Source organism: Thermobia domestica, chromosome 2 (genome assembly GCF_964235325.1).
Source record: "Thermobia domestica chromosome 2, izTheDome1.hap1.1, whole genome shotgun sequence".
Taxonomy (NCBI): Eukaryota; Metazoa; Arthropoda; class Insecta; order Zygentoma; family Lepismatidae; genus Thermobia; species Thermobia domestica.
In genome coordinates this window covers 100,537,329-100,609,417 of record NC_137455.1, presented here as the reverse complement: position 1 = coordinate 100,609,417, position 72,089 = coordinate 100,537,329, and the positions used below count along the sequence as shown (strand labels likewise).

The 72,089-nt window shown below is 35.5% G+C and overlaps 1 protein-coding gene across 1 annotated transcript; it reads right to left on the bottom strand.

The window, feature by feature from the left end:
- Nucleotides 1-23,497: 23,497 nt before the first annotated feature.
- On the bottom strand, nt 23,498-58,609 carry Orc6 (Origin recognition complex subunit 6). Its single transcript, XM_081744287.1, has 6 exons — nt 58,391-58,609; nt 53,399-53,531; nt 47,678-47,841; nt 39,589-39,681; nt 30,507-30,685; nt 23,498-24,376 (listed from the first exon to the last, which is right to left on the bottom strand). Exons 1-6 carry the CDS (start codon nt 58,453-58,455, stop codon nt 24,219-24,221), a joined length of 792 nt encoding a protein of 263 aa, XP_081600413.1. The 5' UTR covers nt 58,456-58,609; the 3' UTR covers nt 23,498-24,218.
- Nucleotides 58,610-72,089: the final 13,480 nt, after the last annotated feature.

The window sequence follows — 72,089 nt, the reverse complement described above, 5'->3', positions numbered from 1 at the left end:
CAATTTTCTGAAGGTTCAAGGAAAAGGATTCAGCAAGCAAAGCAATATAACATTTGTCAAGTAGGAAAGAAAATAGAAGCCAGAAGGAGAGAAGAACAATTTTTCCTGCATATCACTTGCGACTCTTTTTAAAATACCCCCCTCCTCCGTTCTATGCATCAGCGTTGTCAGCTGTAAAGAATTATGTCACATGCCACTTTGAAGAGTTTTAATGATACTGGTTATTTTGGTAGTTATGGTGCACCACCCTCAGAAAATCCTGGATCCGTCCGTATATGTTTCTGCATCAAAATAAAATTTTCATAATTGAAAAGAAAAACTTATCGCGGCCCACCAAAAGACGAGCCACCAATGGGTCGCGACGCACACTTTGAGAAACACTGCTCTACTATATACAATATAATAAAAGCTCACTGCAAAAAGCAAAGCAAGCTGTGCTAGATGGCCGCTAAAATGTACAAAACCCACCCAACCGAGATAGCTCAGGGAGTATTGTAGCAGGATTGTCATTGACGGTTGGTGAGCCCCTGTTGTAGCAAGCTTGTCACTGATACGAGTGGCTATGCTCATAAGGGAGAGTACTGAGAACACTGTACCTCATGCACCTAGATGCCTCACCTGTTGGATAGCTTTATCATTACTTATTGTAGAGTGGGGTAAGTTAGGTTAGATTACTAGAATGTGTTAGGTTAGGTTAGTGATTTATCCTAGATTTACAAGTACCATAATGTGGGTCTACGCAGCGATAAGAATTCTTATAGTACTTGTGATGGTTTCACGTTTGTAACGCTACACTGTAAAATAAAATACAGCTATGCAGAATCACAATGCCATCAGAAAGTAACATCTGATACAGGCTTTATTCATTTAACTGTCCCTATATCACTTCTAATGATATTACACGAACAGCCCTACACTTATAAACATAAAATTCAATTGTATTGCATACTATTTAAATCAATCGCCTTCAGAAATTTATTTCTTATAAACATGTCTTTCAACGTAGAGTGTTCAAGCATTTAAATGTTTTCTTCAATTATGCTAAGTAATAGTTATCAGTATTCTCGCAGTACCACTTTCATCCTGTGCTATAAAATTTTCCCCGGGAGAAATAATCTGAAATCAATGATTTAAAGAACTTACATATTTCATTTGTGGCGAATAAATTTCCTTTAGAGAGCCATGAAGAAGTCGTTGCCCATTCATATTACCTTACACTACAATGTGGCTGGATAACTACGATACTACAATATATTACAGTATACAGGGATTGTGTGATTTTGCCCCAAATATCCCTGGTTCAGGGTCAATGGCCTAGGAATACATAGGACTACCCATCTAAATTTTAGTAATGGCAACGTTAGTCCATCCTAAATTTTGGAGGGCTACATAGGAGCAGTTTCTTAAATTCTGGAAATTGTTAAATATAAAAAAAATGGTATGGTAGCATTTACCAGACATTGTTAGGGCCACCAAGTCTAGGAAACTTAGGTGGGCAGATCATGTAACCAGAATGAAAGAAAGTACGAACGCTTTCAAAATTTGTACTGGAAATTCAATCGGAAAACGACCATTAGGAAAACCCAGGCGCAAATAAGAGAACATTATTAAGATGGATCTCGCAGGCTAGATCCAGTTAGCTAAGGACAAAAGTCAATAGAGAGCTTTTGTAAATGCGGCATTGAAACTCCGGTTTCCATAGGTCATAGGGTTAGTTGGTCTGGTAGCATAGGATCAAAGTATGTAACTGTGAGTTTTGTTGGTCCATCCAGTTCCCTTTTATAGCTAAAAAAAAAATGACAGAAAATCCAATTTAGGAGGTATTTCACCTATTTTATTTTTATTTTTATTCATTTATTTTTTGATGAAGATCTATCACATTATATGGTTATGTGGATGAGTACAGAGGTCTGTTCTCCTTCATAGGATGTAGGCACTACTCTTAAATTCTGGGAAAGGCTCATTGACCCATCATTAAATTTGGAAATTATGAAAATACAAAATTTGCCAAATGTTCTCTAAGACTCGAATATATACACGGTGACTCAAAAGTAGGTAACAGACAAGCATCGATCAAGTATGACATTTTAATTTATTAACATAATTAACTTGTTTGCTTTGGTTTGTTCCGAGCTTAAGGTATAAGTAAAAATAAATTAAGAACAGATAAGGAAGAAACTAAATCAATACCTGTATGGATAACAATAAGTAAATGCAGTAACGTAGCGCGAAGTTTTCAAATGGGTAGGCTGAAATTAGATTCGTAGCTAGAGGGTGGCTAGGAGGGGCCCAATCCCCTGAAACTTGCAATTTTTGTTGTATGTATATATGAGTGTAAAGTGAATTTAAGTCACCCCCCCCCCAAAAAAAAAAAAACTATCCCGCCCTTATTTAAACGACCACGTCTTAGTGTTCTGACTACGCTGTAATGCTTGATAGAAAAATGCTAATTCATGCAATATATTTTTCATACAATGCAAGAAAAAGTAAAAGAGTGGTTCTGCTTCATATTTCCCTTACACATACGGTTTCCTTACATATGCGATACTCGCATATCACACATACACTGTATTACTGTTTCAAAGAAACAAATAAAAACGGATAACTATACGACGATCTTAAGTGTGACTTCCCCAAATCATAGACAAACTTAAGCACTTCACCCACAACAACACATATCAGCATACTAATGGAAAATAGTGGAGCAGTAGCTCACAGTCAATTGATGATTTTTACAGAAAAAGCTATTTTTAGATTGAAAGTATGGGGAAAAAAAAGGAAACTATACCTCATCTGAGGTCTTCTTCAGTGTCGATCTTCGAAAAACTTTGGGATAGCAACGCAACGCAAAAAATACAACAAACAATTATAACTGCTATGTCAATTATCGAAAACTAAAATGTAAATTTTACGCTGTGATAACGCAAACCAGTACGCATTAAGGTAACTGATGAATTAATACTATTCATAATAACAACATTTTTATTTTCTTTGTCTCTCTTTTTGTTTTTCTTGGTCAAAACTGGTTACTGAATGTGAGCTTCTAAATTTTTCATAGTCTCTGTTCTATACTTTCTTCCAAGACCGCATCCTGTCGCTTTTGTTTCGCCAAACACCCGTAAGGCTAGCCTTTCGTCAGCATTCGTCCACTTTCGTTGCATCGTGTTGAATTTGTGTATAGCTCAAGAAGTTTTCGTCTGCTGAGGGTGGCGGGAAAGTGATTGTCACCGCCCCATTCTCCTAATTCCATGAGAGAAGCGGAAGGCTAGCCGCCGATAGCCTTCAATGCGTTCTTGCAGAAGCTTCGCTGCAACTCGCTTGATGTTTAAACAGCGTATTATAAAATAAATCCATTTTAATAAAATTAATTGTATCAATATCCAAAAGCAACATTTGAGGTATGATGTATAAATAAATGGATAGGCTAAGCCTTATAGCCTTAATGGACACTACGTCCCTGAGTAAATGATATAAAATGCAATAACCGATCAGTACGGGATTGTATACCTACTTTTGGGCCTCCCTGTATTTGTGTAAGTTTGGTTGGTTGTTTTTTTTTTTTTCCTTTTATGGGTAAAAAGTCGTTGAAAATTCAAAATTTGGAGGTTTTGGACTATTATATTCTCCTTGATAAGGCTTTAGTGTATTATATGCTTATATAGATGACTACGGGGGTAATTCTTTTTATTACAAGCAGAGAGTACAACATCAAGACTCGAGTTGCGCAACAAGAGCTATATATATCCTTAAACAGCATCAAGTAGTTAATTACCAAGTTATTAGCTGCAGTCCGCCAATAGAGAAAAAGTGATGGGACTTCAAAGGTAACAGGGGGTCTATGGCAAACACAAGAAAGAAGGCGTTTCTCCCGTCTCTCCTATGTATTTGGGAAGATGAGATAGCGATTCAAATGGCATGTTCAAGCCGCACAGTTGATATGGAGATTGGAAAGGAATAATCCAAACAAAAGCACTTTGTACAATCACTAGCATAAATATCAACCCCCCCTACTGAGTGCTCTAACTCCATTACTTGAAGTCCAGATCAATTGCAGTTTGTAAAACGCCTGGAGAGATGCAACTCAACTTACACGAAAGTTTTCTCGGCACTGACAGCAGTTGGTAGCACTGAGTCAGGTGTTTATGCAAATAAATTGTAGAGTAGATGACTAACCAAACAGTTCTCCATTCTAAGATGAATCTCTAAGGTTCGAATCGTGTTGTCCAATGAACACCATATATTAATCTCAATATTGATGTGTATGTAATGTATTATTTCATTATACCTATACTGTATGTTCAGAGAAATAAAAACACTGACTATGCATGAATCAGAAAATGCTTGAAAGTAGTACAGTAGTAGTAGTAGTAGAAAATATCAAATCACGAACAACTGCAGGAAATAAGTTTGTAAATCATTGCCTACATTAACAGGCCTTCTCCAACTCTCCTCATTACATCTTTTATTTTCTGGAGAAGATCGTCCTTATCATACTAACAAGGGAACCTTCCGAAAATGATAGTTGCAGGAAAAGATGTGACCTATGCCAATTGAAAGAGCTGTAACAGAGATGTTCATTCCCAAAAAATTAGCTGCCCATAGCAATAGGTTCAAGAAATATAAGGGGTGGAAGTTCGGGAAACAGCAAGCTTGGACAAGGGGGGAAAAGTGCGAATTCCGAAAAAAAAAAAAAGGTCACGGCAAAATACAATGCTAACAAGTGATGTATAGAAAGTAGGGATGGCCAATTCCGGAATTTTTACTTTCCGGAATCCGGAAAGTAAAATCGGAAAATTCCGGAATTCGGAAAAATTCCGGAATTCGGAAAAAATCCGGATTTCGGAAAAATTATTTTTTCTTTTTGTAATCCTAAGAATTTTGTTCAAATGCAAACGAACAAATTTCCTTTTTGTAATCCTAAGAATGTATGATGCAAGTTAAGCTGAAACTTGATAATGAAGATGTTATCATACGTAGTTTTCCAGAAAATCGTGAGAAACGATTTTTTATGAAGTTAAAATATGCGTCGCTTGTTGCCAGTGTGATGCAATTGATAAGTTTTATGCTGGAATAGTCTTATTATTATTATTATTATTATTATTATTATTATTATTATTATTATTATTAATCGTTTATGTACTGTAAAAGAAAAATATGAACCGTTAAGTAGTAGATTTTATCTGTTGTTTTTTGATATCTTCTAACAGTAATAACAAATTGCTTGTAAATACGCAATGATTATCAAGGACAATGGCATATTAATGTAAGGACTACTCTGCAGACTAGCAATAAACAATAAACAATAACAGATAAACAATAGTCCCCCCCAAAAAAAAGTAACTAACTTGGGCACGTCAGAATGTTCGCGAGAATATAGGGACGCATTGAGACTAGCAAAAAACGTGGTGTTATTATTACTCAAAGGGCCGTACGATGGAGGCTTTAACGTTAATGTTAATGGCACCAATGAGCACTTACTTGGTCTAACGGTTAACCTCATTTTTGAGATGATTCTTAGAAGTGGGCGTGTTGGCATGCAGTTGGAGTACTAACGCTTTGCGTCACTATCGAACACTAACGTAGCACTAGCGACGTTTAAAGTCGAAATTGGAGTCTGACATAAGTGGCTTGTCAACTTCACGGACATTATATTTTCCTTGAATGCGAGAATTTTGCGCCCGGGAAATTTGCGCCCTACCACAAAAATAGGAAAAAATGTGCTCGCAATATATTTGCACTGGGATGTTTGCGCCCTACCCCAAAAAGAGGGGAAAATGAGCCGGCTATATATTTGCACTGGGATGTTAGCGCCCTACAATTCAACTTATTATTGTATTGTGTAAAGTAACTTCCACTCGCACTTGAACTAGGCTTGCCTCTCATCGTCTCAGTGAGTTACTCCATCCGTTATAATATTCCGAACAAATGAAAAAAATACAATTTTCGTTCACTAAAGGGCAATCCATACAAATACAATTTTTCATTATGCTACAAAATTTACAATAAACGTATAAATGACTGATATATAATTATTTATTAATATAATCAAAGAGTATAATTTAATCTACAAAAGGCTGTTTGGCTCTACCCAGATATCTCTATTCACAATCCTTGCGAGTTGTTTGGCTTTTCAGGACACAAAATATAGAAAAGAAAATGTAAAGTGAATGTAAAATCAGTTCAGTAATATTATCGAGAAAACTATGTACAGTGTGTTTACTTGCTGGAATTACACTTCAAACACACAATTGCGGTCAGTCGTTCTTTCAGGAAAAATGTTCCGGGGGGCACATTTAGTATTCCGGAGGGGGGTCACTGCTGGTACTATTCTATTTATTATTATATTACAGACGTATTATTTTGGTCTCCTCCGAGGGGGCACTCTGAGAGCTCTGGGGAGGCCAGTGTTCCCCCAAAATCATCTCTGGAAGAAGCAGTGATTGCGTTGATCCGTTGTGTTATTTTGACTTATATTGAAGTTTATTCTCCCCTTATATAGCCACAATGAAAACAAATCACAAATGGCATGGTTGTGGGGGGAGGATTGTTTATGCTGTAATGTCAGCCCCTCCGAGGAAATGCGTAAGCTCCAATAGGTTCTTTTATTTCGCAGGGCTCAAACTTCCCGGTGGAGGTACATCGCAGGCGCAATTTTCCCTGTTCTTGAGGTAGGGCGCAAATTTCCCAGACGCAAAATTCTCGACACCGTTCGAATGACCTCGGAAGACGATATCTTTTTCAATACTTTTTTTTATATTCTTTTACTCGAGATTTCTTCATAGCTTCTTATTAAAATACTTACTAATATATATCCTCATTTTATTGTCCTAACCAATCAATATGGGTATGTTGTCAGTAAAATATTTAGATTGATCAAGCCTCTGGTGTGTAACCACAGTATTTCATATCATGCCCCCATTAGAAATCTTGGCTAAACGAACCAATATATATTGCCAATAAAATAGTTTAGAATGATTGAGCCCCTGGTAAATAACCACAGTATTTCGTGACAGACCCCCCCCCTTCCTATTACCATATTCTAGCTACGTGCCTGACTCAGCTAATTCTCTACATTCTTTACCAAGCACACATTTTCTAAAGCGGAAAATGCTCTCTAAATACCTAAGCTCATTATTTTCAGCAGATGCACAAACTGGGTAACATTCTATCTACATGAATGTTATATATGTCGATTACTGGAAACCGCTTCTCGCTATCTATTACCATATTTACTTTATAATGATTAACGTTAAAACCGGAAATGGTTGATTTGTACCGCTTCCGGTTTAAATATTACATTCATCAGGGAACTCGATTCTTAACTATTGACTCTGTACATCATGGCCAAAATTGATTGGTAATCCATCAGATAGTTCTTGAGACTGTTTGTTTCACTGACGGACAGAATGAATATATGGCTATAGAGTTTTGATAAACTAAATTCGTTAATGAGTGATGATGGAACAAATATAAGAAAGGGAACCAAGAGTACCACCGGGAAAATTTTCGAACATAAAATTAGCCATCGAAAACCCACATGTCCTGGGTTAGAATACCATAGATGAAAACTCTACCACTGAGTCATCAATCACCCGCTTATTAGTTTTGTTAACTATTATATTAATATAAATTAATGAATGCCTGCTTATGTTAATTATTGAACAATTACATTGTATACTTCGTAAAATCAAAAATTATAAATTTGTATTTACTGTACATACAATGAGCGCAGAAAGTGTTCGTACACCTATGCTATTGAAATGAGAAAGCCTGCGAAAAAGAAACAGAAAATTTAAGAAGTGTAATAACACACACAATATGAATAATGAAAACTAAGCTTTATGAATATATCAATAAAGAACCACAAAGACAAGTTTAATGGTCAGAAAGTAAATAAATTCCGTAGAAAATGTATAGAGTAGACGCAAAAAGTGATCGTACACCTGACGTACGAATACGAAACAAAGATACCACAACTGGGGTTCACTAGTGTTCACCTGAGTATACACCTCTGTATAGCATGACGAGTAACAGAATGAGTTTAGTTGTGAATAGGAGTGAAAAAACTGCACGGTGGGCTGTCGAAATGGGAAGCAACCGAACAGAAACAAATGAGGAGACAAGAAAAGTAATTATTAAAGTGCATAAGAAGGGTAAGTTTTTGAGAAAGATAGCAAACCTCAGGGGCAGATCCAGAGGGGGGCGATCGGGGCCATCGCCCTCCCCCACAAGAGGAAACTTTCTTATTTTATATATAAATAAACCCATCCACAACAAGTTTGGAGCTCTTAAAAGTAGCAGTATTACTGCCGACCGCCCCTTCCCCAGAAGTCCGTCCTGGATCCGCCCCTGTATAGAGTAGCCACAATCGAGTATTTTCCGCTGTATGTTTGGAGTCGTTGTCTTGCTGAACAATAAATTGTTTTCAAGAACCATCTTCTGCGCACTAGTATGGAGATATTCCTTTAATATGTTAATATACACTTTGTGGATCATCACTTCATCGATAAGGTGGAGACGACCCACTCCTGAGGCACTCATACAACCCCAGACGAGCACGGACCCTCCTCCGTGTCTTACTTTAGGGACGAGATTTTGAGGATTCATCTCTGTATTCACCTTGCGCCATACCATACGCCTCCCATTGGACTCGATAAAATTAAATTTACTTTCGTCCGAAAATATGACCCTATTCCAGAAAGAAGCCTGATCCCTTATCTTTATACTCTTTTTCAAACTTTAGTCTCTTTATACGATTTGTCTTGTTCACCCAGAACATTTTCCTGGCTATCCGACCATGATACCCTGCAAATATTCCGCACTGTACTGGCTGATACTTTAACACCGCGTGTTTCCAGATCCGTTGCCAATTGCACAGCACTACTTTTTGGAACCTTTTTTCTTTCCCTAATAATGTAACGTTTAACTTGTTCACTCAACACTCTTGGTCTTCCAGTTATTTATTATTATTATTATTATTATTATTATTATTATTATTATTATTATTTAATTATTTTTTTATGGTTTCGCACAGTGATAGAAACATTATACATCGCAATTATTGTTTGTGCTGTTGAACGAGGCCTGTCTGCAAGGTTTGCCAGGGGCGGATCCAGGACGGTCTTCTGGGGGGGGGGCGGTCGGCGGTAATACTGCTACTTTTAAGAGCTCCAAACTTGTTATGGATGGGTTTATTTATATATAAAATAAGAGTTTCCTCTTGTGGGGGGGGGCGATCGGGGCGATCGCCCCACTCTGGATCCGCCCCTGACTCTATAATACCTTGAAACAGCTTCGCACACCTCCCCAATCCCCAGATATGAACCCCATAGAACATCTATGATCTGTTCTGGAGACAGGAATCAGAAGGCACAGCTTGTCTACTAAAGAAGGGCTAAGAAAAGCTATTCAAGAAGAATGGGACATAATCAGTCCCGAAGCTACAGAACTACGAACTACTACAGGTGAAATCAATGCCACGAAGACTACAGACAATCATTAACGCACAGGGTAATCCCACAAAATATTAAATAACGTAATATACTTTATAAGCATTAATTCAAGCATAAGTGTACGGTGACTTTTTGCGTTTACAAAAAAGGAATTCTCTTTTCTTCTGAACAAAACAGTGATTGTGTTTGTTTGGCCTTTCTCTTGTATATAGAAATAAAATGTATGAATGTGTAGTCTCAATTCTGCTTATATATATATTTTCCACCTCCCGTTCTCATGCTAGCTGTTTTCAATATAAAGTACAGGTATGCACGGTGTACGAACACTTTCTGCGCTCACTGTAGGTATGTTGACAATAAGCGAATGTTATTAGAATATTTGTTGAGATTTATTTTCCTTCACTGCCTTTCGCCTGGTTAGAAAGTAGTTTGCGGTGCTTTGGAGCAGCTGCAGGTGGGAACGCGATAATGTTTGAGACATACCGGCAACTTTTTTGTGTGTGAAAATAAGACCTTTCTCATAAAGTAGTAAATAACTGCAGTAGCAATTGTCTACGTAAATGATAAAGACATATCCAACTACAAGAAATTAATACAGTATATATAGCCTATTCATTATTGTGTTTCTCTTTTAACAGCTATTAGCTAAGGATGGATAATTCCAGAATTTTTACTTTCCGGAATCCGGAAAGTAAAATCGGAAAAATTCCGGATCTCGGAAAAATTCCGATTTTTTCTAAATTCCGGATTTTTTCCGAACGTCGGAATTTTTCCGAAATCCGGAATTTTACTGAATTCCGGAATTTTTCCGAATTCCGGATTTTTTCCGAATTCCGGAATTTTTCTGAATTCCGGAATTTTTCCGAATTCCGGATTTTTTCCGAAATCCGGAATTTTTCTGAATTCCGGAATTTTTCCGAATTCCGGAATTTTTCCGAATTCCGGAATTTTTCTGAATTCCGGAATTTTTCCGAATTCCGGAATTTTTCCGAATTCCGGAATTTTTCTGAATTCCGGAATTTTTCTGAATTCCGGAATTTTTCCGAATTTCGGAAAGTAAATTTTCCGATTCCGGAAAACAAAATTTCCGGAATCCGGATTCCGGAAAATTTTGGCCATCCCTAATAGAAAGAGACTTGCCACAATAGGGAACAAAACAAATGAAGGCCACCAGTGGGGTTAACAGTGTTGCCAACTGCAATGAAAAGTACATGTTTTGCAAAGAGCACTATATGAAGTGAGTGCAATATTCAGTGTCAACCTGTAATGTAGAACATAAGATATGACGTGTATAATCAGTGGTACAATCTAACAAAAGAAAATAGAAAAACAGAAGTACGAACAATACGGAAAAGACGGAGCTGGCCACAATGCGCCACATTTTATCACGAGCTGTGCATATTAGAATGAACAAAACAAGAAGCACCAACTATGCAGGAAATCGACGTACCTAGAGTCGAAAAGAAAAACTAGTTCCAAAGTTGGCAACACTGGCCATGAAAATCCAGACAAGTCTAATATAGTTAGGCCACTCGCTTCACAAAAAAAAATCCGGCTACAGGCATTAGCCTTCGCATCACTTGTACATGCTCGTCAACATTGTACGTGTAATTGTGCGATGAGACAATGGTCCAAACAGAAGATACATTTGCAGTGAGCACAGCGGAATACTGCCAATCCGTCACATGTGGTACAATGATCGCCTGTGAATGTCTCGAAATAGTACTCTAGAGGTGTCGGAAACTTTGGTGGTCTTTCTATCACATATCCACACCTGTAGAAAGCAAACATAATCATAGGTTTGATCTGCTGTCTGCAGTACTATCACCGCCTATAATATATATCCAGTGTCCCACCTAACTCTGCGACTGAAATAGTTTCAAAGCGAAAAAAAATGTGCCACATCCAGTTGTGCAGGAATGTACCCATGTCAGCGAGCGACAAACTTCTCTGAGACGCAAGTACCCCCAAGTCCCCCATCATAGGGTCCCAGGGGCCAACTTCAAAATTTCAAATAGCACCATCGGTCGAGTTATATTTCTTTCGATAAATCTTGGAATATGCAACAACGCATATCAGAAATATTTACTATAAGGGATTTTAAAATGGCCGCCAAAAATACCTGCTCGGTGACAAGAACAACGTGCATTTTCGGCGGCTATTTTGAAACCCGTGCTTCATATAGCAAATATTTCTTATAGGCGGTGTTGCATCTATCCAGAGAAATATTATCCGCCCCCTGTTCCCATTTGAAATGTTGCGATTGACCCCTCGAGCCTTATGATGGGGGCCCTGGGGGACTTGCTTCTTACAAAGTTTTCTTGGCGCTCGACATGAGTACATTCCTGTGCAATTGGATTTGCAACATCTTTTTTCGCTTTGCAGCAATTTGAGACCACAATGTTCAATGCCATGTTAAGACACAACATATATTTGTGGCGGCCATTTTGAAAACCATGCTTCATATAGCAAATGTTTCCTATAGGTGCTATTGCACATTCCATGATCTATCAAAAGAGGTACCACTCGGTCTCTGTTGCCATTTGAAAGTTTGAAGTTGGCTCCTGGGGGGCTATGATAGGGGATCCTGGGGGCACTTTCTTCTCACAGACTTTTATCACCCCCTGACATTGGTACATTCATGCACAACTGGATCCGTCACATTTTTGTTCGTTTCGCAAATCTTTCAGGTCACAAAGTTTGGTGGGACACCCTGTATATTGCCACATACGACCCAACCATGACATAATGTTCACTACTTCTATTATCGGTTGTTGGCTCAACCCAACCATTTCATGTTCCCCGACTTGATATTGCCTCAATCACTCCAGCATTGATGCATTTCGAGTATGCATGTTGCCGGATTTTTTTTTGTGTGTGTGTGAAGCGAGTGGCATAACTATATTAGACTTGTCTGGATTTTCATGGCCAGTGTTGCCAACTTTGGAACTAGTTTTTCTTTTCGACTCTAGGTACGTCGATTTCCTGCATAGTTGGTGCTTCTTGTTTTGTTCATTCTAATATGCACAGCTCGTGATAAAATGTGGCGCATTGTGGCCAACTCCATCTTTTCCGTATTTTTCGTACTTCTGTTTTTCTATTTTCTTTTGTTAGATTGTACCACTGATTATACACGTCATATCTTATGTTCTACATTACAGGTTGACACTGAATATTGCACTCACTTCATATAGTGCTCTTTGCAAAACATGTACTTTTCATTGCAGTTGGCAACACTGTTAACCCCACTGGTGGCCTTCATTTGTTTTGTTCCCTATTGTGGCAAGTCTCTTTCTATACATCACTTGTTAGCATTGTATTTTGCCGTGACCTTTTTATTTTTTTTTTCGGAATTCGCACTTTTCCCCCCTTGTCCAAGCTTGCTGTTTCCCGAACTTCCACCCCTTATATTTCTTGAACCTATTGCTATGGGCAGCTAATTTTTTGGGAATGAACATCTCTGTTACAGCTCTTTCAATTGGCATAGGCCACATTTTTCCCTGCAACTATCATTTTCGGAAGGTTCCCTTATAAGTATGCATTGAAATTCAAACATTTGAAAAAAATTGAACGTGGCGGGGATTTGAACCCGGGTCCTTCGAATAGAAGTTCAATGCACTAACCACTTATCTACTGCATCACTTCATCTTCCACCCAAACTATTAGCTAGTTAAAATCGTTTCATGGAAGACTATACACAAGATACTAATGCTTGTATAAGAAGACATTCTTTATGTGAGTGTCACAATGACATACTCGACACTTCCTTCTTTAATTCAAATGCAAGTTATATAGACTTTTCTCAACGAGGAAAATATCACGAAACATTCTTTAAGTTGAGGCTATCTCATAGTTTTTAACGATGGTCCCGATTTATTACAATTCTTCCTCAGCTTAACTTCTAATTTCCAAAGAAGAAAATGACAGACATTATTTTCGCATTCTTTGAATTGTATCAACACGTACAGAAGTAGAAAGTTCTATGTTTATCTTCCGTAACTACTAGTTTATTATTTCTTCGTATGAGGAATTTGTGGTAAAGCATACTGGTAAAGCAGGAAACTCCTATCGCAGAGACCCAGGTTCGAAAATTTTCTTTATTGGAAGGTATTGTTTATGTAATTGGTATTATAATTCCTCTTATTATTATTATTATTAACGATAATTTATACTGTGTTTTATTAAAAAATAAATCATCTCATTAAAATATTTCATGTAAACAAATTGCTCAGCCTCGCGTCTCCTTCAGTCTTAAAAAAGTTGTCTCATGTAGACCCAAGTCTATTCCCTCAATATGAACTCTAATACTTTCATTCTAAGAACAGTAAGTCTTTACATCTTAGTGTAAGCAAATTTCATGACTTGGCTGTTACGAAACACCGAAGTTGTTAAATCTTAGATCTACGATAATTTATGCCCTTTATATCAATAGTCATAGTCCTATACCTATATTTATTTTAACTTTTTATATACATAGATAGTAGTTATTTAATAAATAAATATTCTACATATGTTGCACTGGATTAACGAGATACATCACAATATCCGGGTCGCGGCATCGTTCTCTCTGAAGTTGAGCTCGAAAGATGTTACCGTTTATATATTTTCTCTAAGCGATTTGGTATGTTTTTGAGCGTTTCGTTCTGGATACTATTTCCATTTTCAGATACTCATCATGTTTGGAAAACATTTTCTGATAGTCAGGGCCGGATTTAGCATTTTGGCTCCCCTAGGCCCAATAATTTTTTCCGCCCCCTAGTCTGGTTAAAGTTACTTTCCTAAAAACCTTTATTAAAAAATTATATCAGGCCTATATGTTAATTGCTTAAATACCACTCCACGATGCAATTTTATCTTTAACTTTACCCACAATTATTTGTTCCAATGAACTTCAAAATCAGAATGCTTTATTTGCCTGATTTTTTAAAATCAATTCAAAAAGTATGTTAAGTTATGGCTATTTATTTTTATTTCTAAATATTTTTTGATTTTTTTCTCTCGGCCTTGCGCCCCCCGGGTGCTTGCGCTCATAGGCCCGGGCCTATTGGGAAATCCGGCCCTGCTGATAGTTCTGTTATCAGGTTGTCGCAAGTCATGAGGCATTTGGCCTATATGTTACAACATGTATGTCATAACACAAAAATACATTTCAATCAATGAAATATTGCCTATTTTGTTCAATAAGGTTGTGTCATCTTTCAGCGAACTGCAGAATTTCTCTTTCATAGTAGGATCTGCCTTTATCCGCGAGAAACTGAAGATGCTGATTTATAGCCTCATCAGATTCAATGTTATACAGTACAAAGAATCTTGAAGAGAGCGAAACAAGTGGAAGTCTGTCAGGCGAATATGGTAGTTGAGGCAGTACATCTCATCCAAGCTCCAAAAGTTTTTGACGGATGATAAATTTGGTTTCGATTTCTTGTGATGGAACCCGACACTCCTTTACGATTAACGAGTTCTGGCCGTTTCTGAATTATGGTTTCTTTCAAACTTCAATTACCGATAGTATTCTTCGGAATCGATTGTTTTGTTTCTGAGTTGGAAAGCACGATTCCTTTAAAATTCCACAACACTGAGAGCATAATCTTTCCTTGATGAATGCTTTCGATGTCGTTTGAAGTAGACGACACCTTCAGAACCACGTACCACATTGTTGTACAGTATATTAAACAATTAAATGCGTTTTTCACGGATAGTATCATCTGCTCCTTCCTGCGATCGATGGTATTAAAACAAAATACTACGCATTGCTCCATATCATTTCGACAATAGATTCCTATCTTTTGATCAGTTAAAACATTATTGGACACCGTAGCGAAAAATATATTAGTTTTTCATGCATTGTACTAAAAACACAGAATGAGCACAATAAAAACGAAATAAGGAAAATATTCGATGTGAAGTACTTTGCCTCTCTCAACAAATCATGCGTCTTCGTGTTCTAAGAGATAGTAACGTGACTCACGTTCATGGGGTTCTCAGATCGATTCCCGCTAAAGCCATATGTTTTGTTTGCTTTACCATAGTTTTTTGAATTATCCAGTCATACTAGAAAAGCAAATTGTGTAGAAACACATTTCACTTTGGTAGGCACATATGCACGAAGAAATATTTCTTGCCGACCAAACTGTGGACAATGAGTTAGTGAATAGTGTTTCTCGATCTTTTTTTAAAAATAAACAATGCCCAGTGTGTCATCGTCGGCCAAGCTCTACAACAGCGATCGTCAAACCGTAGCGCGTTGGGACATTTTCGGTAGATCGCGTTAACGCTCCGATTGGTGAACTTTGAAATGTAAGTTTGTAGGCAATAAACAAATGTAAGACTTTTACAAAACGTTGATTTCTTTTGGTGAATAACTTACAGTAGGATTTAAAAACTGTGGGGTAGCTTAGAAGCTTCATAAGTTTGGCAACCACTGCTCTACACTACAGATCTTAAAGTCACAGGTTTTTGACTGAAAATGTCTATTATTATTATTATTATTATTATTATTATTAGAACGACAAAAGAAGAGAAGCAAAAGTCACACAGTCGAAGCTATTGATAGGAACAGAAAAGATATGTCAAATGTTTCTTAGGTTTACACATGAAAATAATAATATTACGTTTATGAATTTACAGATAGAATTATCATTTTATAACAAGAAATGGAGTATAAATATTTGTTAGCTGGTAACAGTCATGAATTTTGTTTCGCCTTTCTTCTAGATAGGAAGGTGAGGTGATATCTTAATTGGAATCGTTCTTGTGACTAGAGTTGTAAGTTCGATCACTATTTGCAATTTGTGCACATTTAGCAACAATTTCACAATTGCTAGGGAACTACAACGTTTGTTGTTCTTGATCAGTCATATTTTTGGCCCATCCTAACAGTAAGTATGAGCCTTATGTATTCATCGATTGTTGGCTAAACATGTTACGTTCCCAGAGAGTACGAATCAAGGTTGATACTGATGATGTAATTTTGAGTTGTTGGTATTTCACCTGTGAAGAAAGTAGTCTCAACTCTATAAGACCCAGATAAATTGAATATTTTTCATGTTAGTATACATCAGAAGCAGTGGCGGCTCATGGAATAAAAGATAGGGTGGGCCAAGCCTCAAGACAAATACTTATGTTTGCTAGTACTACTATTACTGCTACTGTTCCTGCTACTACTACTACCACTACTAAGATGATATTATTATTATTTGATTATTAAGTGAATCGCTTAAAAGTCAAAGTTGCAGTAAAAAACATTATACTAACACATTAAGTATAATCATAGGGGAACAACGTAATATAAAATATTTTCTGTAATAAATGGTACTCACCTAATTATCTGTACATATATTGTTCTTCTATACTTAAGAGAATTGTTAATATGAACATTTTTTCTGATAGGTGTTTCAAATTTTTTAAAAAAATCTAATTTTTGTTCACACTGTTTCACCACCGAACAATAAACAGTAAAAACAAAATAGTCTCTTGCCTTCTTCACAGGCAGTTAACCAATTGCACTTTTCATACCAATTGCACGAAAAGTTTCTAACTTTGGTTCCATCTTGTTGTGTCATTGAAATTTTTGGTCGATGTTCACCTAGTTCTTTCAGCTGGACTTTATCATTTAAACAAAACGTTGAAAATTGGTTTTCTACCAACATGCTTACTTTATTCATTTTCACATTACACGAAAACAAAGGGGGGGGGGGGGAATAGCACAAAAGACATTAAGAAAATGCACACTGAGGGATCGACACGCGGTTGATTTTTATCCGCAAGAGAGCAAGGTCAAGGAACAAAACAAGTGGAAGTGCGGGATCAACAACCTCTACAGACAAGCGAATTTTTACAACAAGCAAACTTCATACCTTTTCGTTCGGAAGGGGTCGGGTGCAATCGCGTGATGAGGGCCTAAGATTCTTGGTCCTTGCCACCTACACTCAAGCTAGGTTTTCACGTTGTTCGCCACACGAGTCAATGCAAGACATACTGGGCCTACGCAGATTTGTTTGACGTATGATTAGCATCGTACTAAAGGCCTGACTACACAGGGAATGTTAGTCGAACCCTTTAATACGACGTTAATCACACCTAAACGACTCTGCATAAGGCCCACTAAGTCCACACTAAAACAGCCCTTTTCCCCTTTGTTTTATACTGACCGCGTGAATAACGTGCCCATAAGCGTAAGTAGTACATGGAAAAACTGATTTGAGGGAGTCAGAACAACTGTTTTTGTTTCAGAGGGAAATTATAGCAATAATACTAGCAGGATAACATAACGTACATACATTTTTGTTAATAAAAAAACGATGGGAGGGCCGAGCTTATTGGGCCCCTTTTGACGGGCCGCCTCTGATCAGAAATATCAATATTGCAAATGATAAAATTTTCCTTAATTACCTCCGCGTGAATCGAATTCACGACCCCAATATTGGGAAACTGACGCTTAAGCCACTACTCTAAGGCATCACTGTTCAGGAAGAACGAAAAAAACTCGATGTACAGTGAATTCAGAAAATTGCATAGTTTTACGAATCCAATGTAATAATGACGAAACACACTGATTTCAGTCATGATAAAATAGTAAAGTGTTATGTAGAAAGAATAATCTAGAGAATTCAACTTTAAATTGAAAAACAAAAAGAGACACAAACACGCACGAACATGAAGGGAAAACTGGTCTTTAGAGGGCTTCGAACCTCTTACAGCACTTCTTTCGACTGGAATCTGTTCAAGAGCACTGAATTTTTTTTAAAGCTAACTAGTTTAGCGAGCTTCCATCAGCACCTTAAGGTTTCTATTTTTACTCGTTTTACATAATTTTACTCGGTTTACTCACTTTTAGAGTTTTTCCAGTAACTCCTTAAAGAACAGGGACAAGAATACAGAAACATTGAAAACAGTTAATATCAGACTCTCCCATCAAGAATCGAACTAAATGACCTCGTACACCAAACAACGGAACAGAAGTAAATATATGTCGTAGTAAGACGATGAGAGGCAAATGTTCCAGTAGAAATATCAAATAGAAAATATCGATAGAAAGCAATTATTAATACATCTATTACTTCCATATTATTATTAATCGTAGTAGTAGTAGTAATAGTTGTTGTTATACTTGGGGTTGTTGAAATATGTGTTTTCGGGTATTTCTTTATATTTTTCACGAGGCAGTATACATGGTAGATTGTCATGTTTAGTGTTATATTTAGTCTCCTTGATACTGGAAATCAAACTCTGGAGAGCAGCCATGTCTAACCGTTGACCCGCGAAGCTATGATGTGTGGCCTCGCGCTCTCAAACGTACGTTTTACACATATGTTCTGTTTATTACGTTAGCTGGTATGGACTTTTTTGTAAAATGTCAAAAACGAAGAATTCTAATGTAAACAAACTGAAACTAGAGCCATTTGCTTTTACACCCCAAGGGAAGGAAAAATAGTTTTGAAATAAATAATATTCGTAACATTTATTTTCCATAATATCCACATTGGAAACAATAAACGTGAAACCATAAGGATATTTTCAAAGTTTACACTTTTCCATATAAATCCAAAGTAGTAAAGTTTAAAATTCATATTAACAACGTTTAACATTTAGAATATGTTTACTACTACAAAAGTTCAGTGTTTGGTATCTAACTTTTAAAAACACGTTGACAAGTTTCCAAAAATGGATTTTGCAAAGGAGACTGCTTTTATTGTCTTGTGGCCTGCAACATGATACTAAACTGCTCAAGTGGCCCGATTGATTCCAAACAACGTTGGGCATCCCTTCTAGAAAGAGAGGCCATTTTCAATTTTTATTTTAAGCACATTTCTGTCCTTCCCGTTGGTCTAGTGGGTTGCACGCACGCCTTCGGTGCATGGAATTTCGGGTTCGATTCCCGGTAGAACATTGAATGACACGTGGCTCGAATTCCACCTTAAACTATAAGCCCAGGTCTCATATAGCTTTTCTGCTGAAAAGGTGCGATACATTTCAATAACCAAACATTAATCATATTTCATCACCACCCGTAAAAATACGATATTTCACAGTGCAAGATTTCAAACTTTTCAATTTTTCACAAAATTAGTATATGATTCAGAAAAAGTAATTATAGATTTGATTTTCTCATGGAAAAAACCGTAAGAAAAACATATACCCATGTACAGGACATATTTTGTGTCGCACAGTGATAATCGGATGATAGATAACGAAGAGGAATAAACTATTCTTTTTTTAATGGCGTGGCATCAATTGGCCAAGTTTTCTTAAAACTGTCTGTACTTGCTTCCTGATTTCATTAACGGCCTTATAATGGCAATGTTAAAACTTTTTTATGTACTACTCAGCTTTTTATACACCGTAACTGATTTTCATCAGCAATTTCTCAAAAATCTATTGTGAATTTGCTGCTTGAATGATGTAAACGTTGTACACGCTCTTAGCATTAAGAATAGCTCTTAATACCAGAATAGAAATAGCATTTTCACTTCGAATTATCAAAGCATTTGCGGAAAACACATCAGAAGGTTAATCAGGCTACTTCACAACTGACTATATAATGTATATATCGGGTGTTTTAAAAATGAAATCCACGAATTATAGATAATTGTATGCATTTTCAGATCTCGTCTGGAGAGGCGAATTGTACTATGTAGCAAGGTCGCAGATAAAGAACCGGAGTAGAGTACCAATTCATCAAATAGTTCCATCGATTCTTTCCAAATGACAGTTGAAGTCGACAGAGTTTGACACTAGGACCACCTATTACCGTAACAATCGATGTAACCACTTGATGGATTCATAGAGCAATGTTAATGGTTTAAGTTAATTCACGACGATACCACATAATGGCATTTTTTTTCATTCCCCATAAAGGCTGAAAGAGGCCACAGAGCGCTCTGTTGAGCGTGGGTGCCATATTTAGAACACCTGATATATATGAATGAATGTATATATATTTTTTTATGAATTTAATGGGCACAGCTGGAGTTGTAAAACATGACAATTTCTTGTATGTCAACGATTAGAAAGTGACCGTTGCGCTGAGATGTTGATGGTGGGGTATTAGTGCCAACTCCATACTACGTGAGCAGTAGAATGGCAATGCACAGTGAACTGAGCAGACATTGAAAGTATAAAATAGGAAACTTCTCTGATTTAAAAAATGGGAAAATTATTGCGTTCGGTTTGTAGTGCAAGCGTGGTGAAAGTGGAAAATATTTTTGCGTGTGTCAAAGGTGATGATGGCCTATAAACCTCACGGCGAAACCACAACTGCGAAGAGGAACAGGAGTAGGAAGAAAACCCTCAGTAATAACTTCCGTCGAGCATTAAGGCAGATTGTCACTCAAAACCGTTCTGCAACTGCGGTGGAGGTGGCGGAGGAACTCAAGTATCAACTTTCCATATCCTGTGTCGATAATCACAGTCTACCGCGAGTTACATGACATGGACATACGGGGTTAGGTTGCACGGGTCCTAATAAGGGACCATAACACTTTAGCACGGCGCCGATGATGCTGGGAACATGTAAATGGACCGCTGATGATTGGAAACGTGTGATATGGTCGGATAAGTTATCGTTCATCTTATTTCAAAGCAAGGGCTGCACTTATGTGTGGCGAACGCCCAAAGAAGCATATGATGATCCGCAGTGTCTCCGCCTAACAGTAAAGCATGACGGCGGATTTATGATGTTTTAGGCCGCAATATTCTGGTTTTCAATTAGTTCTTTGCTGACGCGTACCGGTCGCGTCATTGCCCGTGATTATGTCCCAATTTTGGGGGACAATATGCATAATATGGTAAAGATGTTGCTTTCCGGGCTGACACCATATTCCAGGATGATGATGTGCCCATTCGCGCAGTTGGGAGTTGTTGCGATGTGCCTTGAGGAACATCAGGATGAAGTTGAACACTTCCCTTGACCCGCTCAATCCCCAGAACTGAACATTATTAAACATCTGGTGGTCAGTTTTGGAGACAAATAAGGTACAGATTTCTGTCTCCTTCCTCTCTCATGGAACTAAGTGACTTCGTATCAGATCTGTGTTTCCATTAAACTGGTAAGTACCCGTTTCTTTACTAAAGCTGAGACACCTGATATAAGTACCAAAGGGATAAGAATCTGACAATATTCCACCGCTCAGCCTTTCACTTGTTAAACACGCTGTAACATGTCACTCTGTTAGTTACTTGGGAAAAAAAAAGTGTAACAGCTTTTGAAATTGATTTCATATGGGGGGTCTTTGATTAAATATTTTGATTGTCAAATTTTTTTATTAGAACGCCCCTGGTGGCGACTTTTTGTGTTATAAGCCAGGACTTCACCTAACCTGTTAGATGTACGCTGGAAATCGTACTCAACGAACCTTTAATATAGTCAAGAGTTTCTATATAACCTACGTAATAATTATTGGGTTAAATTATAAAATTGTTCTATATTGTGAGAATAACTAGTGAGTTTAAATTGGAATTATAAGGTGTGCATGCGTTATATACTCATTATATTGGTAAATTGTATAATTTTCTTTCATTACTTTAACAAGTCTATATATGTTCTAATTGAGTCATTGACTATATATTTGAATAAGATATAAGTTACATTTGGGTTGTTGTACAAATAACCTCTTACCAATTTGTATATATATAAAAGAAACACAATAGGTATTGTTCTAATTATTTCAAACCATTGTTTATTTCATGGTTAAGTTGATTCTTATTGATACTAAATTAAATTTGCATAGGGTTCAGATTCAAATGAGGACATTTGGTAGTTTTGAGGTTAATGTATTCGTTGGTAAATCTTTGTAAATGCAGATTGATTGTTATAAAGATATAACAACTTTAATTAAATAACTTTTTATTTAACTAAAGTAGAATAGCCACCTTCGACTTGTTTTTAGTGCTATTTATAAATGCTTTATTGCTATCATTTCCAGGAATTCTACGTTGTCTTTATATTTAGTATGTCAATAAATTCTGTCCATTAAAAATATTATTACCAATTACGCACTATTTAATTTCTACAAAATTCTTCTTAAATGTGGCGGGTCTCCACTAGTGGGAGGGCTGTGTCGAGTAACGACTTCCTGTCTATAAAGGAGTGTTATAACGCACGTTGACTTTCCATCTTTTCGACGCATACCATGCTAAGTAACATGTGTTTCGTTTATTATTATTTTTATTATACCCATCCCTTCATGCCCTTTCAACATTTCAAGCACATATTGAGCAAACTGAACAGGACCACGTCAGCCAAGATGGATAATCGTGTATATTTATCTCTGACCGACCACAATCATCATTTGCATGAAAATACCTTTTACGGCTACAGCAAGCTGAGATACACGCCACTGCATTTAATATATCATTAGAAAATCAAAGACACTTACTTAAATGTTACCAGTATAATTAAGACTACGAATCTTCTATTTTATAGGATCATTCTCAAATTCCAAGCTGAGCATGTAACTGAAGCATGTTGCGCTTCTTACGTAAGATTAAGACGTAAATTCTTACTGAAAACCGAACAAATTACTTTGATTCAAAATTATATGAAATATTATAAGTGTAATAAAAAATTAATTTTAACAGAATGATAACATTTATTTTGTAAACAAAGTACAAAGCTAAGGTCTTTTTTTTTTCTCACTGGTAAATTCAGAATCTAATAACCAGTTTTTCATTCTTAAATACAATTTGACATGCGCTTCGATCGAGATCAGTTTGATATTTTACTAAAGCACCAAGATTCCAAGTTCTACTACAAGAAAACCGCTTCGAGATTTTTATATAAGGCGTGGGTTATCCAAACATGGATATTCTTCATCCGCAGATATCAGAAAAAAAACTAACTAGTCACTAACCCTGAAGATAAAGGAAGAGATAGAATACTTGATTTCTGTGCATCTACACATACTGTGTCTTTGTTCGTTATATATATAAAAAAAATTAAACACCACCATCAACAAATTGGAAAATTAAACAAAAGAATGTACCACACTACTCACTCATTATATATGTACACAAACACACATAGTCACTGAATAAATATACAAAGCTTGTCATCAAAAAATATATTTAACATTTTCAGAAGAAAGAAAAAAAAAGTGAAGAAAATTAAAGTCAATACAAAAATAGGCTGCATAAAGAAGTTTTATAATGACAACAACCGCACATTCGAATGTATTAAACTTACTATTTTTTAAAAAAGGCCACTTTCTTAATTGTTCTGAAAATATGGAAAATCAAGCATATAGACCTAAGTAACTATTATACTGTAAGCTGGGTTTTTGTGAAGGTTGGATAGTTTTCGTCGAACAAAGTGGCCACCATACCTAAGTTTAACAGTGTTTGCCGATGCACGAATACTCGAAACATTGTTCTGTACTGTAGATTATCCGATCAGAGATTAATAAATAGAACTGGAGAAAGGAAACCAAGGTGATGTGACTCAAAATATCCAACTAACCCGAACAGAGCGGAATGACGTTATAAGAGACGAACCAATCAAGATAAAAAGATAAGAACGATAGTGATTCGTGAAGCTTAGGAGATAATCAACTGTAAAATATTTCATACTGTTCTTCGCAGTTAATGTTCATTATTATACCACATGGACTTCCGTTACGAAAATATAAACGAACTACTTTCAATAAGAGCACAAAATTCAAAGTTCAACAAATGTTTCTCATTTACTTTCTTTTTTTTAAAAAAAAATTCACATACTATATGCATACTCGCAGTCTTTTGAATTTAAATATCACCCACGAACGCAGATCCTCACGTTGCAACTTCTTCTTGATTTGTAGCTACTTCTTCGGGTTCTTCTCGTGTAACTTCTTCCAAGATTTTTGCTTTCAATTCTTCAAATTCTTCTGGGGGTATTTCCACTGTTTCAGGTTCTCCTTCCTTTTTCATTTCTTCATCTGCTGGCGCTTCTGCGGAAAGATAATTCTTATTAAATTTCACTTTCCAATGATACAAGTATATAATGAATAAGAAATCGACTTATCCTCTAATCTCACTAATCTCTTACCCTCAGATACTCATTTTGACCTTAAATTGGGAAAGGGTGAAGATGGACTCATTCTACTACATTACAATACAGTAACATATTGTATGTACAGAGGGTAAACGTATGTGTAAGAGAAGTAAGAACTTTCAGTATTTAAATTATTATAAAACTACAAGAATTACAGCTCCATCGTGCTACAGCAAATGACGGATTCTGGTCGGCCAGACACTTGTTTTCTTGAGTAAAGGGGCCTCTCATCAGGAATTATGGTTCAGTCCAGATAAGCTGATAAATCAAAACAAATATATATTTAAAGAATTAATTATCAAAATAGTTCTACATATTTTAAAACATTTCATTACACTTATCTGTACTAGTGAGAAAAGTAACAAATCTTTTAGTATAATAGCAAATTTAAATGAACAGTTGTAGTTTTCTTGATAATCGAAACTGTGAAACGATATTGGAATTGCAAGCATGATAGAGTTGGTAATTAAATATTGTTTTACTTACTGTAAAAATAATACAATAATTTTATATTAATATGCAATCCAAGAGCGATTACAATCTGTATGGAAAAAGTATCAGAATGTTAATATTAGAACGGCGGAACTGGAAATGATAAGAACATCGATATGTCTTGTCCGGTTCTGTTATAAACATGTTCTTACATTAAAAAGAACAGAAAAACTGGAAGTTCAACAGGATTGCTTTGATTTACCTCTTCCCACTCTAGAATATAAGAATGACAGAAATTAACTTTAGAACGAACAAGTTGTAATTTCTACAAATTCAACTTGAATAATACGACTTAAGTTAAACCTGTAGTAGACAAAAATTAAAAACGGTAATTATTGGTAGCGGGGTTTGACAGTGGCTAAAAGGAATAGCAATGCCTTCTCAACACCAGGCTTAAGCGAACTGGGAGTAAAAGTTTAGATTTTAAACGACACTATATTTTAAGGATATTTCTCTTCCTGACAAGATTGGCGACTTATTTTCTCCTTCTGCAATGGAAAAGAGATGGGGAGAAGAGTTCGTTTTGACTGCCTATCTGGAACGAATTACAAGTACACAAAAGAGCGAGCCCCTGGCAACTGATGAAGGATCACGTAAGTAATTGCCAAATCTAATCCAATCTTTCAACGAATGCAAAGCTACACATCCTGCAGATGAAATATGCACTCAGTTCTAACATAGTCATAATAGGAAACTTTGGAATGAAATATGTTTAAAATTAATTTGATGTTGTAAATCATCTTGTTTCAACTCACCTATTATTTAAATATGAGTGGGAAACTTTATTTGTATTAAATTATAACAATGGCGAAAATTATAAAATATGATAAATTATCTCTCGATTACGGCCAATTGACAGTAGGATTACCATACGGTGTAACTCTTCAGAATGACCTTGCTGCTGTTTTGCAAGTAGCTAATATACAAATGTGTAGATGGTGGAAATGTGTTACAGACGTCGTGACAAGGTAAGAACTACGTGATTTCATCCTAGTCTACGGTGACATGGTCAGTGCTTAGCCGATAATATGTGCAGTCAGTATATTAACTTCTATCGTTACTACTTCGGGCTGTATTGACCGGAAATTGCTACCTATTAATTCAATTACCTTCAGCGTACTAATCTCATAATATTGAAACAATTCAGAAAATTCTATGCATTCACCGGGAAAATAGCTCCGGCAAAAACTGCACATCTGGCTACATTTGAATACAAATATTATAACTCTCATTGATAAGGCAATGTACACTTCCCGCTGGTCTAGTGGCTAGCGCATATGCCTTTGGTGCACAAGGTCCCGGGTTCGATTCGCGGTGAGAGAGCACAAAACAATTCAATTTAATGATCATTTACCATCATTAACTACTCGTTTCCTTTAGCCTCGAGGGCAAAAACCTGGGCCTGGCTTTGTATGTGTGTATGGGGGAGGGGACACTGACCCAGTAGTTGTTGATAAGGACTACGGCAAATGACTTAACGACTTGAAAGGATGCATACTAAATTACAATAAAATTTTGTTGTTTGCAACTAACATTGGGTTTGTATACATCAAGTTATAATAACTAAGAAGTACATTTTTCAAAATTTACAACGAAGGCAATACAATTAAATGTTTCGTTCACGAGTATTTAGCGTAGATGAGGTAGTGATTGTAGAATTATGTATCACTTAACAGCATACAGTTTTCGACCTTCAAATTAAGTTATTGCTTAGGTTAATATTTCTCCTGCAGTGAATACAGTCAAATAATGGTTATTAACGTTTACGTAACGTGGAAAGAGTTAAGGATTTTGTGGACAGATGTCGCTATTTCTTCACTTCAATTCTGAATACCGGTAATGGAAAGACACCAAGGGTCGCAGAACATGGGAAACTTAAGAACAATGTTTCATTAGCCCTTAATCATAATTACTATAGAGAAGTTTATTCACTTCAAGTCTGGGCACGTCAAGTCTATAGAAAGATAGTTACAACTAAGGAAACTTACTTTCAGTAACATATTATTTTTACAATGAAAGAGATTCATTAATAATGCCGTTATCTAAGCACGGTACATTTTTAAAAGGACATGCACTGAGGACTCCGAAACGAAACCGAAATGAAACGTCTGCGTTAAGACTGTTATTTGTATGTTTGGTTAAGTACTGAACTTCTGTTACGATGTCAAATTGTTAGAACGGATTGTTATTTATCGATGTTTCGAACACGTAATAACGTGTGCTAAGTTTGCAGTCGGACATGAGATTTCAGATACAGAAACAACTATAGCTACGTGTATAACTGTCGCAATATCTACACTAGTGTCGTAAAGGCCTGGAAAAAAGCGGAAATTTTGAGTAAAAAAAAAAAAGGTTTTTACCGTTTTCTTCCCGAGCTTGGAAGAAAACGGAAAAATTGGGAAAAATTGAAAATTTTCGAATATTTTACTACATTATGCTTTTAAATGAGAACTATTTTATATTTACTAGTTTACAGTTAAGATCATTGAGTAGTTATGTTTCTCATATTAGAATAGGGGAGTTTTGTTTGCACCACTCCTTTAAAGTTAGCACCGTGATAGAATGCAGTTATGGCTACAAAAGGTACTAAAATATAATCCTAGTTAGATTAATTGATATAGACGCATTTAAATTATCTTAAGTAATCTTATAAAGTTACCGTTTTATGACAAGGGAGGGAGGTGTTAAAATAACAGGGCCAGAATCATTTTAGTTAATACCAGTATGTTAAAATCAAATATATATTTTATGGAGATACATATCTTCTTTGTGCTTTGTAAAATTTCCGGAAATTTTGAACTTATAAGAAAAAAATCTTTTGTTCGGAAATATTGGCAAAACCCGGAAAATATAATTTATAAACTATTTATTGGTCTGATGCTAATCTTATTTGCTGTAACGTGTCTGCTGCATCTATACAACGTATTTCGCTACCAGGAACTTTACTTTTACTTTTTAGTTTTCTGATTTCTGATAAAAATTCCTCTTAATTATTTGTATATTTTTCGAATAACTCAAAAAGAGAGATGATCTTTTACATATACACACATACGCTGCATAAGTGCGTAAATCTGAGCAGTGACAAATATATTAAAGCACCGGGAGCCAACCAAAATACCCGTTCTTAGCACGGTGAGAATACGTTTCATTTTGGATATAAGGGGCACCAAAACTGTCACCAATGAACTTAGAAACTCCGAAAACTATGAATTCGACACTAGTATCAGTCATTCTCAATTACTTTTACATTTCACCCTCCCCCTTTATAAGTACTAATGGTTGTTGAATTTCGATTTAAACGGCATCGGAAGTGTGACTGTTTAACTCAGCCACCCCAAAAACTATGGATTCGACACTAATATCGGCCATTTTCGATCATATTTATATATCTCCCCGCCTCCAAGCTGCGGGGATGAACTTAGATTTAAACGGCATTAGAAGTATCACTGCTCATCTCAGCGACCTCAAAAACTATGGATTCAACACTAACATCTGTCATTTTCGATCATTTTTTAAAAATATATATCACCCCTCCTTCCCTCTTCCTAAAGTTTCGGCGTTGAATTTGAATTTAAATCGCATCGGAAATGTCACTGTTCATCTTAAGAGGCCCGGAAAACTATGGATTCACACTAATATCGATCATTTTGCATCATTTTTATATACCTCCCCCGTCCAACAATTTGCGGGGATAAATTTGGATTTAAACGATATCGAAAATGTCACTGTTCACCTCAGCGACCCCGAAAACTATGGATTTGACACTGATATTGGCTATTTTCAATCATTTTTATATATTCCCCCTTCCTCGTCTCCTAAGTTGCGGGCCTGAATTTTAACAGCGTCTGGAGTGTAACTATTCATCTCAGCAACCCCGAAAACTACGGATTTGACATTATTATCGATCATTTTATATATATATATATATATATATATATATATATATCCCCTCCCCTTCCCCCAAGTTGCAGTGCTGAATTTGAATTTAAGCTTCATCGGGAATGTCACTGTTCATCCCAACAACCCCGGAAACTGCGGGTTCGACACTGAGATCGGTAATTTTCAATATATATACGGACTTCCTTCCTCCAAGTTGCACCTTCAAAGCGAAATGATAAAACCATTCCAGGCTTGAACCTCATCTATGTTGAAAATTTCTATCGAGATCAGTCTAGTGGTTCAAGAGTTGTTAAGTTACAAACATAGTTACTTTCGTTATATATATATATTAATGAAATTTGACTACTGCTCTTTCTTTAAAGAAGTAATTTAATTAGAATTAACAAAATTTCACCAGATGAAAGAGCACATTAAGAACACAGTTTCATTCATGAGCCCTATTTGTTGTAACAGAAACGCTTCATGATGGTAGATGTGTATGCACTTGTAAAAGTTATGTAATAATGCACAACGAATAAACCACTAGGTAGCACATAAAGGAATTGAGTGCAGACTATTGATTTTCAAGAATAATTACTACAGTTTCTACTAGTAAAACTAACCTAATACAAAGATTTTTGTTATTTTCCCAACTTTTCCAATTTTTTCGGAAAGAAAACGGAAAAAACGGTTTTTTAGCAGCAGGTTCAAAATTTCCGGAAATTTTACAACACTAATCTACACCAAAAGGGAAGAAACATCAACATTTGTGGGAGTGTCATGATGTATGCCTATTTGTTGACACACGTTTGAATGTAAATCATAATGTGGATTTGAGACAATCTTGGAGCACTCATAAAATACAAGAAGTCGAACAGCCTGGTAGCTGATTTCAAATTGGAAATTGATCGCCATCGACAAGCAAAGAATTCAGTGCAGAACTTGAGAGAATCATCCATAGCGAACAGTAATTACAAAATGATCTTGTAATTCGTGAAAGGAGTGCAAAGTGGATGATACACACCTTAATAAAATACAAGAACAGCTAGGATGGAATTATTAGTGTCAACAACACATGTACGATTATTATTATTTTAGATTAGTGTGAAAACGCAAACGTATTGTTTACAAATTTCAACCTTTATTCTATTTTACGAACTGAACTTACAGGCTACGTGCTCGGCTTCAAGTATGGAAACACTTAATATATTTATAACAATACAAAGGATTTTATTCCTAGGCAAAATAGAAGTACGTTACGAATACTATAAATCCATCACAAAGGTAAGGATACTGGAACTGCTGGATCAAGTAAAGAACAAATGACCACTAAATTCGCGCATTTCCGGTATTTCCTGACAGAAGGTTCAAGCTACTACCGATAAGCAGTTGTGCTCACGTCAACTACACGTAACTGGGTATCTTGTACCAAACAAAAGTTTAAAAAATCAATTACTCTGTCAATAGTGATTTTTTTTTTTTTTTTTTTTACAGTGATTTATATGACAACGAATATAACCGAATACTGCAATTATTTATCAGCTACAGAAATACCTAGATATTTAATAGAACTTTTGTTGAGAAGAATTAACACCTACGATCAGTAACACGACTTCAGAAATAAAGAGAAATAAAAAATAAAAACAAATCGTTACCTGCTTGAGATGGTTCGGCGCTAGCTGCTGCTTCTCCTTGTGTATTTTCGGCTTTGTACGCTTCGATGAGTACGTCCATTGTGCATCTAGCATAACGTAACGTTAGACTATCAAATTTTTCTTTCTCTATACATGACCTCTCCAATAACTTAGCCTTGTATCCTGTGAATTTCTTAATTCTGTAAAAGAAATGAAAATTACAATTTTAACATATTTCAAAGAGCTTTGTGCAAGTCATTTTTGAAGAGAGACATTTTGTTCGATTGGGTGAGTTAATTTAAACTTCTTTTTCAGCACCTTGACCGCAGGAGACATAGGCCTATAGCCTTAACAAGCTATCTGAACCATATGAGCTCTTATCGAGAATCGAATCCACGTCATATACAATAAGAATTTTCTTTTTGTTTCAAGAACTTTCGAATTATTTTTAACTTCTTTTTCCCATTAAGGGAATATGATTACACATAAAAATTAAGTACTACATTCAAATTGTAAATACGAAAAATTTCACTGAAGTCGTGTTCAAAAAGTCTTGTGCATCCTCTTCTTCTTCTTCTTCTTCTTCTTTTTTTTTTTTTTTTTTTTTTTTAACTCTTATGTGTATTATCGGATATCCATAAATTACCTTTGCAAATTTAGACTTTAACAACTTTAAAAACTTGAAAACTATACTAGATACTAACAAACAGTTTTCAACATGTGATAAAGTTTTATTATTATTTATTTATTTCCACGTGACGCAGATTTGACGCCACAGGAGAAAGCTCAGTGTGTAGCCTTACTCATAGCGACGAAGTCCGAAACTCAAGCGCAACGAAACTTTCGGTTACAGTATGGAAGTCCTTAACCTCTCCACGATGATATGGCGATTCTTCTTTCATTAATTTCTTCACCCTGTCAATTGTCCTCTCGTTCATAGCTTCTAGGTCAGCTATATGGAGAATCGTCTTTCAAACCCCCTTCCTGCTCAAATGATCGAACCCATCTGGCGATGGAGTCAAATGAACACACTTTATTCCAATAAACTGCTTTCAATTCCTCATGGATTTTCTTAGCTCTTTCACCTAACTTGTAATGTGTGTAAATGTGTGTAAAATCGTTCTCACTAAATAAATCCATGTTTACCTACCAACCAATGGAACTAGACTGATCTTACAAGTCCGCTTCACCTACACTGTGCACATTTGAACTTTAACTGATAGATGTTCTTATAGGTCTAAGTCCACTGAATCCAGCTGTGTTAATTAAAATCCCATACTAATTGTTGTTCAACAGTGTAGTTATTACTTCCAAAACTATATGAATGGCCTTCGTACTAATGTGAAGTGAGTTAGCAATAAATCAACTTATGTACACTTCTGTTCACAAAAACCTAGACTGCTTTCCAGATACTAAGTCCGAAAAAATTATTCCACATCCTTACGAATTCCCTTTGGGTCTGGTTCATTTTCCCTGCATTTTTGCCACAGATAGGGGGTGGGGAAAATGATAATGAAATCTTTAAGTTTAACGTCCCACGGTTATGCAGGTTAGGCTAAAGGAGACGGTGATAATGAGAAATGAGTGAAATGATGGAATGAAGAAAGTGGGAGGAAACGGGAGAACTCCGAGAAAACCCACGAGCACGGTGTTTGTAAACAGGGGTGGAAATTGAACGATAAAGTGCAGTATGCATGTAATGATTTCATTGTAGATTAAAGAAAAAAAAGCTAACTTACACGAAGTTCCGATAATTTTAAGTCGCAAACTTGAGCCATTATTTATATTTTTAATCTAGAGCGATTAAAAAAGAGAACGAAGTATAGGCAATATCATAACTACAAATAGATTACAATGATTAATTATCTGCTTTACGCGGTTTGTTAATTGTTTCATTGCTAATTCAAGTCTCTTCAAAACACGCGTTGGTCTGCTTTTACTTTCCTTGGAGCCAAAACTAAACAGTATGAAAAACCCACCGAAATCAGCAGAGTAAAAGCAAGAATATCTGAGTACATTCTGCCGTTTCCTGATAACATGTAATTCATCCTATCTATCTTTTGCATAGGAAGTTGAGAGGAAACTGGTCTTTGTTTCTAAAAGGATTGCAGATATCCAGATATTTATTTGCAATGTCAGTATTGCAAGCTTCATGACATAGTAAAGTTACATTATGTAAGAATATCTGGAGCAGAAAATAAATCGTAACTGAAGGTAAAGCACTGATAGATGTTTACAAATTTGCTTTGCATGACGTGAGTTTTCTTTCTTTCTTTCTCTCTTTTTTAATGGACTTTTAAAACTTTTTTTTTTCTTTCAGGAAAGCATATAAAGACATTTGTAATTTCTTTTCTGTAAAGTCCTTCGGCAAGTAACTCTGTAATTAGTATTAAAAGTAAACATACAAATACTATGGTAAGAATCTTCACAATTATGAATCTTTATATTTAAAAATAAATAAATAAATAAATAAATAATTAAAATTAATAATTTTTATCTTTATATTTGTTACTTCTATGTCTGGTGCATGGGGTCACTGGCCTTTGTCGTAGACAAATACCGTGAGCGTTTTCTCTCACTTTCTTCACTTAAGCATTATCATATATCTCATTATTACCGTCTCGTTTAGCCTGGGCTGTTAAGTCATGAGACATTAAACTAAAATAAATAAATAAATAAATAATTAAATTAGGACTCAAAAAACTATTTTAAGCAAAATTTCATATCAATTCTACTTTTTGTTAGGAAGAGAAAACTGAATTTTAAAAATACAAGAAAATGCTGATGTTTCATTAATTGAAAATAAATCCTTACACATTTTAAATTCATAGTACCTGACAACTGACAGAAAGATGCAACTCCTCTAAAAGCATTCCTTCTTAGAATTTCCCTAGTTTATATTTATGTACAGACTGTCACAAAAAAACAGCATCACTTTGAAAAACTGTTACAGTGTTAATGCTAGCTCTCTTTTACACACCTCGCTGATGACACACCATTCAATTGATTTTTTAATAGTTCCCTAATGTTTATGTTGTGTTACTGTAGTGTACATTATATATATATATATATATATGAACATTAAACAAAAACACTAAGTTTTATACATTAAGTGGCCTTAGAATCCAGAAATGCAATTTAATGCTTTTTTTAAAACACTATTCGAACAATGTTTATCGCTAAACGGTAGGAAAGTTATTGAAACTAACCGAAAAAAAGAAAATTGTTTACACCACAATCTTTATGACACTTCACTATTTTGTTAGACTGCCACGGGCAGCTCTTAATGCTGCAAACCGACGAGACATGATGTTTACAAGTGTTTCACACAAAGTAATAACCAGTCCGTGGTACCACAATCGAACCAGTTCCTCATTGCGTTGTCTCCTAGATTCATATATCTTTCCATGTTGTTTGGTGACATAATATGCCACAGATTCTCAATGAGATTACATCTGGAGAATTTGGTGATTACCATAATCTTTGGAAACCCATCCTTAGACACCAGTCTGCTACACTCCGTACCCTGTAACACGGCGCATTGTCATCTTGAAAAATAAAATAACTCAAACTCGGACCTGAGAAATAGTCAACAGCTGGATGTAAAAACTTTCGATTTAGAGTATCAATGTAATATGCCGCATTAACTTGTTTATTGCAAATTTCAATTCATCCCACTGCCTTTGAGGTAAAGCATCCCTACAACGTGACACTTTTATCAAATTTCTTTCGTTTGAAAACGCACTTTGGCTTCAGACTTTCTCCTTTTCTCGTCCACAGTTTCACTCCACTGTCATTTCCAACAATCATAAACTTCTCATCTGAGAAAATTAAGTGCTGCCGCTATTCATCACTCCATGCATCCTATTTACTCACAAACTCTCTTCTAGTGTTTATATGTTTATCACTTAAAAGTGGTTTCTGTCTTGGAATTTTCTTATGTAACCTTTTTTCATGCAATCGTCTGACAACAGTCATCCGGTTTATGTTGTAACCTGCATTAGAATGGATAGCTGCTGCAATTTCCCTGGAGCTGGAAGCTCTGTCTGGTACAGCCAAGCGAACAATTTCTCGATCCAATCTCAAAGTTGTTTCCATCTTCTGACACACAGTTATCATTCAGAAGATGAATTATGCTCTTCTTGCTTCTGTGTTATTCTACCAACGATATTATGATGAATACCTAGAATTTTGTCGATTTGTCTATTTCAGTAGCCCTCACATCACAGTGTCAGAATTCGTCTTTGTTTATGAAGGCTTGTGTCATACACACTTTTTCCATATTGCGAGTTTCAATGAGATTATAATAATACTCAACGTTTTATAATGTACGTGACCCAATTTCATCTACAACGCAAATAAAAGAAACACTCAATAACATATTTTTCATTAAAAAATGCACTTTACACTACTACAGGAAACAAGCATTTTAAATCTCGACCACACTCGTATTGAGTACAGAGACACCAAATGGAGAGCATCTGAACTACTGTAACAAACAAAATACTGTTGTAATCCTCCTCAAATTTAGAGGTTGTTGTATAGATCAAGTAGATATCATTATGTCACGGAATGGCTTATTTAAATAGTAAATATAAGGAAACCCTTACGGTTGTTCTGAGTGGTGCAATTTTTTGAGACAGACTATACTTACATCACTTCTGACTTAATAACGACCCCACTGAGCGCCGTTAAAAACAACATAAACTTTGCTTCTTCACTTCCCGTTCCTTTTATTTTGTGAATAGATCGATAAATTGAAGTCTACAATTGCATATATATGGAGTAAATCATTGAAAATAGTTTTACGAAACCGTGAATTGCACGTTTCACTCACCGCCTTTCTACATGAACTAGAAAGGGAAGGCTATAACTCAGTAATAAAATAGTCGACTGATAAACTGCGTGGAAAACACAACGCCCAAAATCGATGGTTTTATTTTCTAATGTTAAACTTTGCACTTGTATTGGCTTAATAAAGTTACTTTTTAAAAATATACTATGTATTATATGTAGTATTACGCAGTATTATTTAAAATGTATTATATGAAACTTAAAAATTGGAAAAATAATTGTTTAATATTCATTATTATTGGGTTCACAGAAAGTGAACCTGAGCCATAACAGCAAAACAACTTAAAAATGTTTTCGAATATCAATTATATCAGTAGACAGAATATATTTTCCCCACATATACAGACTACGAACACCTAAATTCTACATACACACAAAAAATATACTCATTTATTTCCATATTTATACTGTAGAGACATGAACATAACAAAATATTAATTAATTTCCAATGAGCCTATTTCAGTAAACACGAGAAAATGTTAAAAACCAAATACCACAGAAAGAAGCATAATAAGAATGGAAACAATAAGTTTCTTTTTAAATGTCAAGAATTAAATAAAACAAAATGGTTACTTATTATTGCAATTATTGTGGTATAAAAATTTTCAGTAAATTTCCATTAAATTTACCATCTTCGGTCCCATATATAATATATAATCTCCCCGACACAAGCATATGTGTTTCACTATGTTACAGTAATTTACTTTCCAATTACCATATTGACCTTATTTGTATGTATAAATGTTCAGTGTTGTCCTTTGTGTTAGAGAAGAAACACCTCATCTAGTTCTTTTCCATGTGGTAAGGTGTCAAGAACCGACGACACGTTGCCACGTTGGATAGCAATAGGTATGCGTTGAATTAGGAAAGATGCTGAACGAACATCTTCAGTAACGATAGAAATGCGTCTGCCTACTTCTCTAATAAAATCAAGGCTTGCAGATCCCCAAGCACCACTAGTCTCGATGGCAATTGGAGCAAAAATAAATTTATCAAGGACGTTGTTGTATTTCCTTTGCTTTTCTACCTCTCTACGACTAGCAACAGCTCCAGCATTCATAACAGCTAAAGCGAGACTTGAATGGGCAAATGTATCTGAACACGTAAAGTTCCATACTAGTGATCTGCCTCTCAACCAAGGAACTAATATCATGCCATCAGGTCGTTTACCATCCGAACAACAACATCCTACAGGTTCACTTATTGAAGGAATTCCAGCTGTGGTAAGGGCTCGTAAAATGATATTCACAGAGGAGTGTCTAGCGTGTCTGCCCATGCTCTTCATGCATGAAAGGCCATACAGGCCACGTTGGTTAACTTGATCCCCGCAAGCTGGACAGCGATGTGGCTCACAAATAGCTGGACCTAATCTTAAGGCGACAGTGATTAGTCATATGAAGACCTAATGGTGGGGAGGGTATTGCATTCAACCATGCCCCAGCATGTAGGGATGAGGCAGCACGAATCCTGGCTTTATCCTCTGGAGCAATAACTGACTGTAAGAGAAGTTCATGAAAATGCGCTGCAATTGGTATATACCAAGAAGCCTGAGAACCTATTTTGTTTATTTCTGGAAGATCTGTATCTGTTAAATTTTTCCATTTTGGTAGAGCCTTCTTGAACTGTGCCATCTGGGTCTAGGTGGTAACCTTGCGGAAGAAGAACCTCGACTAAACGAAGAGATCCGTGGTAGGACGTTAAAAAGGAAGGAATCACCATATCCACGGATCGTCGAATACCAAGACCCCCTAATCTCACAAGTAAGGATGCTTGAATTCAAGATTCGTCGCTTAAGGAGCAGTTTAAAATTGACACCAGACCCATTTTAAGGACAAGATCATATTTCTCCAGTAGTGGAGTCTCATTTCAAGATGGAAAGCATTGTAAGAAGTAGTTTAAACGAGGGATCGACAAAGATGCACGTAGAAGAAAGAAAGCTGCATGGACAGAAATCGAGGAGAGTCGAGGCAAAAAATATTCTAACTTTGATATTTTGCTTAACAGGACATTGGTAAATGCTTCCTTCGTGAGAGCGGCGCCTAGAAGACAAGCATCCTGGTTAGTTAGGAGACATATTCCTGGAGCAGCTTCGTCATTTTTTTTAAATAATAGGTCGAACTTGGCTTCATCTGACCCAAGAAATCCAACTTCACACTTTGAAAAATTCAAATGTAGGCCAAGTGCAGATGCCTTCTTCTTTATTTGTGCTAGAGTTGAAAGAACTACTTCAGGTTCATCAACGATAGTCCCATCATCCAAATACCAAATGTTTAATTCAGTGTTGATTGATTTCACTAAGGAATGAATGGTTATAGCAAAAAGTGCTGGGCTCAGGGGATCGCCTTGTTGTACTCCTCTCTGGGATGAAATAGTATCTTGACCTAAGAATAGATCACTGGGTTGAGCGTAACATTGGTAAACATATGGATAGATTCAAGGAAATTCATTCAACACTGTAGTGAGCATGGAGTCCCGGCGAAGCTCGTTAAATGCGTTGCGAAAATCTAGTTTTAAGATAGTCTTAGGAGCATTGTGAATGGAGCAACAATAAACCCGGGTTGCATGTACAGCTGCTTCGGTTCCTCCAAGTTGATGAGGAGACAAAAAGTTCTTAAAATGCTCCCGTGTTCTGATATATATAATTTTTGCTGATATTCTGCGCCAGACATTACCAACGGCGATAGGTCTAATTCCACCACATTTATTTTTAAGAGCAGTAAGTTTGGCTCCGAAAAACAATGACCGAACTTCCAAGGGAACTTTTCCTGAAATAATTACATTGAAAAATTGGAAGATATATTTAAATAAAATCATGTTGTTCTATCAAGGTATTAATGAAAAAGAATACATTTTCAAACGATTAAGACGTACTTTAACATCTTGAAATATGACATACATATATACATTATTATTATTATTATTATTATTATTATTATTATTATTATTATTATTATTTTGTATTTTGTGTTATAAACGAAAGGGTAAATAACAGCCCAGAATATTATTAGCAGGCTCACTTGTATCTTGAAGCTTTATGAGGAAATATAATAATAATAGTTTTTGCTTAGTGAATAGAGGATTTAACTGAACTTCATGTGAATTCAACTAAAAGAAAAAAATAACAAATATTTATTTGTTATAGGTTTTAAAAAACGGAAATATTACTAAGATAGAGGAAAGAGAGTGATGTAGTGAGGTCCTTTTGTTTTGATCATAGATCATGACGAATAATAGTAATAATAAAAATTGTACATATAAGTGTTAGTCTCAATCTCTGACTTGTTATCCTTTAAATGCTATTTCCTTTTATAAAGGGAGTGAAAAAAATTCACAACTCAGACGATTGTATCAAATCAGGTTGTATGAAAACAGCGAATATACGAGGATAAATCACAAATATTGAAATACAATTTCCATTCTACTTTCAGTGGATCCGTATTTTCTTACTGAAAGTTCTTCTTCAGTGGATTTGTTTCTTACGGGCCATGTTTGAAGCAGTCAGCACCTTAGCAATTGAAACAGCAATGCTGTACCCAGGGAAGTACACTAGTAAAATAAAAACCAGATTCAATGTGACTGAAAAATAGCATTTCACTTCGTGAAAGCTTACGATGGCATTTCATTCCATGTAAATTTAAGGCTTTCGAAGAGAAAAAGTTCTGACTCCCGATATCCTCGTGGTCCCGAGCATAACCTTATAACAATGGAAGTGTCATTTCACAATTTTTATTGCCACCACTTTCCCATTTTGAATGCCAGTTTAACAAGACTCAACCCTCATGTGTTACATAAATGCATTGTAAATACAAACCTTGTATTCTATCCCTATTTTTACGATATAACGCAGTACACGAACCGATCTTGTACCCTGTGCATAAAGTAAAAAGAAAAAAGATCTAATCACGTTTTGAAATCCCCGAAAAGAATAATTGTTTTTCCCATTTCAAAGTTATTTATCATTATGCAGCAAGGGCTTTATTGTTGACTGGGAAAAGATTTAGCGGTAATTTCACGAGAAAAAACTTCGACAACGTGTATTAAAACAGTAATGATTTCTGTATCCCAAACCATTTATTATAAATATTTATAATATATTATCAATAAAACTTTCGAACATTGGTTACATAAAAACTCCATAATTCATACCAGTGCATATCTTGAAGTCATACATCTTCCTAATTCCTCAAAACGTATAACCAAGTTAGAAAAGTTACCGAAATGAATGACTTAATTGTATAAACAAACTTACTTGCATGCTAAGAAAACAGCACCAACGGAAAACATAGGATGAGTAAAAGAGAACTTCTGATAGTGTTGAAGTTTTTCAGCTTGTTGCATATACCTACAAAATAAGAAAAGAAGTACTTATTGCAGTACAAAAGATACAACTAAATTAATATACTGGTAATGTTCCAAACATTATAAAATAGTGTTTAATTATTTGGCAGCTAAACTGTGTTGGAAAGACTAACTATATTTTAAAAATTTACAACCATGGTAGATTCACTGATAATGTTTTGTTAGTTTTTCGCAGCGAGGAAATGGTATTACGCCACTATAGCGTGGAAATGTTTAAATTACTGTCTCCTTCCCTTCTAACAGTTTTATTCGAGGATCATCACTCCTCAGATCAATTAGGTAAAATTCTAAAGTTATCGACCAACAGTTATGGCTTTCAAGGTAAAGACGACGATGGTAATTGCAAATAAATTATTTCAAGGCAATAATTGGAGTATTCCCACAACTCATGCACAGTAGAGATGTAAAACTTGTAAGCTCGGCTATTTGGGTCCATTTATTTCTAGTACTGAGGATAGCAAGTTTGAATCTTAAGGCTCTTCCCTAAGCTCACTTTCACTTTCTTTTAATTTTAGGTAATAATTTAAACAATGAACAATGTCAAAATACAGAAAGTAAGCCAAATAATATATATATATATATATATATATATATATATATATATATATATACAGGGTGGGCCATTTTAATTAATCCACGGAAATATCTGAAAAATGATAAAACATAGAAGAAATGTTTGAAGTACACGTTATATATTGCTAAGGGGGAAAATCATTTCCGCCAAAAGTACCCCTCCCCACCCCCCGGAAATTGGGGTAACGGGGGGTAACTTTGAAATGTCAAATGGGAACATGGGTCGAGTAATACCTCGTTCGAAAGGTCTTGGAAAACTAAGTAACGCTGTATCAAAATTTGTTTCATATGGAGCACCAGTTTCAAAATGGCCGCCATGATATAGTTCGGAAACTCCAGTACCCATAGTATGAAAACCATGGAAGGTAAATGAATGGAACAAAATTGAAATACGTAAATATCATAGGGCATATCGAATGATGTGATCCCTGTGATCCCAGTGGCCTCCTTGAAGGGGTCTTGGGGGCTAACTTCAAAATTTCAATGTCCGACCGGACAACGATTCGGGCGTACGCTTGACTACCCAATGCTGATTGGAAGGCAGACTTCATGGATAGAGAATTGGTGTACTGAGTTAATGTGGATTAATCGTTTTCTCCTGCAAGATGTTTGATTTTGCAAGATTTATCGAACGAGGTACCACTCGACTCATGTTACTATTTGAAATTTTGAAGTTAGCCCCCAAGACCCCTTCAGGGAGGCCACTGGTATCACAGGGATCGCATCATTCGATATGCCCTATAATATTTACGTATTTCAATTTTGTTCCAATCATTTACCTCCCATGGTTTTCATACTACGGCTATTGGAGTTTCCGAACTATATCATGGCGGCCATTTTAAAACTGGTGCTCCATATGAAACAAATTTTGGTACAGCGTTACTTAGTTTTCCAAGACCTTTCGAACGGGATATTACTCGACCCATATTCCCATTTGACATTTCAAAGTTACCCCCCGTTACCCCCATTTCCGGGGGGTGGGGAGGGGTACTTTTGGCGGAAATGATTTTCCCCCTTAGCAATATATAACGTGTACTTCAAACATTTCTTCTATGTTTTATCATTTTTCAGATATTTCCGTGGATTAATTAAAATGGTCCACCCTGTATATATACAGAGTGATTCTTTTAATACTCACGGATTTCATTTGGGTCTAGAATTTCTAACTGAGGTTCCGATTTTCATGCAGTTTGTGGCAAATGATTATGTAAGGATGTGTGATTTATGGGATTATGTTTACTGGTTTAAATTCATTCGGAGTAACATCGGCCACGCCTCAAGAAAAACAGCAAATATTCGCCAGTGTACCTTGCAATTGAAATGAGGTTTTGGATTTTTTAAGCGAAATTGCAGAATACAAATTAAGTGTTAGCGGTAACATCCAAAAATCCCATGCTGAATAGCTACAGCCGATTTCTTGCGACAAACAACGGAGAGATTTCTTGGGCGACCTAAGGAGTCGATAAATGACATTTTCCACAAGAGCTGCCTACAGGGTCCGATGCTTCCCTGTCTCACTCAGAAGCGATCCTGTTTCTTCCAATTTATTCACTAACCACAATGGCATATTATGTAACTATCTGGGGCAGAACGTGAGGCAAATTTGTTTCTAAATGACCTTCGCGAAGCAACAACAGATTCCGTTTACCAAAAACTTTTAACAATAAACTCATGTTGCTCTAAAGAGTATACTATTCTCACTGTGTCCTGATTATACTCACACAGTAGCACAGAATTGTACAGCGCAATTCCCAATACAACGGCCCAGTTTCTTATTCTTATTGACCTTGGCGAGGTTTCCATGTACGAAGAAAACTCAAATCCTCACACCGCACCGCACTTGATTCCAATTGTAAGGTACACTGACGAATGTTTGCAATTTTTCTTGAGGCGTGGCCGATACCACCAGGATGCATTTAAACCAGTAAACATGGCCCCATTTAATCTCCCATCCTTCCTTGTTCATTTGCCACAAACCGCATGAAAATCGGACTTCTGTTAGAAATTTTAGACCCAAATGAAATCTGTGTTTTTTTAAACACCCTGTATATAGAAATAGGAATATGCCACTATGACGCTTTGAGACAACGTAGTGTGACATCTAGAGAAGAGAATGTAGTGTTCGGCGTAATTGTGCGCATGCGCAAGCGCCTCTCACATGGCGCAAGAGAGAATCAGGCAGTTGTGTGTTCCGTCCGAATCATGGTGTTCACATTGAAATAATTCGACGACTGAGGAGCAGCAGGGTGTTATCAGATTTCTGACTGCGGAAGGCGTTAAACCCATCTATATTCATCGCCGGATGGTGGCAGTATACGGAGGTAACTGTGTGTCCGACAAGTAAGTGAGAAAGTACAATGCCTGTTTTCATGAAGGCCTGGAGAGTTTGAGTGATGACCCGAGACCAGGCCAGGCAAACACAGTAATTACGGCCGAACTCATCGACAAGGTGAACGACCTGGTGAGAAGTGATCGGCGTATCACAATGTGAATGTTGTCAGTGATGGTGGGGACAAGCGCTGGAACAGTGTGGACAATAGTGCACGACAGGTTGGGTTACCGAAAGGTGTGCGCACAGTGGGTTCCCAAGATGCTCAACACAAAGTGTACTGGACAAGTTCAAGTGGGAGCAGCCTGAGCATCCCCCTACAGCACGGACATGTCACCCTGCGACTTCAATCGGTTTGGTCTGCTTAAAAAAATCTCAAACGGAAGCGCTTCAACTCGGACGACGAACTGAAGGACTGGCTGCTGTCAGAACCACAGGAATTCTGGGGACAGGGAATTCTTAGAGTAGTGAAACAATGGGATAATTGTGCTCATGCCTCTACTTTTGAATGAAGACTTCGATTATAGCCACAGTTATCTTTTTATTTGAACACCCCCCGTATAAACTACTATATGAAGTATTTTCAAGACTTTTCATATAGTGTATAAATTTGAGTGCCCAACAATTATGACGTCATGAACTAGTGCACCCAAATAACTGATCTATAAGAAAAAGTTTGGAAAGGTTACTAATTTATTTAATAGCGCTTTTTATATGCTACTTGGCTCATTTTCGAAATTCCTGATTTTCTTCGTTGTCTTTAAGTTATTCATTAAACATAAGGGTGAGCTTAACGAAGAGCCTTAAGTAAGCGCGTGAGTTTCATTAAGGTCTGCGAATCTGAGCTAGCATAAGCTTCACTGATATTAATGAGTATTAAATTCTTTGAAAATAGTGAGCCCGACCACGCACGAGCCCGAATAAAACCCGATTGCAAATGGTCACTGCACACAGTATTTATCAAAACTAGAACTTGCGAACTCTTCAGAGGTTCGTTCTCTTAGCACAGTCATGTCGGCCACATCGCTGAAAATAATCAGCGCAAACTAGAAATCATGCAGTAACAGATAAACATTACTTTCCTTATCCTACATTTACACACAAACTTTACCAAGAGGATAAGTCTATCTTTATTGTCTTCAGTGCAAGATTCAGTGTAGTCACTAGATACAAAAAGGTCGGCGTTTTGGGATCCGGTTCTTTCCCTCGTAAAGTCAATCATACCATACCCATCTTTCCGAAAATTTTCCTTTCTTGCTTCATTTAACTTATTTTCCTGCAGTAGACACTGCAATTAACGAAGATATTAATCCCAGTTCAACGTAGGCTGATTATGTTTATTCGTTTTCAACATGGCGTCTTGCTCTTTTGCTGGCAAGATTATTATACAACGTAACTTATTATTTATGTTGTTTGAGTTACCTAACCACAGAACTTTATCAGTAGCTGAAGTCGTATACTTTATTATTTGGTTCTCAGTTAGTCTAAATTCAATCAATACTAAGAAAAGTAGCTCATCTTGAGCCTCTGTATTTATTACTTTAATTGAATACTTCTTTTCTTTCTGGGAACGTATTCAGCACCATTTTTATTACTGCATAACCGGATCTTTATTATTACATCTCCTATTGTAAGTTTTGCTTTCTTTAAAGAGCAATTAGTGCAAAGTATTTAATACTTTAATTTCAATTTTTGATTGCCCTTAATAATTGTACCTGAATTTCCCGTCAATTCACAGTTTTTACAAAATAACTATACACGTTGATAATTTATGCGGAATTCCATAATATGTTTTTAATTTATACTTTCCATTTATTTCTGATTTTTGTAAACATTAATTCTACTAGAAGATTTCACAGTTCGCAAATTTTGTGAATTTTAGAACTAAGATGGTTGAACATTTATTTTGGCTTACGCAAATAAAACATAAAAGCAGAAAAGCCACGTTTACGTCTCGTTCTTAGTTCCAGTACACTTTCCTACAAGCTTCACACATTCTATTTGAAGAACTTAACCTGAGTTCTATTTGTGAACTTCAATAAATGAATTCCCATCTTAATTATGTTGTTAAGTTGCATAGTAGTAGAAGTAAGTTTAATCACAGTACTACTATTTTCTTTATTGTTATATCGGTGTCAATATATTTAAAATAGAAACCTTAAAAATAGCGTATAACTCTTCTCTATATAGGGTAAGTGAAAAACAACTAGGTATTTTTAATACTTTATAAAAATTATAATATTAATGATATCATGATGAAAACAGTGCCATCATATAAGTGTATATTAAGATTTCACACTGCCTCCTGCACTTAGTTCAACTGACCGCTGGAAATAATAAAAAATACGCGTAAAGTAAACAAACATAGCGGACCACTTATCTGTTTATGAGGGAATCCAGATCGCAGCCAAAAAAGCAGCTCATGAAAGTGAATTATCAAGCAATCATGCAATACGTCTGGTTTTGCGTACAGAGCTCAATTTTCACTCACAAAAATTTATGGACGCATGGATTCAAGAGGTTATTGCCAACATTTCAATTGACTTCCTTCCAAAAAGTATCCACTGTATCCCTGGCTTTTTGAGGAAGCTTGTTAATCACACAGGTGCCTAGTTGAAATTTAACATATTCTTTTGTTTTATTATCTAACAAAGAACATGTACACTTTTTTCTAGTAAATAAGGATCAATATTACAGAATTTATAGCAGGTTTTTATTACCTAGTTATTTTTCACCCATCATGTATACAGAATATAAATACTTGTTCAACCTATGATTCCACATAATAATTTTTAAAACATGTGATTAAATGAAGTTTCAGTTTATACTTACATTGTAACGCGCAACAAACCATATCAGTTACAATGAAATGTAGTGAGTGACTGAAGACGAGATCACAAGCAAGTTTAGAAATTATTTTGTTGCAATAAATATATTGTCACCGTAAATTAGTTAATATCAGTTACATTTTTAGTACATTTATTATTGACAAAAGTAAGTTTCCTGACTGCAAGATTCTTGGCATTACTAGTACAACCGCAGAAAGTTAGAAACTACGAAACTACGAAGTATTCGTTGAAAGAAAGAAAGAAAAAAAAACTGCATTCTCAATCTGCCCTCTATCCTACTAGAATTTTTATTTTATTTTATTTTATTTTTATTTTTTTTTTTTACTTCTTGAAAATCTTTATTCGTTCTTCCAGAATACATAAATACTTGTGTATGCATGTATGTGATAACAGAGAAAGAGATACTATTGTTTTATATGAATGAATGAAATGGAATCCCTTGAATTTCCGCTATTATATACATATATATATACAGGGTGTTAATGAACTACACCGACAAACTTTAAGAGGCGATTCCCCACATGAAAATAAAGAGAAAAAGTTCATATGAACCTATGGCGAAAAGTGTATGGTTTCAGAGCTAGGGATGTCCAAAATCGCGAAAAAGACAAATTTCAAGAGACCCTATTTCGAATTCGAGAGACTGTGGATGGTGGTCCTTATCAGCGTAAAGGAAGCCAGGCATACACAATCTAAAAGTGCATATTTCATCAAATGTCAATAGGTATAAAGGGTATTCCCTACAGGGTGTAATTGTCAGATGTGTTTTCAATAGAGTTTTGAGATATACACTGATTCCAAGAAGAGTCCAAAGTAGGCAGGAGGAAAACCTTGACAGCAATGGAAGTCCAATGCTTCGGAGGGAAGGTGGAAGTGTTAGGAACCGGCAGCTTAATGTTTCTTTGTGTTCGCAATGACGTGTGATGATATGTATTTCGTCACGGTATATTTCGTTTTCTTCACGTATAAGCGTGAAACAAAACATCGCATCATGCGTTTTCCCGAGTACGAGAGACCGTGTTGCTGACGCTCCTTAATACTTTCGACATCGCACTAAAGGATTCCGTGTTCACTGCTATCAAGGCTTATCGTTTGCTACTTTGGACCAATCATAAAGTCAGAGCATATCTTAAAATTCGGTTGATGGCATGTCCGGGAATTTCACCCTGCAGGGAATAATCCGTACACCCATTGAACATTAATGAAATATGCATATCTGGATTACGTATGCGTGACTTACTTTACGCTGATAAGGACCACTATCCACGGTCTCTCGAATTCGAAATAGGGCCTCTTGAAATTTTGCGTTTTCGCTATTTTGGACAGCACTAGCTCTGAAACTATGCACTTTTCGCCATAGGTCCACATGAACTTTTTCTCTTATTTTGATGTGAGGAATCACCTCTTAAAGTTTGTCGGTATAGTTCATTAACATCCTATATATATGTATCTGAACTATATGAAAGTCACTACATTTCAATTTATGTTACTCTGTGTCTTAAAAACTTAAGTCTGAGGACTGACGTTTCTGAAGCATGTTCATTATACTTCTTACTGCGTTTCATTAAATTAAATATTATGTCTTTAAAACGGTAACACGATTTAAAACGATTCTTTTTTAAATATATTTATAGTTTATTATACCTCGCTCGCTACTCTCTTATTTTTTATTATTTTATTCTTACATTGACTTTTACTATCCTTTCTACCTACAATCTTATTCACTTTTTTGCAGTTATCTCCGTGGGCCGTGTCTCATCCTTTTTACTTTTTCTCCTCTTGAAACTCCACTGTCACATTGACTTAACTATTGAAAGCACATTTACCATTATAGCAATAAAAATAGATGACAATGATATGTGGCTCTCTCTCCCTTCCTCCATTATTCTCTCGTTGTCAACTGCTACGATGAGCCTTTCAAGATATGAAAGCTAAGTGTTCCTTTTCAGTGTGTTTTTGTTCAAAACTATCTATCATATAAGTATCTTTAATTCTGATTTTTACATGACTATGCTGGGATTCATTTGTTTTAACAGTAACTGAATATATATAAAACAGAATTCTTTCATGATATTTACTAATAGTCTTTTAGTTAATATAGTCTAAAATGTACAATTTTTCTGAACAAAGGAACTTATTTCTCTTGAAAGTAAATACAACTACTACTTTTTTTGATTGAACAAAAAAGAAAAATTAGAATTAACTGGAGGAATAGGAAAGTGACTTACCTTTTTAGAATTTTCTCGGCAAGATCCTGTACTTGTGGAATACCCAGTTGTTCACAAATTTCCGCTACTTCAAATTTTTTATCTATACCTAATATCTGCGCAACAGTATTGTACTCTTTATTATATAAAAGCAATTTTCTCGTTGCTAACCGAAAAGTCGCATGCTGTAATATAATATAAATTTCAATTAACAAAATTAACTATATTAAAATACAATTTTGAACTTAAAAAAAAATATTAAAAAGTATTCAATTAATATCATTTCTGAATACACAATAATTATTACTACCCAACAGATCAACAAATATGTGCTTGGCACATCAAAACGTGAACAAAATTGATTATCCTAAAGGTAAATATGCATTACGCAAAAACAACAGAAAAGTTACATATATTCGTTTCATTACTACTACCTAATTACGACAATAGAACGATTTTTTTTTCATCCATGCTGGCGCCAAGTGAACTTTGTGTTGGACAAACAGCGTGATTTCAATAAATGCCTCTCGTGGGGTTTGTATAACCCCTCCCCCAAAAAAGTACAGTACTTTGATGTATTTTATCAATAGTAAACATTATTAAAACGAAACAATATTTAGAATTTCTTTGATTGCAATTGCATAACAATAATAACAAACTACAAAAGTATCACAAAAGAAACATTCATAAACTTAATAAAAAAAAAAAAGTTCCTTTTGTAGCATAATCTCTTTGAGCAATGTATGGGAAATTTAGATCTGAATATAATACGAATAATATACGCGAGTGAAACGTGATAATCCACAAATATATTTTCATCAAGATTTTAAGAATACTTACACTGTTACGAACATATTTCATTTTTTGGTTTAAATCAATTGTCTGTTTTGAAAAAAAAAAAAAAAAAAAACAGCTGCTTTAAACCATCTTGGTTTAAACCAGCCAACCCTGCCAGTTCATAAGTAAGTTCTTACTTAGGGACAATTATATTAAGTTTGTACGGTAATTACTAAGGTGGTAAGATGGACACTTACTTCGCTGACTGCGTCTGTAAGGTTTTTCCTCAGAGTTTTAACCACTTATTCTTGGTCTTGTCCACCCAGTTAAGGCATTCACATGAAGATCTAAACAAGTTACTCACTCTTTATTTAAATAAATGAGTTTGATCATACTGTACAGATTCTCAAATCATCTTAAGATAGGTCTTGACTGCGATTAACTAGAATACTTACTTCATGATAGTAATTGGCACATTTTAATCTCCATGTGGGTAACCTGTTGAGCTAGGCCACTGAAGTGGTTCCTGTGCAGAACTTTTACAGATCGTAATCAACAAATTAAGTGTTCCACTTATCTCTTTAACAATTAGATTAAAATGCATCAATTATTGTCTTTCTTAAGTAAATCTTCACAATAAGTCGTTCGATCACGTAGCAAGCATTATTTACATCATGATAATTTAGCACTTAAATAATTATCAGTTTCTGCTTAGGATTTTTCTATGAAATGCCAAAGCAGATAAGCGAGATTTCTCGATCTGATCTGATTAAGTTTCGCTCTTTGTTTCATTTCGTATGTGCTTACTGTCGAATTATTATACAGAGCACAATTATTGCAATATACAATATTATTATCATTCTTTTAAATTCATTCTGGTCGGTGAAGGCTTCGCTCTGCAAAATAAAACAGAATAAAATCCAATTGCTGTAATGGTGGGAACCTGAACCTCAATATCCTGTTAGCCGAGCGAATCGCTCTATCAACTGAGATACCAGCAACTCGATTAGTTTTCTATAAATCTGAGGCTTTGTTCCTCGATTCCCAATAAACCTTCAATATCCTGGGAATTATCACAATATTGCGAGCGGTGATTATATTTAATGAAAAAAACCCGGAAAGTCTAATAGCTGAGTAATAGCCTTTCCGCTTTTTCTCATCCTGGGAATTATTGGAGAAAATTCACTATGGCGAATACTTTGAATGAGGAAACTATGGAACAAACAAGTTCGTTACAGAAATTGTTATTTTCATATAACCTCTACACATTACGAAAATGAAATGAAATCTTTGAGTTTTACGTCCCATGGTTATGCCGATTAGGCTAGAGGAGACGGTGATGATGATGAGTAATGAATGAAATGGTGGAATGAAGAAAATGGGAGGAAACGGGAGAACCCCGAGGAAACCCACGCACACGGTGTTTGTCCACCACGAAGTTCACTTGGCGGGGGCTGGGATCGAACCCGGGACCTCAAGCATCAGAGGTGAACGCTCTACCACTGAACCACCGCGGCCCCTCTGCACATTACGAATTTGAAAACTCCCAAAATAACTGCTTCTTAATCTTTTTTCTTTTTGTTTTTTCAATTGAATTTACAAAATATTTATATGCTGATGGTGATAATAGCTTGATAATTTTGCTACGAAAATATCATCATGGGTATGATTATTAGAATATGTTAATATTCTTGTTATTTGTATATAAATTCATGATTAATGTTTATTAATTAAATTCAGTAAACAGAAATCTCTATTAGAGCAATTTCAGCAGTTGTCAATGACATCTGTAACGCTTCACGAACAATTGTTAATACTGTAGGGAAGAAGAAAAAGTTAGATCGTAACAGTTTGTTCATCAACCTGAAGTTACATAATTTTTATGTGATATATTTTACACGTAAATGGATAATTTAATCAGTGAACGAGGCAGTTGTCTTTGAAATTGTGATTAGAAGTTACTTCATTACAATACGATCGCTCTTTTATGTACGGATGACGCCGTTGATCTCATAATGGTTTACTAGAAAGTTGTTTAGGTTCCCACTACGTTCGTCCATAGCCATAATGTATGTTTTAATTCTTCTACACAGGGTTGGCAAAAACCATGGTTTTTATTGAAAAAACAACAAAAAAAAAAAGGTTTTTTTTTTTGGTTTAAACCCGGTTCTTTGGTTTAAACCAGGTTTTTTTGGTTTAAACCCGGTTTTTTGGTTTAAACCACGTTTTCTTGGTTTAAATAATTTACTCTATGTATTTATATTAGATATGGACAGAAATTAGCTTGTTTTGCCTTGGTGTTATTATGCAATAACAAGGTAATGCTGGAAGGGGTCACATAAGCTTAAAGCGGAATGCAAACCGCTTCTCGACTTACATCCAAGAGAAATTGTCCATCTCGACACGAAGCCGGGACTAATTGGTCACAAATGCGATTGCCGACTCACTCACGAAGGACTACTGATAAAAATACGTTGTACTGATCTTTACATAGGCGTACTTGTTAATATAATTGTCAAGAGTCATTTCAAAAGGACACAAAGATGAACACTTACACAAGTAGAATTATATATAATCGGGAAACTCCCGCCTTAGTCATTGGGAAAATCCTGTTATTATTTTAAATGTATTTGTATGTAAAATTTTAAGGTCAACATATCATAATCATTACGCTAAAACTGAGGTATTAAATTACAAATTTGGTATGTAGATATCATTCAATAAAATTAAAACAAAGTCAAATCCAAGTTGATGTTGGAAGCTACGTAGGCAGTTAATAAATTTTGCCAATTTCTATCAATACGAGGCAAGCTTGGCTTCTTTATAAAAAAACAGGCATTCATTCAAGTAGAAATATATAATTTGGTTTTATTTCGTATGTTTAGGCCTAACATCCTTATGAAATACCAAGGTTATCACGGAGAAGACTTTCGCTTAAAGGGACACCTCGAATCGCTACTTAGTTTACATTTGAAAGATGGGTTGTGGTTCGACCGAGAATTGAACACGGGACCTCTTGATTAAAAGGTGAAAAGTAGATAAACGTAATGCGGGTGGTTTGATATGTGGAAACGTCACCATTAAGTTCACACGATTTAAAGCATATTTTTTTCTTTTCTTTTTTTCTTTTTTTGGTTTAAACTTTTTTTTTTTTTTTTTTTTTTTTTTTTGGAAAAAACCAGCTGGTTTAAACCAGCCAACCCTGCTTCTACATAATTCACTACGGTACCTATTGAAACGTAAGACGTTCTCTGTAATGCCAATCTTTTTGTTCGTACATTGGCACATACTGGTGTTTCTTGTAACTTTATATCTAGCGTAATTTCCACTGTTAGTCTAATAAACCTACATGTTGGGCAGCTGTAGGGAGCTATACCAGTTTCAACGATGTTCGCTATTGAGTAATTGAAGTATAAAGTAACTAAATAAAAACGTAAGAATTACGGTAAAGCGTCGATGCTAAATGTATTTATGTGTATACCAATGCATTACTAGTAGCTCCACCTATTGCTATTTTGACTTATCTATGAACCGCACGAGATTGTGCAAGCTTTGGTTGGAATCTGTAGCTCATGTATGTTACTACACTTCCTGATGCCAAATTAGGTGAAGCAGATAACTGAATAAGTAACATTATTTATACAGCAATAAAACAGTGATATTTGCAAGACAATGGTCTCTTATTTGTACATTCCGAACGTAGTTGAGCCTATTATCTATAGAAAGAGTACTATACGACAATCCCAAGATCTTAGGTAGCTGTTACATCTTTTATGCTCGACTGCCATAACCAAGCGGCATACATGAACGATGCCTGAGCTTGTATCCTGTGAAAATTAAATTTATATTCTGTTACTGCTTTGAGGTGCGTGTCGACTTGAACATATCCAAGATGGTGTGTCACAACTACAAACTGCAGTATATACGTACAAATATTTAATTGTTTATTTGCGCTTTTATACAGCTACGTATGAAATTACGACGGAATAACGTACAAAATTCATGCAATACCAGTTCCAGCAAGACCAGGAATCATTTTTTAGTGCTATTTCTAAATAGTTTCATACCTGTTGGTACAAAGGTGCGTATATAAACATTTGTACTCCGCGCAGATTGATACCTTGATCTTTACTGCTCCTAAAGTTTTACAACACATTAACTTATTCATTAAAAACATTATATGCACAAACATAGTTTCTGCAATATTTATTTTACTTATCTAAAGACATGATTTGACGCATATTCGTATAGTTAGTGAAAATATAACTTACGTGTCCAAACGTCCGAATGTACTTTACTTGCACTAGACTGTTTCAGCAATCTCTGCTGCCTTCGTCTGTAGCTCTGACGTGAACATCATTAACGCTAATTCAGCAGATTGCAGTCGATTTCAAATTTTCACAGTGATTAATTCTAGTGCAAATTAAGAAGTTACTGGAAGACTTATGGTTTGATAAGAAAATGGCCATTGCTTAATAGGAATTTCAAGTGATTGCTTACGTTGAAAAAGCACGTAATCTTGTATGTTCAAAACCACGACAGTAACTTTACGTGTGTTTATCAATGGTGAACTCATTCTACAAACCTAGTCCTACATTACGTATATTGTTAGAAAAGAAGTTATAGCGCAAAATATTTGCAGTAATATATCGTTCAAAAGAACAGTGTTTGAGTATAAAGAGATTTACATTAACTACATAGTGCAGAGTTTAAACATCATTTTTCAACTGGGTACATGAAAACAGTGCAAAATGAAATTCTGAGAAATAATAGTAATAATATTGTTTCATGTGAGTTTCTGAGAGCAACAGCAATTGCTGAAACAATTTTCCACAATTAAAGTGCCTTTGGAAGCAGTAAATAGTTATTCTTTTACTAAGTATTTATTTTACTTTCCTACTTGCTTACAGAACATTCCAAACCAACAATGACATAAAATAACTGAAAATTACACAAAATACTTACTCGATTAACTTTCTCTCCAAGCGAACGGGCGGCTAGTTCAAGACAGATCACCATAAAATGTGCATTGCATATATATTCTATTGGCTGTCCATTCGTTTTCGAGTCGAATAGCTTCATGTATTCTAACGCCTTCCTGTAGAATACAATAAAATAGGCACTGTGAGCAAAATCAACTCTTTAATTGCAACAAGAAATGAATTTATCTGAAATAAAACTACGTTAACACAAATTACGAAGTATTAAAAATCATTGTTTTATTATTTAGGATATGTCTGTGTCTGTACACTATCAAATCAGCTGTTAAAGAGATTAGCCAATCATTTCAATCAACCACTTTCCACTACGCTAACACACTCTGAAATTTTCACAGATTTGAACAATTATCTCACCTACTTCCAGTTCTGATTCTTGGGATAATCCTTGCACTTCCAAACTTTTGGTTTTAACCTGAGGTCTTGCTCTCGAAAGATAAAAATAGGAATAATAATACCATGAAAATATAAAGAAGTGAACTCACCGGGAAAGAAAGCACTGATGGTATTTTATTTATCTTATTCCACTTAAGTCAGTGAGATGATTTCATAAACAAGTTTATATTGGGCTCCAAAGAAAACTTTGTGAATTTCTGTTATTATGTTGTGCTTCTTTCTTTCATCTTTTTCGTCATATCTGCAAGGTGATCTACCAATAATCAGTGCAAGACTGAGGGAAATTCCTCAAGGTAAAACAGGAAAAGAGGCTTACCAACCTATGTCTGAAAACCCCTGCATTAGGAGCTACAGACGAACTGCAGAGCTGATTAATGCCAAAACCATTTCATCCTAATATAAGCGGCAAATAGTCTCAGTTACGTCTTAATAATAAACAGTTACGCTAATACATGTAGCTACCTACGCTATTGTTTAACTACCTGACGCTAATAGATCCCGCTACCTTGCCTATACAACAAATTCCTTGAATAATTGCATAAATATGGTGGATGATTGGTAGGCAAACTCAGAGAATGTAAATCTGCTAAATGTAAAGAATTAAAGCTTCCAATTAAGCACAATTTTAGCCTATGGTGTACAACAGGCCGAAGGCCCGAGCAGAGCAGCTAGTGTGGAATCGATATGGTTATTACTGTCAAAGACTCATTACTTTCTGTATTCAAAATTGTATGAGAATTACATAATGGTGACCCAAGGATATTCTATACAACGGTAGGTGTAAATAAGCGTGTGTGCATCAAGCATGAAGAAACTATTTCGATGTAGCAATATGATAATGGCGGACCATTTAATAACATGTCAATGTATCAAACTGTACAATGATCAATTAATTACATTCCAGATCCTAGTTATAGTTGTATTGTGTTAAAATGCTGGAATCATGGTGTTATAATATGTGTTTCTTATAGTCTTACAAAAAAAAAAAAAAAAAAAAAAAAAAAAAAAAAAAAAAAAAAAAATTAAAATAAATAAATAAAAAAAAAGAGTTTCTCGAACTGCCTGAAATTCATCTTAGATATGTTATTGCAGACCGTCTAAATTATGAACTACTGTAGTCTAGACAGTACTTTGCACATGGCCTTACAAATAAAAGTCTGACGGACTCAGGTTTGGTGTGCGAGCCAGCCGCGTAACTAATCACCTCTTCGTATGAATAGACTTCCAAATATGTTGCTTACATAAGTTCGCTCCTCCATAAGGAAAGGAGATGGATCTGTATCATGCGTACACCAAATTTATTTTCTTGTATCCAGAGATATACTGTTCATAAAATCTTACTTTGACGTTGATAAAAATAAATATATATGTCACTAGTTAAACGACAAGGGAGAAAGTATTTATGGCTCCAAATGGTCTCCGACAATTCCAGTCCCGACATTTGCTGAAGTTTGTTATTATGTCCCAGAATTTAATGAGGGGTTAACATATGTCCATACATGTTGATTATGTAAATTGAACGTATCGTCTCCTGTAGAACTAGCTTCATCGTGAATAAATTACGCACACGATTTTCTGTGAATTTTCTTCCAAACTATTCAATATGTTGTGCTAAATACTCAGTCTTTTCTCGAGCATAAACTTGTTGCAACTGACAAGAATACAGAATTTGTTCGTAGAACGGACGTCATGTTCTGCTTTGGAGAAGGTCTTACTTTTGAAGCAGCATTAGGCATACTAATTTTAAGATGTCATGCTACAAAATTTAATATGCTTCCTCTTGCTTGGATTGAAGCACTGTTGGTGATATTGCCCGATCACAAATTAATTAAAACCTACTTATTTCATTACGTCACTCCTCAACTACCGTAAATATTCTTCTGTCGGGAAATTGATTAGGAAAATGTTTTAGATACTAATGTCATTGTGGTCTTTTACGGCCATAAATTCAACCCACTTCGGCAATTTCAGCAGAAAGGAAAAAAAAAAGTGGGCGGAAACGGGGAACCCCGAGAAAACCCACACACACGGTGTTTGTCCACCAGAAAGCTCACTTGGCACGAGCTGGGATTGAACCTAGGACGCCAAGCACCAGAGGTGAACGCTCTACCACCTAGCCACTACGGACCCCTTATTAATCGTAAAGTAATAAGGGCGCATTCGTTCGTAAAACTAATTTTATATTGGAGCTTTTGATGCAATTGTGACAAATAATAATTTACAGTTTAATTGATTTTTGTTATAATGTTGGTCTAATAAATAGGCTATATACAAATTACAAAAATCAATTTAAGGGAAACTGTCAAGTGAATTCACTTACGCGAAAATGAAAAAAATATTATTATAATCCAGTACGTCTTAATACAAATTTTCTTCGTAGTCATTTACATGTTGATAAGTTTTCTGAATTATTATTATTATTTACTTTAAGATTTAGAAAAAAAGATCATCCGACTCACGTACTGATGAATTGACGTGCTTGTTAGGAACAATCAGAACAATTTAATGCAAAATTAACGGTACAAATAAAATCTAAAATTCTTACTATTAAGTGTTCCACAATGTGAGTTATTCACAACTAGAAAGGTTAACAATTTTAAATTTATAATAACATGTTTGGTATGTTCAGAAAAGATTCGTGGTACAGTGAAACCTCTGAATAACGGACACTGATGGGACATGATTATTTCTTTGCAAATGAAAAGTATCCGTTATAAAGTAAAGAGAATACATTATGGGAGGTGAGAGGATATCCACTTTTGCGGAGGAACAAAAGCAGCTGGAGGATACGTTTATATGGACTGTAAAATATACTTCATGTGTGGGAAGTAAATGTAAGTCCTCTTTTAAAAATCTATTAATTCGCATACTGGCCGCACTAATACTAAAGATAATTTAATAAGAACATGCAACATCATTATTGCTCGTAAATATTGAGCATTAATTGTAGAAAAGGAAACGAATAATTTCAAGTTCAGCCTGCAATTATTTGTGTGATGGTTCAACAGGTAATTTACTTATCACAAAGACATTTCATGCCAAAATATGTATAAACTGAGAATAATTTCTGTCTGTTATGAAGGGTAACTAAAATGGAGAGAGAAGATTCCCCGTGTTCTAGAAGAAAAGGTTCTGTCTCGCAAACATAGGTTTTGACGGAAAAAAATAAATAAATAAGAAAAAAATAGATTTTCGACATAAAATATATTGAATGTTGAAATTTATGTATATGTGTGCAATCTGGATTTAACCTATGTTTCATGTATGAAGGTAGACCCACAACTTGTATATATTCAATAAATAATGCTGGAGGCACACAACATTTTACAAAATTTACACTAAAATTCACGTTCTGCATGGAAAGACATGTAAAGAAACAAATTTCTGAAGGCGGGAGAATTATGCAGTAAGTAATACAGCTGTATTTTATGTTTACAAGTGTAAGATACTAGTGTAAAAATCATCACAAATGCTTCGACTGTTAAAATAACTGAGTGAATTATGAAAGATGACTGCCTTAGATACGGTACTGTTTTTTCTGCCGATAGAGTATTTCTGCACAGTGTACAAAACCTGCATTTTATGTTTACAACTGTAGCGTTATTAGCGAAAATCCACGTGTTTTCACTAACTCTGCTTATAGGCAAACCTACCGTCGCTGACACGCCTGCTCCTTTCGGACTCCCCTTTCCCCCGCGTGGATCCACCAGTGCGCCCTTCTTTGACTCGTCTAGAGCATTCGTTAGTGGCCATATAGTACAGCTTGGTTTGTATATCTTGCACTTCATGGCATATGTCCGGATGCTGCATTTATCAAATATTGTGGGAAAATTGAAATTTCAACGATTACTTCTGATGGCCGCGTTGAACTTCATCTATACTAACCGGGGTAATCACATGTAATCCAGTGTGAATCTTATGGTAGGCAATAACGAAATCAGTGAAGGAATTATAATTTTTCAACGATTATTTCGAGTGGTGTGTGTAAACTTGACCTGCATAAAGTGTTCACAAGTTTGCTAAATGTTTATTTAATTTCCAATGGTTTTCGTTTTTCCGATTAGTATGATTGTAATCCGATTAGTATGACAATTCATGATTCCAGTTCCTCATAATCTGATAAATGAACCAGAAAAACGAACATGCTTCCCATCAAATGTTATCACTGTTCCTCCATAAATTGTAATTTTCCCAGAAGCTTTATTATTGATAAATAACCATCTTATATGCAACATATTTACAAATGACTTGTTTGGCGTTTTGAAATCGTTTTAGTCGACTAAAATTAGTTGGAAATTTTTAGTTATTTGTATGCAAATGCATCACCATATATCACAAATTTATCAGAATCAGTATTATTACTATTAAACAATTTCAAAATAATGTTCATACCATTTCAAGTACAAGGGCACATTGTTAAAATTTACCGAAACAGTCAAAATAAGGCTTTCGAATAAGTCATATTCTATGTCACTTCTCCACATGAAGTGTATTATGTAAATTACTTCTCTACATTAACACTAGCTAAGTATATTCAGCAAAAAAATATAATATTTATACATACGGGACAACCTGTTGAGAATTCCAGCCTAAGTCTTGTGCCATTAACGCCATAAACTCTTTCTCCATTTTATTTTTTTCAGTTCTTTGTTTACTCCCTTCACCTAAATTTTTTTCCCGTTTTGATTATATAAACAATAAATTTCCCGACACTTAAAACTTCACAAATACTCTTCTGCTTTATGACTCCATCTTAAAATACTCGCCACCAGAGTTGCCAACCTTTATTACACACGCTAAAGTAAACTTTCTTTTTAATAAACCTCATTCTGAATATTGTGACCAAATTTGTTTAATCTCGAAATGGACGATCTTATTGTATATTATATATAAACTTTCTTTAAATTTGCTTATTTCGCTTCGCTTCTTCATCACAATATGACATATTATTTTAAAAACAATAGAATAAGGATATAAAGCAGATACTAAATTCAAACATAATCATTCTGTCCGAGAACTCCATTTCCTATAATCTTCGCAAAATCTAAGAAGCACAAAGCAACGCAAAACATGAAAATGAAACTTTAATATTGCTATACCTATTAGGCAAAAATGCAAATTTTGAGTTCGATTACGTAAACCGTTACATTATGATACCCCCGGTTTCGAAGAATTCGTTGCAAGGATATGTGAGAAGAAATGGAACATCGAAAGAAAATTAGAAATGAAGGGCCTTATGCAGAGGCGTTCTGACACGTGATTAGTGCCACACTAAAGAGTTCGACTAACATATGCTTCCTGCAGTAGTCAGGCCTTTAGTATGACGCTAATAGTACATCAAAACGACTCTGCATAAGGCGGGAAGAGTTCACAGCATTAGGAAACTTTAGACAAGAGCTTCTTTGACCGATTTATTGATTAATATTTTTAACACCTACAGATGGAACCTGCTGAAATTAGTTGACGGTAACAACTGGTGTTTGGAGCGAATCGAATATAAACTCCCGAACAGTAGACGTTAGGCACATGTGGAAAAAATGTCTCAAAGCAGGCATACAATTTAATTTAAAGCAGGAAGGTTCTCAATCTTCACCGAACGTTACGTAAGAGAAGATATAAATGTAGATGTGATATTTTACTTTGCAGACTACTTTCGATTTGCCAGATGAAAATGTTATTTTATTATTGCCTGTCGAGTAGGGTGGATCGAAAAAAAAAATCAGAAGTTGTCCAATTAAATAGCACTAGGTGCCAAAAGTTGTGTATTGACTAGTAGATTATAACATTCGTAAATTTTTTCATAATTTTTGCACTTCATCTTCATTCCCCACAAGGGTCTCAAAATTCTGCAATTTTTATGAAAATTTGATTTTTTTGAAAAATGTTTAAAGCTGTCTATTGAAATCGAACTAGGTATCAAAAGTTGGATAATGACTAGATTGACTACATCATTCATGATTTTAAAAATAATTTGCATCTTCATTTTTGCAGTTTTATTGTAAATTTTGAAATCCTACCTAAAATATTAAAAAAGTTTTAAAATCCGCCAAATCACTTCACACTTGCTTAAGAAAGAGTTGTGTTTGCTTCCATAACACCTATGGTTTTGAAATAATTTTTGTGCTTTATTTTATTACCTGCAAAGGCCTTAAAAGTTTGGAATTTGTACCGTAAATCTCAAAATTCATTGAAGTCATTGACAATTTTCAAGAATTGTCAAATAATATCCTATTAGATTTCAAGCCTTGTACGTGACTAGCATAATTTCGATTATTTTAAGAAAGTATTTTTCCTTTATCTTCGTTACCTCCATCAAGGTTTAAAATGCAGTTTCACAGAAATATCTAAAAATACATTGAGCATAATATTAATATACATTATGTAAATGTAATAATTTTGCATTGAAATTATTTTTGATAATGTACCTCTTTGCTGGGTCTAAGAAACACCCAGAACTCAGCACGAGGTGGTGGCTGCATATAGAGTTCCGCCCATTCTCCCATCCAACAGCGGCGTAGCGTAAGAGAACGCCGGTATGCCCGGCATCCCCTGTTAATAAGAAAAAGTACGTATTTCATTATATATAAATTGTTTGCTTGTAATTATCACAATTATTTCCACTGCAATCTTCTGGCGCGCTCTCTCGACTTACTTTGACAAGAGGAACCTACGCATGCGCGTCGCTCAGATGCACATTTTCTGTCTTTTCTCCTGTCGTATGCTATTTTCCTCGGGCTTCCAGGCTTACTGAAAGCATCGGGGTTTTCGTCTGCTTTCTGTTGAATGCGCATGCGGTGTACTTCCCTTCTCACTCCTCCTCATCCCTTGCAACCCTACATTTGCTTTAGATATACGCTGGCATATTCAAGTATTTCCAACTGTATATATTTTGAACTAAGCTACAGTTTCTGAACAGAACGTGCGAGTCCTAATATAAAGGAAATAGAACAAAACGGAAATGGTTAGTTCAACGCATTTTTGAAGCATGCCGGTTATGTAAATAATAGTATTAAAATAGTTATGCCTTAATCACAACTAAATGCATCGTAATTGTAATCTTCATCGTAAAGGAGCTCAGACACAGGCATAAATATAAAGCATTCTGTAGAATTACGATCACCGATCTGGTAGGACAAGAGAGCCACCACTCCCCGTCACTCGCAAAGATTGTGCCAGGGCCCTTCAGTCACTGGTACAAATCTCGGGGACATAAGGGGAACATGTTCCCTACAATCTTGTCCCCCCCCCAATAATCCTATTTGAGATTGTGATGATGATTTCTATCCGACTGCCACAAACGAAACTGATGTCCTTTGACTTGTTTCATTTTTAAAAAAGAATCGTATTCTTTAATATTTCATTGTCATTAATTATTAGTAGTCTATTTTCAACTATTTGTTTAATTCCTGTAACAATTCCTATAATGCTATTGTGGTAATCATAATTTTGTTCAGATAAGAGTATTGTTGCGCCAAATATAGGCCTGATTGATTTTCTTTCATAGTTTTGGGGAAGTCATTATTTGTATTGTTATAAAACATATGTCCTAAAATTTTAATGTGGATCATTGTGGATGCGTAAGTAGAAACATGTCAATTATTATTATGCATATATTCAAATTTCAGAATGTGCTCACGGCACTGAGTTGTAATAATGATATGTACTACTATTTCATCTACATCATTTGGTATATGATATACGAGTACAACAGGTTTACCTCAGAAATCTGATTCATCTACTGTAATATGAGTCTCATCTCCCTTCCCCCCACAATAAGCCTTAAAATGTACCCTCCTGCCGATGTTATAGACAACTCTGCTTCCCTAATCCCCCACAGCATTTTTTTCAACTTCATAAATATTTTGAACATCGTTAAAAAAGGAAAGGATTATGGGAACAGTCTTACCCATCCCACGAACGTTGAAGACAGATTTGCGCCCTTGACTTCAGTATCTGGATACAGAAACAGGCCCCCAGAGTTGGTTTAAGTGCTTTGTATTTACATCTTCAAATGATATCTACAATCAGGCCCATATTCACGAACGGGCGTCTGAGTTCCGGACCCAAGATGACAAATTTCTAGGGGCGATATATATATATATATATATATATATATATATATATATATATATATTTTTTTTTTTTTGAAAGAACGAGATTGAGGTGTGGTATGTGGAGAAAAAAGCCGCCCACGAGAAAGAAATGAAGGGAATGATACTGGAAACAATGTTCATACAAAAGTGGGGCCTAGTTTTCTCGTCACAACGGTAGTAGCAAGAAGGAGCTGAGACAATTGGTTTCTAAATTCTAACGTAATCCACGCATTCGCTTCTCTATCCCCCACTAGACCTCCAATTTGGGGGGCTTCCTCCTAAATTTTGTATAACCCTATATTTCTATTCGGAATAGCTATGTATTGCTGCTTGCAGTAGTACTATATCGCACAAATGACTAACTTTGGCATCCCCCTTTCGGAATATCACGCTACGCTACTGCCATCCAACCACCCTACCTTTGGAAAGTATCTCTTTAACTCGTTGGTTTGTATTCAGATTTTGTTTCGAGACTATAGTACGATATAAGTTGAAGACTATAGTACGATATAAGTTAACAGAAGCATCCTTGATAGTAGGGTTACATTTAATGTAAAACCACATCGGAACATACACTTTCATGATGAATGTAATGAGCTCCTTCAAGTTCGAAGATGGATAAGTAGTGCTTATGTACACTCTAAGCACTACGTTAATAGTAGTGATCCATCTTTCATGGAATAATCTTTCAGGTCTTCTTGATGCAAGATTCGGTGAACACTCACCAGCAGAGATTGCTTTGCAAATATCCCACATATATTTTTGGTCTGTGCTACGGTAGGGCTGTTCCGATAATCGAGTAATCGATAACAATTCGATAAAATTTCAAAACCGTTTCATCGATAAAGAATTTTAATTTTATCGAATTATCGAACTTTCGTGACTCCCGAAATGATCGAGACTCCCGAAATGTTCGAGACTCTCGAAATAATCGAGACTCCCGAAATGTTCGAGACTCTCGAAATGATCGAGACTCCCGAAATGTTCGAGACTCTCGAAATGATCGAGACTCCCGAAATGTTCGAGACTCCGGAAATGATCGAGACTCCTGAAATGTTCGGGACTCTCGAAGTGTTCGAGGCACTCGAAATGTAAAAAACATTAGACAACTTCGAGACACTCGAACTCTTCGAGAGTCTCGAATTGTTTGAAAGCAGCAAATACTGAAATATATCAATATGATCGCATTTGTCGAGTCGCTTGAATATTTTGAAAAGTTCGGGATTATCGGAGTGTTCGGAAGAAACTATGAATTCGAGGTTATCATAGTTGTATATAATATGTATACATATATGCAGAGTGTTTATTTTAAAACTTCTCTCCTTAGCAATGAAGTGAAGGAAAAGTTTTTTCCCCACAGATCTGTATAAGGTTTAAGCAGTCTGTCAGAAGAGAGAAAGAGGAAGAGAAAACATGCATCACCTGAATGGAATTGGAATCCAAGACACCATTAGTCTACTAATAGTCACTTTGCCGATTGCGCCAATAACGGGGCAGGCAGAAAAATAATTTTAATATGATTTCGAGGATTTAATTTTAAGTTCTGGATAGAGACAGCTACTGATATAGGTAGAGGTAAGGAAATTCGATAAGGCTGAAGACTTATCGAACTTCCGTTTCGAAAATTTACTCTCCGGCGCTCGAATGCCTTCGAGTATTTGAGATTGTCGTGAAACAAACCTTGAGAATTTTGGGTGCGAAGCTCCCTATTACAGGCCGTCCTGTCTGCCTGTTTGTATGTGGCATCCGACGATAACTTTCGAACGGATTGTTCGATTTTGATGGAACTCATTTTAAAATGCTCTCGTTTGCTTTCACCAGACACCTATTGTTTTGGTTGCCATACCACAAGGGGATTTTTCCCGAATTGAAGTATTTGTTCTTGCTTTGGGCGTAGGCGTGTGAAAGCTACGATAACTTTCGAATGAATTGTCCGATTTTAAAGAGGATTGGTCTAAATGCATATGTCAGGTATCTGTTGCTCTTGGTTACTTTACGATATTTGATTTTGTGCATAAGATGCCGTGCGGCTCTGGGCATTACCAACCTCAGATTCAATGCGTACCTGGGAGGGGGGATGCGGCCGAAGCGTGGTGCCGACAACACCACATTCATCTACGACTGAGGGCACACTCCCTACATGCCCTCATGGAATGGTGCTATGCACAAGGGAGAACTTTACATATGACAGAATGAAGACTAAAGGAAAATGAAATGAAGTGAAATCTTCCAGTTTAATGACATACTATTATGTCTGTTAAGCTAAGAGAGAAGGATGATAAAGGCAAGTGAATGATGATGGAATAATTGGTGGAATGGGAATGTGGAAGGAAACGGGAGTACGCTGAGAAAATCCACGGAAACGATGTTGTCCACCACAAACTTACTTGGTCGGGGATCGAACCAGGGAGGGACAAAAGGGATGAAGGGGAAAGGGGAGAAAAACATACATCCTCTGACTTACATTTCGATGGCTCTGATTCAATTTCCATATCAAAATAACTTCCGATCACTTCTTAAGGAAAAATAGAAAACATTATTTCCTCAAGAGTTCTCTCAGCTGCTTCGTATATTGTTGCAAACAGACTTTCAAAGAAAGATGGCCGTGCAGTTACTTGCTTTGCAGTTGTTGAAAGAAATATTAGACCCTATCTCTCCTGTCGTGTCCTGCATACAATAGACTACTTATCATTGTTTCTTTCTTTTCCGAAACAAGAAGCCAATGTCTTTGAAACCGATTACGATTACATTGCACTTCGGTTGTAATCAGATTTTTCTATGGGAAACAAGGTTATACTGCTAATTCAAGCCTTAACGGTGCTGGAAATTGTGTTTAAGTTACTGTAGTGAAAATGTCAGCTAAAAGATCATGTGGGATATTCGGATCATTCTGAAACTTGGATATTTGGATAGGGCACATACTAGTTCCTAAATAAAATCTTGACCGGACTACGGTAGATCCTATAGTATTGGAGCTATGGACCTATAAAGTTCATTTATTCATGTTTTCGGCATTCTATAACTCCAAAAGGAATCATTTGTGCACCCAGGTTGGTCTGTACTTTTTGTTTTATCTTGGTCTCAGGATAGGGTTGCCATATTTTGAAATTAGAAAAGCGGGGATTCTAAACCGTAAGTACTGATGTGAATTTGTGTATTAGAAATACTGACGATCCTTCTGACCATTTTTTAGTGATTTCTTTGGTAAGTGACACTTCCAATGTACTTTTCTAACAAAACTAAAGTAAAGAAAATTTAGTTTTTGCCTTTAAAGTTTTATTAAGTTCAACAAATGTGAGTCTCGAATTGTAAAGTAAGTATTAAATAAGTATTACAGTAAAATATCTCTAATAAGGATTTCTGTAAGACAAGTTTTCAAAAAAAAAAAAAAAAAAAAAAAAAAAAAGCAAGCGATATATGGCAGATGTTGTTGATACGGTTTTCTCTCTAAGGAATACAAAATAATTTCTAAACTTTTATCGTACGAAAGCTAAAACATATTTAGGAGTCTTGGTCCATCTCTTATAAAATTTCTTATCATTTTCAAAGATTTCTATTTGAAGTCATACTAACATACGAAAATACCACAGTTTCACAATATATGAAATACAGTATAAACATTTTAAAAGAAAAAATACTAATAATGAATCTAATCTAAACAATATGCTAAGGATCCGTAGGTTCAATTTGCAATCATTTCTGAATATATAAAGACTAGTTGAACATATAGATTACCTAACAACATAGACGTGTTCAGTTGAACTGGACAGAATGTTATCAAAGAAATACGCACCCATGAGATCATACATTAGTATTCATGGGTTGAACCAAAATGTGTATGATTATGCCAATTTTTTTAAATTTTTCATTCCCTTTAACTTCCTTTAAAAAATCTCGATGGCATAAAATCTTATCATAAAATTGTACGCATGATACGTCTTTCATATTGTACAAAACCAGTAGTAATAATTTGACAGTTTTTCCGTTCATCTTGTTTCTGTCATCTGTCCATTCGCGATTGAGATTGACACAGAAATGTAGCGGTTTACGTTGAATATAACAATACTTTATCAACAAAGTCGTCTAGATTTTTCTCCAATCCAAAAAAGCGGGTGGTTTTTCGTGATTAAGAGATGATTAAGCGGGGGACGAATATAAGACCTGAAAATCTGGCGGTACCCGCTAAAATTAGGTAATGTGGCAACCCAAACGTTGGCGGTGTTGTTTTGAAACACTCTATATAAAATAATGCACCACGTTATTCTAAATTGATGCAAAACTCTTACGTTTTTAAAGCCTACATTATTCGTCCAGGAAGCAATCTGCCTCCACCAAACGACGCTTCTGGATCCGCTAGTGTGTGGATTCATCATAATGTACAAACCAACTGTATAGAACATATGCTATACTGTATATTCACTGTCGAGGAAATAGATTTATTTCCGTTTTTCACCTTCATTAAACTTAGTGATGATTTCAAGGTTTCCCCCGCGTAGTTTTATCATACGTCCTACACTGAGAGAAAAAAATGTAGGTGGCATACTTAAAAACGTAGGTTACATTCGTAATTCCTGTAGTTTCTGGACTTAACGTACAACCGTATATAACATCCTGCAGCAAACGTATAGCTGAAAAAGTATGCATTATACGAACTGTCCGCATAAGTGTAATGACGTCATCTGTAGTAACAAGTATATACGGAGGTAATATCTAGCTTTGTGACGTCAGGATCGTATGTAGCATGTGGGTTAATAATGACGACACTCACTGACTATCAGGACACAGCATAATTTCAAGAAGTATGCAATATACGTTCTGTACGTATGTTTTTTGCGTTCAACCCTGAGACAGCATCTATATTGTACTTATGCCCCGTACGCATGACTAGATACAGTATACGTATTGTACGTATGTATTATACAAATTTTCCTTATGTCGCACACAGCTTGTCCAGATACAACATACAGAATATCCGTATGCACCATACAGAGTGCACATACGTAGCTTACAGACTGTCTGCATGCAGCATATAGATTATACTTATGTCGCGTACAGGTTGGCCATATGTAATGTATGGATTGGATGTATGTAGCTAATTGGTTCTCTATATGAAATATACGGATTTTACCTGTATCGCATACGTATTGCCTTCTTGTAATATATGGATTGGACATATGCAGGATCTAGATTGTACGTATAGTGCACCATTATTAAAGTGCTGCAACATACTGCAAAATGCATGATACATTTTTACTGTAATGTTGTCAAATATTGTTTTACTCTGTAAGAAAACAAAAATAGCTTAAAATACGGCTGATCTCCTTTGTGCCAATAATAATAAAATTTACAATACTACACTTTTCAAATCTTAGTTTGGAGCAGTGAAACTGTCCAAAGGAATGTATTTACCTGCAGGGTGTCCTATAAGTTTGGGCTTCCTGCTAATTCGTTGGAAAGCTACTGCAAAGCCAAACGTTGAAAAGTGACACAGGCGTTAATTTTAAAATTATGGGCACAAAGGAGGTTAACCATATGTTAAACTATTTTCGTTTCAATACAGAGTAAATCAATATGTGATATATTACTGTAAGAATTTATCATAGGTTTGCAGTTAGTTAGTTGCAGCACTTCAATAATAATGCAAAATGCACAGCCATATACAATCCTATATTCAAACTCAAACAAACAAGATTTACGTACAATCATTTATTAAGCTGTTATCATCCATTGCTTGTACGATATAAAGATTATTTTACCTCATTCTTTTCCTTAATAGTATCTTCTTCTAAAGTGCAGTTGTTACCACAAGAGGCCTAAATAGAATTTTCCAGAAATAACTTCTCTGTACATTTTAATTAACAGGTATGTTTTTTTTATGTCGCAATAATTAAAAGTATGGTGTCAGCCGAAAACGTGTTCGCTCAAAAGATGATTCCTACTCAGTACTCGCCATTAAAAATGCAACACCAAGAAGGAGACAAGATAGCTGCGCCAAAGTTCCCAGGCCGATATCTAATAGTAAGTGCAGAATACTCTTAACATCCGCTGTATTTGCTCAACGAAGTATCAACGTGGTGACAGCGGAGGTGTTGTGCAGCCATCGACTAAATATATTTATCCTTCCCTGCTATAGACATTCTACAAATTTGGACTTTCCTGGCTGCATCCTTCTTAGTGCAACATTTTAAGCAACGAGCAGTTTAACAGTCTCATACATTGGTTAAAGAAAGAGCAATGATTCTCAGAATTACTCGGAAGATATATGTACAATAATTTAAAACGGTTATTTCAAACTTTGCAATTTAGAGCACGAAAAGAAGTATAGCTAAAGGAACACTAATTTTAGCCAGATAGTAACTAGTAAACTCAATCACACTCAGTACCATTAGTTGCTTGGTGTTATCCGTAAGTCAGAGATCATGGTATCTCATTTCGTGTAGATTTTTGCATTTGTTCAATACTAAAAATGTATTTTATCGCTAATTGAACCCAGTACCATATATATACCGACAGGACGTACCTTAGTCACAAGGTGACATGAGTGAAACACTAAACTGTTCGATTGACCCCTGCGGCCTTGTCAACACTAGAGAAAGTTACAAAGTGATTAAGTAAATACGGAACATAGTTCATACAAAGTATAGCGATGTATGAAGTCTCCGTTTCATACGACTTGGATAAAGGATACATCTGAAATAGCAATAAAGAAGTATATAATGATTTCTCTGGATAATTTGGATTAGTCCAGAATTCGAACACACATACGTTGGTAAGTCCAACATTTTTTTTACTTCTTTCTTCGAATTCCTAATAAAGTTGACTACTGAAAAGCTGAGTTATAGATTCTGTATTAAAACAACACTTTCGCTAGACATGTTCAGTATACACATTGTCTTACATACAGAACAATACATTAGTTATTAATGCATGTCTGAAATAATAGTGCTTCGTATAGAATTTTACTTCATCCAATCGTAATAGCACAAAGATAAAAATATTGAGAGGGATAATGTTCTTATTACAGAGAAAAAGAGTTGAAATGACTTAACACTAACAAACATTTTCTTTAAACAGAGAAAATATTTTGTTCTAATTTATGGAAGAAAGAAATAATTTGTAGTACAGTATCTTTATTAGGGTTATATATTCGTACAAAAGAATGTAACTACAATTGGGTCTGTCTTCAGAAAGGACGTACTTTTAGCCACAACCTACACTGCTTCTTTTGACTGTCTTTCAAGCAGAATCCTGATTTGATGCACGAATTACCTGAAACAAAAATCAGAAAATTTTTAAAATGTTACATTCAGTGTGCTTAATTTGGTTGTACTTAACAATACAAAGTATCTTAACATTTTTGAGATTAAATGGACAAAATCTGTTCGGTCAGGTATGGACTTTTGGGTTGCACGTAGAAAAACTATGAAGTGTTTATTGATGCTGAACAACAACTCAAAATGTATTATTATTCAAAAGTAAGTGGGTACCTCAATGGTGTTCGGGGTACCATGGGGTACCTAATGTCTGTATTTTTTAGATATATGAAAATATATGTCTCTAAAATGTAAGGAACTGACATCTGTTTACCGAAAATCTCAACTCGGTAAGCCTTATGGATATCGAGATATGGGAAAATAAAGAGCGACACTACAGAAGTGTGGAGTTTGCGTACTAGATGGTGCAGTTTCGGAAACGTAATTACGAGGGCTTACAACAACCTCAAAAGTAGTTTCAATTAAATACACTACACACACGCCCTGATGGGGGTTTTCGGGTACCATGACATTCGCAGAACTCTCATTTCTAAACATTCTAAAATATGTCTTAATAACATTTTAAAAAACGTTAGAGATGTGTGTTTACCGAAACCGCAAGTCGGTACGCCTAACAGTTACCGAAATATGGTGAAATAAAAAGCGACATCATAGGTACGTGGTGCTTGCATTTTAGACAGTACAATTTAGAAAATTAATTAAAATATGACTATCAAGATTTTGTCAAATAAAGGGAGGATCCATACAGTTATGGGGTTTTCGTGTTAGGTGGTCAAATTTCCAAAACCGGTCATGGAAAGTTAATAAGCATCAGTAGCAATTTCATCTTAATGTAATTAGGTATTTTCATAGAGTTTAAGAACATCATGGGGTCTACCAAGATTAAATTTTAAAAGCTTTGGAAAATATATTTTGACATTTCTAAAGAGTATTAGAAACAGTGGCATATTTAGGGGGGTGGCTTTCGGGCTTAAGCGGACTTAAGCTTTCGGACTTAGTATAGTAAAATAAATTAAATATCTTGCAGAATTTTCACATTTCCAGGCAAAGCCACCCCCCGAAAGTTAGGAAAGCCCCTCCCGAAACAAAATCGTAAATACGCCACTGATTAGAAATATGTATTTACCTAAAACTTCCAGCTAGTACATCTAGCAGCTAGAGAGACACCATACAATAAAAGCGTAGATCTTGATATTAGCTTAGATCTTGAAATTTTAGAAAACTATTATTGATCCTAACAAAAGCTAAATAAGATGGTACTTCTATGGGTTAAGTGAATACCTCAGACAGACTCAATTTTTTTGTCAATATCTAATATAGCAAGCGAGATATAAGGAATTGTGTATTTTATGACGTCGTAAAAATAGAGACCCACATAGATTTGTACATTTGAGTCTTTACTGTAAGAAGAAAAAAAATCAGAAAACAACCGTATATACCTTAATAGACAAATAAATGGGCGGGGGGCACGGTGGCTTAGTGGTAGAGTGCTTACCACAGGTGTATTGGGTTCTTGGTTCGATGCGCGGCCGTCAGTTTGTAGTGGACATCGTATTCGTGGGTTTTCTCGGGGTACTCTCTTTTCTCCCACCTTTGCATTCCATCAATTCTGTCAACAACATTCACTTGCTTTAATCATAATCTCCCTGAGACTAAAATGCATAATCGTGGGTCGCTACTCTGAAATATTTCCTTTTATTTAATTTTAAAATTAAATAGGGAGTTAAGTATGATCTATCTCTATGGGTTAAGTGAATACTCCAATAGTTTCTGCAAAAAGATTAGTTAAACACCCTACCACTAAGCTACTGTGTCCCCGCCCATTGAATTGTCTATTAAGGTATATACAGTAGTTTTCTGAATCTTTTTCTTATAGGAAAGACCTAAAAGTACAAATCCATAAAGATCTCTATTTTTACGTCATAAAATATATAATTCCTTATATCTTGGTTACTATCTTAGATATTGACAGCGAATTTTCATTCTTTTGCACAGCTCGATGAACCCTTGGAATTGCCTGAAGAAAACCTAGGACTGAACTAATCTTTCGATCGAAATTGTACTGAGGTACTCATTCAACCCATAGAAGTACCATCTTATTTAATTTTGTTGCGACCAATAATTGTTTCCGAAATTTCAAGATCTCATACACTTTTATTTCACAGTGTTTCTCCAGATGTTAGATGTACTAGCTGGAAGTTTTGGGTAAACACATATTTCAAATACTGTTTACAAATGTCAGATTATATTTTCAAAAGCTTTTAAAATTTAATTTTGGTAGACTCCATGATGTTCTAACACCCCATGAAGATATCTAATTACTTTAAGGTGAAATTGCTACTTGTGTTTGTTAACTTTCCATGACTGGTTTCGGAAATTTTAGCATCTAACACGAAACCCTCGTAACTGTGTTGGTCCTCCCTTTATTTGACATCTTGATAGCCGTTAGTCATATTTTAATCCATTTTCCGAATTGTAGCGTCAAGTATGCAAGCCCCACATACCTATGGTATCGCTCTTTATTTTCCCATATATCGGTATCCATAAGGCTTACCGAGTTGCAATTTTCAGTTAAAAAATTATCAGTTCTTTACATTTTAGAGACATGTATTTCCAAATATCTAAAATGCAGAAATTAGGTACCGCATTGGAACCCCATTGGAGTACCCACTTACTTTTGCATAGCAGTGTAAAAACGCCAGTGGTTGTCACTTTAAGGTTGAAAACATACTATTTTGTCTCTTCTCTGAGCATCGTGCATCTGTCGGAGATGTACCATAGTTGGAAAGACTCACTGATCCTTCCTATAATGACCATGTAGTCAGAATTAAAAAAGAAGTAGCCGTTGTAGGAAAAACAATATTTTAAAATCCTTGCACCAGTAGTCGTCACCTTA

Coding starts and splice junctions, on each gene's coding strand:
- Orc6 (XM_081744287.1), bottom strand. CDS start 58,455: ATGGAGAAAGAGTTTATGGCGTTAATGGCACAAGACTTAGGCTGGAAT. Junction 47,842..53,398: donor TTGGAGAGAAAGTTAATCGA/GTAAGTATTTTG, acceptor ATTATATTACAG/CATGCGACTTTTCGGTTAGC. Junction 24,377..30,506: donor CGCCGAACCATCTCAAGCAG/GTAACGATTTGT, acceptor ATCTTTCCGCAG/AAGCGCCAGCAGATGAAGAA.